This window comes from Spinacia oleracea, chromosome 6 (assembly GCF_020520425.1).
Source record: "Spinacia oleracea cultivar Varoflay chromosome 6, BTI_SOV_V1, whole genome shotgun sequence".
NCBI lineage: Eukaryota > Viridiplantae > Streptophyta > Magnoliopsida > Caryophyllales > Amaranthaceae > Spinacia > Spinacia oleracea.
Window position 1 is genome coordinate 125,446,492 of NC_079492.1, and position 72,089 is coordinate 125,518,580.

Genomic DNA, 72,089 nt, shown 5'->3' on the forward strand with positions numbered 1-72,089 from the left:
CCACTCTTTTATTGACTCATATACAACTGATTAATCAATTACGTACTAAACTAAATTGATCTAATTCAATATGTTATAAGTTTATAACAACCAACGAACTAATCGAAAAACTATGTTGTTTTAAATAAATCGACTTAATTCATTAACAATTGAACTTATTTGTCTCATTTCGTTGTTGAACATGTTAGTCTTGTTGTTGTTTACCAATGTAAATGTACGATAAACTTGTATTTACAAACTTTACAAATTTATTAGGTATTAGTTCATCGTTATTGATTATTAATTACTATATTATGAATTATTAAATCATCAATAAATGTTTCATGAATACGAAGTGTTAAATTCTATTACTCCGTAGTTATTAGTTCACCGTTATCGATGATTAAACTAAGTCATTGTAGACACTAAAATTTTATAGTGTATTACAGTTAAATTAAATTAATTAATTGACCGATATCATAATATTAATCCATTTTAATTATTTTGGCCCACCTAAATTAAATACCCAAGTTAATCAAAAAAAATCGGGTCATAAATATTTGGGTCAGGTCGAATTGTTAGCCCGAAATAAACAAATTAAGTGGACCAAGTTAAAGACTCTGAAATCACAAAATGGGCCCGAGCCCAAACCTATCGAGTCTAGTAAAGTAGTCTTCATCTCCTATAAATACCACTCTTCTACTTCAGTAGGGGGGACCAGAAATTCACTATTCTCGAGAGCATATAAATTATATGGGAATTCTCTCTGAAAGTAGTCAATAAACACATCAAATCTGTGTCGACTGCTTAGCCAAACTCAAATTCAGGTTGACATCATCAAGTTAACGTCACCGTAAACTCAAACTTAGGTTGGCGTCATCAGACGACTGTCACCCTAAACTCAAACTCTAGTTGACGTCATCAAACGACTGTCACCCTAAAACCAAATCCAGATGTCATACACGTGTCACCGTCAGCTGCGGAACATAATCAAAGGACTTAGTTTATTTTCTTGTAAACTGTCAAATACAGAGATTGTACCCAAACATTCAAATATCAATAAAATTACTTTGTTACATTATTTTCTATCTTATTTACCTAGACTAGAAAATTTGTGTATACAGCTCTGTAATACCTCGTATTTTTATAATAATTATAAATATATTTTATTATATTTATAAAGCATTTTATGATTTTTAGAATTTATTTCGCATTTAAATATTATTTAAATGTATTTTAATTAATTAGAATATTTATTATTTTAATTAATTACGAAACGAATTTAACTTTCGAGTCGGGAAATTTAATGGGCCGCAAGTAATTTTAAAGGTTTGGGTTTTAAATGAAAAGTCCAACTCGTTTTATTAATCGAGCCCAATCAAAAGAATTTAATTCTAAGCTTAAGGTTAGCCCAATCATTTAAATGCTAAGTCCAATGTCAAATTTCCAAGCCTAGCCCAATAGGGATATGAGAGCCTATAAATAAGACTCTCCTCATTTAATGAACCCCTTATTTTTCATTAAGCCTTTCCTCTCTTGCTTGCCCCACACTCCTCCTCTCCTCTCTCCTCTCTTGTCCGGCTCGCCGCACGCCCAGCACGAGCACTCGTGCCCTCGTGTGCTGCTTGTCCCTCGTGCTCTCGTTGCTCGCCCTCGTGTGCTGTTGTGCCCAGCGCACACCCCTCGCCCTCACACTCTCTCTCGCGCCCAACGCTGCCCTCGCCCTCACACCCCTCGCGTCTAGCGCGCACTCCCTCACTCTCTCGCTCTCGTCTCTTGCGCGCACAAAGCCCAGCGCCCTCGCGCCCTCGCCCACTCGTCCCGCGCGCCAGCGCGCTGCTGTGCATGCTCCTCGTCCCGCTCGCGCGCGCACACGCACAAGGTGTGTGTGTGTGTGTGTGTGTGTGTTGTTTGTTCCGTTTGTTCAATTCTTTCGCCCAATCACATTAATTCGTGGTTGTTCCGTGCTATAGGCCGGATTGTTATAATTCTCTTCTTCCTTACCTATTCTATTTCAATTCCGTATTTTAAATTATATTATTATTATTATTATTATTGTTTTGAATAATTAAAATGTTGGGAATCGGTTGTGAACACCGTATTTTGAGGATTCATATGTTTTGATTCATGAGGCGTATTTTAATTATTAAAGTATGAATTTTCAGATTTGTTTATTTAATAAAGGATTGATTTTTGTGATGTTAAATTGGTTATATTGGGAAATTCAAGTTAGGGTTTTAACCTAGACCTAATGGGTCAATTGATTAGCATAATTAGGTGATTAATTTAATTATGATAATCAATTATATTTTCATATTTATAAAAAGGTCTAAAGTGTTGATTTTTATTGATTTTAAGGGTGAAAAAAGTATGTTTTCATACTAGGGATTCGTTTTACAAATTGAGACGATTATTTTATTAAAGAACGATTGAATCCTAATTATTTAACAAGGTTTTATATTTTATAAAGTTGCTGGAAATTTAATGAACATGTAAATAATTAAAGTTTCATTATTTTGATGATAAGAGGTGATTTCTAAGTAAGTGATCGTTTTGCAAAGTGGCCCCTAAGCTTAGGTATTCAAGGTACGTACAAGTCTAGGGCGACCACACTTATTTGACAAGGGACATTACATGATTGTTGTTGATGTGAATTATATTATGTGAACTTGGTGGATTCATATTTGTTTTGATGAACGATCATGTGGATTATTATATTGGAAGTATTGATTTATTGGTTGAACAAACATGTTGGGATTATTATGAGTATGGATTTCATCGTCAATCATGTTGTTCAATATTTATGCATGTATGGTTTGTTTCACATGCAATGGATGAATTATTTATTGTTATGCTATTGTACGGGATGTCTAGCATACTTTTGAGCCAATTATTCGTACCACGTTGTACTATTTATTTTACCATAAGTGAAGGGTTAGCTCACGTAAGCCACCGCACATGTAGGGTTCAGTTGGGAATATTTTATATGAAATGAATTAGGATTTGTCGTGCAAGGGCACAACCCTCATGTTAATAGGCATGATGTGGAATCTCACTTTTGTGAGAAGGAACTTGGTAGTAATTTCACTACGTCTTGATTTATTGGTCACAAGTCCTAAAGGAATTAAAATGAATTGTTTTGGTTGTCACTTATTAATTTTATGTATGTATGTATGTGTGTTCGAGTCTCGAGTTCACCATTAATAAAATATTAATAAACGTAAAGTGCAACTAGAACAAGCTTCAAAACTCTTGGAACGTATATACCTTGAGTATGAACAATGGGGGGAGACTTGCCAGAAAGCTCGTTCTCCTACTAATGATACAAGACGTTGTTTCATTCAATTTATGCGCTGGAATTCCGTCGGTATGGCCAGACACTCGGTATGGTCTGTTATTTATTATTTATTATGGTGTTTGGTGGGCTCCCAACACCTTTCCTGTATAGAATATTCTTTTGGCCCGTTCGAAGCTTATTCTAATTAAATTGTGAGTCAAGAGTCGAATCTTGTATTCATGATTTACGTGTTGATTATTAAATGGCTTTTGCATGTTGATTAGTACTTTAGCGAGTGATGCATGTTTATTAGTTTTAATTCACTCTAGCCTTGTAAGTACTCAGCTTTTGCTGACTACGTGCTTTGTGTCTTTTGGTCATGGCCTTTGGCATAATGACCCTATGATGATCCATCATTTGCACTTGGATTGTTGGGGAGTAGAATAATATAGCAGGTTGGTAGATCGAAGTACGATCGAAATCACGTGGCTTGGGATGATTGAGAGAGTTGCATTCTTTCGTACTTTAAAACTATTTTAATACTTTAATCATGTTTTGGGTTTGTTGAATTTTAATACTTTGGTTTTTGGGCCGTTATGGTTCCAACTTGTAGGAGACCTCAATAATTATTATTTATGTTGTTTGAAAGTTAGTTGACATTAAATTCCGCTGCGTAATTCTGGTACTAGCCTTAATCGTTATCACGGTGGCGGTAATACTTTAGTAATTCCTTTATTTTAAGTTGGAAAATGATTTTATAAAAGCAAGGAATTATTAGGGTGTTACACGCTCGGTGGGACAATCTCTGCCTCTCGTCTCTGTTTCCATGAATCCAAAGAAAGTTATCTCTCAACCTGCTGGTCTGACAACTGTCACAGTTCAGGAGCTAGTTGCAGCATTGGCTGCAATGTTCCAAAACACGGGTATCATTACAAGAGGAATGAGGAAGAAGAATATTGCCTCTACTGTAGCAGATCAGCAAAATGCATGCGTTCCTACCAAGGCGCGCAAACGCCATGCTTTTCCCTCAGTTCCTAAGGTGTTTGTCACGCCTTCCTCTCAAAGGTCGCGTGAAACCCATGTGTTCGGTTCAACGTCTCCAGCTGAACCTGAACAACTTTCTTGGGGATTCTGACAAGATGAATATCCACAATAGCCCACTCTTTGACTTTTTTGGTGGAGAGAACAACTCTGAAGCTGGTAATGTTTCCCCAACTGCGACATTCAAAGAGGCACCTGATTTCGAAGACCCCTTTGAATTCTCACATGCAGACACTACGTCTGTAATGGTGATTAATGCGAAAAATGTGGAGGAGCAACTTGCTGAGATGAGGGTTCTTCTCGAACAGCTAAAGGCAGACGAAGAAGAAAAATATGCTAAAATTCATACATACACCACTTCAAATCACAGGAGTTCAGAGAGTGATGGTGATAGCTCTGACTCTAGTAATCACTCAGGTGGATCTGTCAAGGTTAGTGCTTAACAAATACAAGACATGATAGCCAAAGCTATCAAAAGTGAATTGGGAGGAGGATCTCACGGCAATCAGCGTTACGTGAAACCTTATATAAAGAGAATTGACAAGCTGCGGATGCCAATAAGTTACCTTCCACCAAAATTCAACCAATTTGATGGGAAGGGTAATCCCAAGCAGCATGTCGCACACTTCATAGAGACATGCAACAATGGCGGTACGACAAACGGCTTGCTTGTTAAGAAATTTGTCCGTGCTCTCAAAGGGATTGCCTTTGATTGGTACACTGGTCTTCCTGAACAATCCATTGATAGTTGGGATCAAATGGAGACAGAATTTTATACAAGGTTCCTCAACGCATAGTTAGTATGACAGAGCTAACGCAAACTGGAAAATTGAAGGATGAGCCGGTCCTTGAGTACATCAACAGTTGGCGGGCGTTGAGTTTAGAATGCAAAGATCGTCTGACTGAAACTTCTGATGTCGAAATGTGCATCAATGGAATGGATTGGGATCTCCTTTATATCTCACAGGGCATAAAGCCAAGATCATTTCAAGAGCTGGAAATGAGGGCTCATGATATGGAGATTTCACTCAATAACAAGAAAAAGGGGACTTCTTCAGAAGCAAAGAAAGAGAAGAAGGAATACACTAGGTTGAGAAACCTTTCAAAAGTATGACTAAGGAGACTATGTCAGTAACTACTAGTTCAGCGCCTATCAAGATTTCCGGAAAGGCGAAGGAGGAATACAAAGCCTCATCTTCCAGGTTTGCTAAGAGCGACAAGCCTAGCTTGAAAGAGTTGCAGGCTAAGAAGTACCCCTTCACAGACTCGGACTTGTCTGGCATGTTGGATGACTTGCTTAAAAACAAATTCATAGAACTTCCTGAGTCCAAGATACCTGAACAAATGGGAAGAACTTCTGATCCTAAGTATTGCCCATATCATAGGTTGGTGAGTCATCCCATCAAAAAATGCATAACTCTTAAGGAGAAGATTATGCAACTTGTTAAGGCTGGGAAGATTGCTCTTGATATGGATGAGGCGGTTACGACTAATCACGCTTTAGCAGTTTGTGAATCACTTCTACAGGCTCAAACCCTACAATTTGGATGTTTGGAGCCAGTAACTGTCTACGTGATGAGACAAGTAATTCAACATGATGATGTGTGTAACACCCTAATAATTCCTTGCTTTTATAAAATCATTTTCCAACTTAAAATAAAGGAATTACTAAAGCATTACCGCCACCGTGATAACGGTTAAGGCTATTCCCAGAATTACGCAACGGAAATTAATGTCAACTAACTTTTAAAAACATAATTAATGCAATATCGAGGCCTCCTACAATTTTGAACCATAATGGCCCAAAAACCAAAGTATAAATAGTTCAATAATTTCAAACATAACTAAAGTATAATTAAATAGTTCAAAATACGAAAACATGCAACTCTCTCGATCATCCCAAGCCACATGATTCCGATCTACCAACCTGCTATATTATTCTACTCCCCATCAATGCAAGTGCAAATGATAGATCATCATAGGGTCATTAAGGCAAAGGCCATGACCGAAACACACAAAGCACGTAGTCAGCAAAAGCTGAGTACGTACTTACAAGAATAGAGTGAAACAAAACTAATACATGCATCACTCACTAAGTACTAATGAACATGCAAAATCCATATAATAATTAACCACCAATCATGAATACAAGACTCGACTCTTGACTCACAATTTAAATATTGAAACAAACCATCCCTTGCATGTGAAACAAACCATACATGCATAAATATTGAACAACATGATTGACAATGAAATCCATACTCATAATAATCTCAACATGCTTGTTCAATCAACAATTCAATAATTCCCATAATATTAATCCACATGATCGTTCACTAAACATATATGAATCCACATAATATAATTCACATCATCAACAGTCATGTAATGTCCTTGACAAAAGTGTGGCCGCCCTAGACTTGTACGTACCTTGAATACCTAAGCGTAGGGGTCACTTTGCAATAACGAGCACTCACTTAGAAGTCACCTCCTATCATCAAAATAATGAAACTTAAATCATTTCCATGTTCATTAAATTTCCAGCAACTTTATAAAATCTAAAACCTCATTTCCAGCAACTTTAATTAAACTTTAGAATTCAATCGTTTTTCAATAATATAATCGTCTCAATTTGTAAAACCAATCCCTAGTACGAAAACATACTTTTTCCGCCTTTAAAATCAATAAAAATCAACACTTTAAACCTTTATTCAAATATGAAAATATAATTGATTATCATAATTAAAATCATCACCTAATTATGCTAATCAATTGACTCATTAGGTCTAGGTTAAAACCCTAACTTGAAAATCCCAATAAAACCAATTTAACATCATAAAAATCAATTCTTTATTAAATAAACAAATCTGAAAATTCATCCTTTAATAATTAAAACAACCCTAATGAATCACAACACGTAAATCCTCAAAGCATGGTGTTCATAACCGATTCTCAGCATTTTAATCATTCAAAACAATACTAATATTATAATTTAAAATACGGAATTTAAATAGAATAGGTAAGGAAGAAGAGAATTATACCAATCCGGCCTATAGCACGGAACAACCACGAATTAGAGTGATTGGGCGAAAAAGGAATTGAATTACGAACACGAACTACACACACACACACGTCCGTGTGTGCGCGCGCAGGGACGAAGCAGCGCTGGCGCGCGGGACAGGGCAACACGGCACGCTGGGCGCGCGCGAGGAGGGGCGAGAGAGCAGGGGTGTGCGTTGAGCACACGAGCAAGGGGACGAGCAAGGGTGTGCGCGAGCACACGAGCAACAACAAGGCACAGCAGCAGCGCAGGGCACGAGTGCTCGCTGCGGGCTGCGGGCAAGAGAAGAGAGACGAGAGGGAGTGTGGGCGAGAGGCAAGCACGAGGGCACGAGGCCATGTGGTGCAGCACGAGGGCACGAGGCGTGAGGCCGAGTGGGTGTGCGGGTGCCGAGCAAAGAGAGAGAAGAGAGGAGTTGGAGTGAGGGGCAAGCAAAGCAAAAGAGGCTTTATGAAAATTTAGGGGTTCATTTAATGATGGGGAGTCCTATTTATAGGCTCCCTATTTTCAATGGGCTAGGCTTAGGAAAATAGAATTGGGCTTAGGGAATTAAATGATTGGGCTTTCTTAGGATTTGAATTAATTTTTTTGATTGGGCTCGTTTAATAAAACGAATTGGAATTTTCATTTAAAACCCGAAACCTTTAAAATTACTTGCAACCCATTTAATTTCCAAAAAGAAAATAATAAATATTCTAATTAAATAAAATACATTTAAATAATATTTAAATGCTAAATAAATTCCAAAAATCGTAAAATGCTTTATAAATATAATAAAATATACTTATAAATATTACAAAAATACGAGGTATTACAATGTGTTTCCAGTTGAACATCATAGCGTCATTGTCACCCTGCACGAGGAGGATGACGAAGGGTGGACAGTTGTCACAAGGAAGAGGTAGAGAAAACAAGTACACAAGCCACAACCGCAACCCCCTCGTCGCAAGAAGAAACACCAAAAGAAGAAGAGCGTCAAACGCTCAATAATCGCCCCCGCCGTATGAAGGAAGGGTCTACCTAGAATGATGGTAATTTGAGTATCCGCCTGCATATCTAGCACAACAAAGTCCACAAGTATGTAAAATTTACACCACTCTAATGGAAACATCTTCCAAAACTCCCCCTTAATAGAGGGATACTCCAAAAGGAAATTCGAAGGTGCTGATTAAATGTACTAAGATATTGGTGATTTGGTCTTTAATGTTACAATACATTTGTATAGAATGGTTACACATTTAGGTGCTAGGCCCAAAAATATTTAGGAATCTTACCCTGATTAACATTGAAAAATTAAGATGTAATTGTCTCTCAAACTTTAACCTGCTTCTTGAACTTGCACTTTCTTTTCATTCACACATATTTGGATGTCATGGCAAACACTCTGAAAGACAAAGGGAGTGGCTGGCTGGATTCCATGTAATCTCCAAAAAATAGAGGAAAGGGGAGAGACAAAAGAAAATAAAAATAAAAACAAAAGAAGGAAAAAAGATTTAAATACTTCCTCCGTTCCGGAAATATCGCACCATTTGTTTTTTACACTGTTCACACTACGACTTTGGCCATTTTTCGTGATTCGTACGTAAGGAAATTTTAGTTACATGGGGTCATGATAGATTCGTATCGATATATATTTTATAAATATTAATTTTTTTTATAATTTTTACTTGCACACGATTTGAGATATTAAGAGTTAAAATAATGGTTAGAAGAGTAAAAGTCAACCATGGGTGCGATATTTTCGGAACGGATGAAAAAATTAAATATAAAAGCTAACATTTCTAGCCGGTTTTCAGTCATTTGAGTGCACTAAAAGTTAATGGGGTGCAAAGGTTGGGTTATTAGATAATAATTCATACGGAGTAGGTTGGATTATCAACTGAAAATTGTCGAAATGTTGGATTATTTAGGCTCCGTTCTATTGGACTTATTTTGACTGAACTTATATTATTTGAACTTATCTGAACTTATCTGAAATTAGCTGACTTATCTTAACTTATTTTATCTGAAAAAACTTACTTTTTCTGAAATAAAATTATTTGTGTGTGAAAATATCTGAAAAAAAACTTATTTTTACTGAACTTATATTATATAAACTTACCTAAACTTATTTTGTATGAAATAAGTCGAACGGAACATAGCCTTAATACAATTTTTCCTAAATTAATGTGACAATATTTACTGTACGGATTGTGTAATTAAGAATTTGAGACAAACATTACACAAAAGTACACCCTAAAGTAGAAAATTTTCATTATTACAGTATTTTGTGTATACATGTCACCAGTTCCTCAAATTACCCATTTGGCCATTTACATTTCTTCCTCCAGATTGATTCCTTCATTTCGCACACAATTTCCAAGCTTCCACACCACCGACTCTCCCCTTTCTCTTAGAATTGAAAAAAGAGTGTCCTTTTAATTCTACCTTTATCCCCAAACTTTCTCAGATCTTTCATCACAGGTATATATTCTTCTTTATTTTTTCTGGAATTTTAAATTCATACTTTAATGAGCATTTGCAGATTAATGAAGTATTTTAATTTGAATTACAGAAATAACCAAATTCTTCCCAGTATTTTGTTACCCTTTTCTCTAATTTGCATTTGTTCCATCATTAATTTAATTAAGTGGGCATTATCATTTATTGATTGTTGTCTCCAATATTGTTTCTGGGTAGTGATCATTGCTGATATTTATGAAGATGGTAATTTCATTGAGCTAAAAAAGTTTGCATAAATGATAGGTTAGAACTGTGGGTATTTCTTGGTTTTTTATTTTTACCCACACTTGGGTTCATATATGCAGAGATGAGGTGGTTTGTTGTCAAGATGAATGTGCATTGTGAGATTGAATCCTTATAGGGTAAAATGGCAAGTATACACCAAAGAGGAGATGTTATTGTTAGTGTGGGTTCCAAGTCTAATGAAAGAGGTGATGCTGGCCCTATTCGAGTTTCTCGTAGGGCTAGGAGGTTTGGTTCGATTACTCGACAAAGGCTCTCGATTTGGCTGTTGTTAATTGGAGCTGTATTCTTCATGTACATGACATTTTTCAGCGTTAAAGTGCACTTTCATGGTGAGAATTTGCATTTCTGATCCATATCGTCTATGTTATTTTAGAGTGATGTCTTTAAATATACGAATTCATTTGTATGCAGTGATACTTGTTAATGTTTCTTTTGCTAATTAAATAGTTCAAACCCTTTGATTTGGTTGTTTATTGTTTTTTTATGTTGGCTCGGTTTGTATTTAAGAACTGAGCTAGTGTTTTTAAGCTTTATGGAAGAAACGTGAAGGGGAAGGGGGGGGGGGGGGGGGGGGTTGCAAATTCTGGTTTGGGATGAACAATAACTGGTGGATAACAGTCCGTGATCCGTCCTTGTCCTGAAAATAATGGATTTAAGTTTCTTATTCAGTTCAGTACACTGTCGAATAGTAGTTTTTTCCAATTACTTTTGAAGTTTTATTAGAAAAGTCATTGGCTTACCCGCCCACCTGGAACATCCTAAGCTTTAGTTTCTATTAAGTCTGTCCGCTCATCTTCCTTTGGGGTTTACAAGAATATAGAACATATTTGAAAAAGAAAGTAGGTAAACAGCATGAATAATGTGCAATTTGGTTTTAAATGGGGCCGAAACATAATTCTACAGGGGAAAAAAAACAAGTGAAAATAGCGTTAAGGCCAAACTGGAGTAATGTATTTCGGAATGGTCCAGTGCGAATCATATTATTTTTCAGATCTTGTCCTGGTCTGCCATTTTGATCCAATCAAGTTCTGGTTCACGCCTTCCAATTTTGTAATTTATGGATCAAGAATTTCTGGTTGTCAGTTGTCCAGCTGGCGTGTTTTGGGTAAGTCAAAGGACTGTTCTCCCTGGAGTATATGAACAGTCAAACTAATGAATGTCAACGGGAATAAATCAGCTAAGAATATGGTTATTGTCTATCTGTTAATGAGATGCCAGTTTCTAAATTGTTAATTTCCGGGACCCAATATAGCATAATACATAAATGGAGGCATCTATGGTAAAATGTAGATACCTTTAGTTTTATTAAGTCTCCTTTGTATCTCTGTTCCTCTAATTCTCTAAACTAATAATGCTGATGTATTGAATCTTTTAACGCTAACCATTAGTATATTTGTGATAAGGTAATATCCTTTTCACTTGTTTCTCCCTTAATTTCCCTTTGCTCTATATGTATCCTTGTTTTAAGTATTATGTACTTGTATTCTCAGAAGCACGTTGTATGATCTCTTAAAAGTTTTGTAGGTAACGTTGAAACTTAAAAGTTCTTAATGAAGGTATGTAATCTGTAGGTGAGAAGGAAGATGGCATGTCGTCTTTCTTTAGTATACCAAAAGGAGGCCCTCAGAGCTATAATATTACCCAATACAACAGGTCTACCAAAGGTAAGTATTACTTCTTGTATTCTTCGGTTAGTAATCGGAAAAATCGTATAGCAATCATCAAAACATTTACAACCTAAGTATGCTGGGAGGAGGTACCTACTATGTAGGGCTCTCCTGAAATCTCAACAAACTATCATTTCAGAATACTCTTTGAAAGTGACAACATATCAAAACTCTCTCCATCTTTCCTAGAAATTTTCCTGGGAATACTTTGTTTAATTTTATTTTCAACAAAAAACTTTGTATGATGTACAACTTTATGAACATGAGGCACAATAATGTTCCAGAACTTTGTATTGTGTACTTATCAACACGAGGCACATAATGTTCCCAAAACTTTGTTTCTTGCTGTCCATATGTAATATGTTACACACAGTAGCAACTACAAAAATGGCCGAAAAGAGCACCTTCTTTAGAAACCTTGACTGAGGATAGCTTTGATCAGTCCGACGTAAACAGTTTCCTTACGTCATTCCCCTGATAAGAACCTTGCAGCCAACATTTATCGGCTTCCAAACATGTTCAACAAATACGGTAAAGAAAGAGATGGGATATGGTCTTAGGTGAGTTGCCACAAATGAGGCAAATATCATCATCACAGACCTTATAGTGCATCAACACAGTTTTTATTTTCAATTACGTAAGCATAACCAACCAGCAAAGATAATATTTGTTTTCAATTTCTCAGGCATAACCAACCATCAACATACTTTTTGTATTTCTCGTGTAGAGGATGGATACGAAATTCTTATGCATAGAATATGTTTTCATTGTATTCTTGAAAGCACTTTTTATGTCCTAGTGAAGGTTCTGTAGTTAACTTTAAAAAGATCTTAATGAAGGTACGTTATCTGTAGGTAAGGTAGATCATGGCATGTTATCTTTCTTCGGTGTGCCAAAAAGAGGCGTTGATAGCAATGTTAGCCAAAGAAGGAGGTCTCCTAAACGTAAGTACGACTGTACGAGTATTATTTTTGGTGTTTCTTTATTGATTTGCTATATAGATTTGTAAGCCAGAGGTTCATTTATAGTTTGACTAGTTTGGATTATACCATATCCAAAAGTTCTGTTTAGATTGGACAAAAAGTTGTCAAAAGTTCTATTCTAAAAATCCTAGAAGAAACACTTGTTTTAAAAAATAAAGCAATATTTAGACAGTGATGAAGAAAGTATATTTTGTTCAGCAAGTTGATAAGTACATTCTCAATGAATCGCTTAATTGGGTAAGAGGTCATAAAAGAGTTGTACTGTTGTAGTAATCTATTGATTGGGGCTATTGTTGAGCACATCTTGAACAAGCCAGTCGTGTGAATTGTTTACATGTTCAATTGTTGAACTCATCATGTCAGGTCTCTTCGTTATGTCTCATTTTGACACCTATAATGTCGTGGTTTGAAATCTACCCCCCTGCTTTCCATTCAAATGTGATCCCGCACCTTGTCCTTGTTAAAGTTTTTGTTATCATATGTTTTAACTTTTTTGCGGGGTCAGTGTGCTGGATTTGTCTCCAGTTGGCCTCTGAAAGTGATATCCATGCCCTCTTATAATGTTCTTTCTTAAATTCATGTCCATGTGAATATCATCCAGATTATCTGCAATGAATCATTTGTTATATTCGAATTAACTACATCATCAATGACTTCTGAGCAATTAGGAATTCTCATGATGAAGCATATATGATAACCATGATGCATGTTATGTTGTCTTTTGCCAACTATGTAGATGGATATATAGTAGTCATATCCTTTTGAATGAATTGTCTCGTTGTGCTGTAATTTAAGCATTTCTTTTTATGTAAAGCAATCTCTTGTCTCTCGACTCACCAAGTCAGCCACATTCTTCTCGGATTTGGATGGCATCTTGGATGATGTTTTATATCTTAGCTCTTCTTTGGAATTTGTTTCTTGGTCTCATGAAAAAGAAATGGGAACTTTGTTGCCCATCATCTAGCTAGATTAGTGCCGTTCGGAATTGAACAAGTATGGGAGTATTCTTGTCCTACGAATATATCCCCGTATGTACTTATGGACACTTTGGCCATTGATTAATGAAGCACTAATCTTTTCCCTCAAAAAAAAAAAAAAAGCATTTATTTTTATGTAACTCTATTTATCTCTAGTTATCTTGCCATTTCCATGTTTCATTTCCTGACTTAATTTTTTTCTTGTATGGGTAGGAAGGGGGGGTATTCTGTGCGGCGCCTTGTGTTTTTTTAATTTTATTAGGTGCCTAAGGTTTTTGACAAATGTTGGAAGTACAGTGTGATTTTGGTCATTATACAACATGGGCTTGTTGTTTGGAACTTTGGATTGTTAAATGATGTCATGTAATTTATTTATTTTCTGAATCTTTGAGTAAAACATGATATATTGAGATTTTGATTCCCTTCATGCGTAACTCCCTTTGGGTTGAGCGATGAAAATTATAACAATTTGGTGTCTAGGACTTAGGAAGTCACTCTTTCTAAAGGAAATTTGAATAAGAAGGGATTTTACTTTTTTACTCTCCGCTTGTCATGATTTAATTCAAATATTTTAGACATGATTGTCATATCAAAATATATTTATCCGGAATAAACAGTAAGCCTATGTTGTACGATGGACCAAAAAACAGGGGTACCCCATTCATTTGTCAATAACCTTGGGAAAAAATAGAATAAATTAAACATAAGTTCACCGCATTGAAAATCCCTCTTCTGCCTTTTCTCTACACAAAAATTTCCAGATTATCCTTGTGACATTGATTTAGAAAAGTCTATCGAGTATATATTGGAGCCCAAGGATTATTTAAACTTCACGCGTTTTGAACTGGACTATGTTGAAAAAGAGGAGGAATCTTTGACGACAAGCCCGTACGAACTCAAATTTGCTGGTCATCAGACTCTAGAAGCACGAGAGAGGTCTTTTCATGCGATTAATCAATCTCTGCATTGTGGTTTTGTAAAGGGGCCTAATGGGATGGGAAGTACTGGATTTGATTTAGATGAGAAAGACCAGAAGTTTATGAAGTCATGTATTGTTGTTGTGTCATCTTGCATCTTCGGGAGTTCTGATTTTCTAAGGCGACCAACAAGTAAATTGGTGAGTTATTATGCAATGTGATTCTAAGCATTTATTTAGATTATTTTTCTTGTTTTCAATATTTAGAATTTCTTGGCCTATCATATGTTCTCTCCCCCTAATGTGGCTCTAGACATTATTTGTAGTAAGACTGTTTCTTCCGACATCCCCTCCCTCAACTCACCTCTTATTTTGAACGTTTCCCTCCATTAGTCTCATCCGCATCCACCACCTCCACTATGCCTGGTTTGATCATCACCATCTGTCTACCAAAGTCTGAACCAGTCCCTTCAATTATGTTTTGTTCGCATAGGCTTTGAACTTGTGACCCATAGGCACCAAACAATAATCCGGTTACGAAAAGACAAGATCTAAGCTTATATCTGGCAGAAATTCTTCCAGGAGTGTTGAGCAGAAGGAAAAGGAAGTTGGCGAGTTTTTTGTTTGAAGACATGCTGTTTTATGTTTAAGGGAAGGCCAGAAGGGTGGGGTGTGGGGTGGGGGGGGGGGGGGGGCGTTGAGAACTTGGGATGACTCTTTCAAAGGTGAAGGCTGGTGGGGGCAAATGGATCAATGGTTGTGGGTGTGGCTGTTTTTGGGCAGAGGGAATGTTGGTGAAAGCGATTGTCAGTTGTTTGGGGTGCTTGGCAAGGGAAGGGGCATGGTGTTTTTGGGAAACATCAACATAGTACTGTAGTAGTGGTTTTGGTGGTTGATGTGGGTCAGTGGAGTAGCTGGGGTACCTTTGAGGGGGGTGGCGGGGATAGAGTCAGAGCAGCAGTGTGGCTGCAAGTGAGAATGTCGAGCTTGTGTATGAGACAGTAGTGGTACTTGTGGATGAATTAGCGGTTCGGGCCAAAGGTATCAACGTCCAAGGAAGTGGCTGGTAGGGATCTAATTTTGTGGCTGGAGAGTTAAAAACAAGAAAGTTGGTCTTGGGGTGCAGTCATGGTGGTTGTGAGAAGTACAGAGGTGGTGGATTGTTGATGGTGGAGGATGGAGGTGGTAGTGGTAGACATTACTGATAGCATGTCAATATCTCATAACAAGATGCGGGAACGCAAAGCCTTTGGTGGCAGTAGGGGAAGGGATGGAGAGGAATCAGGAAGACCCACTTTGGGGTAAGAGTGTAAGACCATTAAGGGTTAATTAGTTGATTATTAGTTGTAGTCTAAAGTGTTTAGCATGCATTTATCTTGTAAACAGGCTTCATACTAAGCTATAGGCACACTACTATGTACTAGCGTAGTGATGAGCTGAACACCTTAGCAATAGCATGTTAAAATATCCCGTTTAGGAACTCGGTGTTTTGGGGGCAAAAATCTGGTGCATCTGCGATATTATTGATAGACTTGGCATTTGTATCGGAGTAATAAATGATGTCCTCTTCTTCCAGGGTTAACAAAGTACTGCAGCTTTTTTCTCTTTTTTAGTAGACACTCCTAGATGTATGAATTTTTATGTTGATGCTGCTGAGGTAACACGTGGCAATTTGCTTCTTACAGATCAGTGAATATTCAAAGACACATGTCTGTTTTGTGATGTTCTTGGATGAGGAAACATTGCAGAAATTATTTTCAGAAGGAAACGTTCCAGACGACAGAGGATTCATGGGTTTATGGAGAATAGTAGTAGTTAAAAATTTGCCATTTGAAGACATGCGGAGAACTGGTAAGGTGCCGAAGTTACTGGCACATCGCCTATTCCCGTCTTCTAGGTAGGTTTTGTTCATGTCAGTTATTGCGAGAGCTTACGTTGTTTCATCTTTTATGTCTGGTTAAAAATTGTTTGCTGGTTGTGCAGGTATTCTATTTGGCTTGATAGCAAGATGCGACTGAATACCGATCCTTTGTTGATTCTGGAGTACTTCTTATGGCGAACAAAATCAGAATATTCCATCTCAAAACACTATGATCGCCAATGTGTTTGGGATGAGGTGCTCCAAAATAAGCGGCTTAATAAGTATGATCCCACTGCCATCGATGAGCAGTTTAAGTTTTACCAGTCTGACGGGCTAACCAAGTTTAATGCATCAAATCCACATACGCCTCTTCCAAGTTGTGGGTGCTAATATCTTTATTTAGTACATTATAAGATTTACTTCATCTGTCCCTTAATATTTTTGCATATTTCTTTCGGTTGCACCTAAATAAACTTCATACTTCTATTTCAAATAGTCTTTGATTCTTTTCCTATCCATCACATCAACCTCTTTCTTGTCTCCATTGCAACACTTTTAAAATTCTTCTCTCTTTTTATCCAAATTAACATTATCCTTAAAATTTGTGCCAAACCAAGGTGTAAAATACATTAAGGGATGGAGGGAGTTTTTATTCTCAGGTTGAGTGCTTATTTAGTTGAATCCTTTGGTGTGCAGATGTGCCAGAGGGTTCCTTAATAATCAGAGCCCATACACCTATGTCAAATCTCTTCTCGTGCCTGTGGTTTAACGAAGTTGACCGTTTCACATCTCGTGATCAACTGAGTTTTGCCTATACTTATTTAAAGTTGAAGCGAACGAATCCTGATAGACCATTTTTCCTTAATATGTTCAAGGTGAGGACCTTGTTATTGGATCAGAATGCATTCTTTCAGCATGCAAGGAATATTGACATCTCACATCTATATTTCTTGTACTTCTACTGTGATGAAAAACTATACATTGAAATACTTAAACTGCAACTGAATGGCATAAATTATGAAAGTTTAAAATAGACCCACTCTGATGCCAGTTCGTGTATTCCTCTCTGCCCACCCTTCTGTTTGATCAGGTAGGCTCTCATATGTCCCATCTTCAGCTGGTAGTTTGGTAGATTAAAACTGTACCCTGTATCTCATTGCAATTATGTAGTTCATGCCATATTCCCAATTTCACTCTTCTTATTTACAATCAACTATCACTTACTTGATAAGATCCGCATCCCCAAAATATCCTCAATACTGAATTTGTCACAAAAGGGCCCTTCCTTTCGCTTGCCATTGACTGCGTTGTTTCCTGTCTGACTTAATCAGGAAACCTTATTCAATGAGCTTTTCATCCCCTTCAACACAAACACACACACACATAGAAAACTATCTATTTTGATTGTGGTGGCTCCAAGGAGGTTAGCATTTTACCCCAAGTTGACTTAGCTTTTCCAGCTTCAATTGGCTGTTTCTTACAACATCATTGGGGATACATGATAGCTTTTCCGGTAGGAGCGAAGTGCTGTTTAAGTAGTTATTTTTTTTGGGTCTTTTCACTTTACGGTTTACCTCGAAAAGCCTTTTCTTCTGTTGATATGTAGTATCTTTAACCTTGATGGCGATGCGGTTTCATCCTAATGGATATGTAGCAGATAATTTTCAATATTCCTTATGGTTACTTCATTACTTGTTATATGACTAGCTCATTGCGTTGTCTATGTGCATGTAGATGTTTGGTGAATGGTGATATTTAGTTCAAGTGATAATTGATTGTCGTTATCTCAATGAATGTATAAGCTAGATAGATGTCATATTAAGAAAAAAAAGTGAGGAACAAGTTTGTCATGGTAAACTAAAAGAAAATTTTAAGGTATGTGTTTGATTTAGACTTTCAGGAGTAATGATGACATTTGCTGTCGTTTAGTCTTACTGTCTGTCTGATCATGCAATTTTTATCACTTGAAGAGACATTGACTTACCAAGCATTCGTCTTTGGACTTTTTTTTTCTCTCTCTCAAAGGATTGTGAGCGCAGAGCATTGGTAAAATTATTTCGGCATAGAGAAGGTCCATCTCCTCCAACTCCGCCTTGATAAATGAAGGTTCTTTTCATCATTGCCATGGTATGAATCTCTCACTCTCTTTTTCTTCCTTATTTTTGACGTTTCGGGCCTGGGGGTGTCTGTTATGTCTTTCTTTGCATGACAAGATAAACACGTTGTAAATCTAGGAATTTGAATATGAAACTTGCTCGTGTCTTAGGCACTGAGAATCAGAATGTAGTATCCGGTTATCCTGCAAAAACTAGAAATATATCCCTTCTAGAAATGGATTTATTTTTCCTTAATTTTTAGGATGGCCAACAATGGAATGAACCCTTAATGTTTACCAAATTCGGTTGTTATTGATTATGCTCTTGTTCGTTTGATATTGAGAAACTTCTTCCTGCCTTTTCCCCTCTTATTGAACCAATTCCTCGAGAAGTCTAATACTTTGTTACTTCGTATGTCTGGTTTTCTTCATTGTCATGATGCCATCCTGTTATTTTTCATGCAGCAAACCTTAGATGATAGATCTGAACCTCATTTGGAGATTTATGCACACGTTGATCCTCACAGGTTGGTTATGCTTTATACTTTAATTTTTCATAAAATGGGTGAAGTACAAAATATCTGACCCGTAGTACATTTTCTCCAGTATGATCGATCTATATCCCCGGATGAATATTTTATATATTTTGGTTTCAGTAAGCTATAGCACCCCCCAGTTTTGTGGATCTCTAACAAAGATGAAGATGCAGTGGGATTGGAAATGATTATGGGTGAGATTTTTTAACGGAATCAGGAAGAGATTAATACCATTATGTTGGAGTAATTTGTTAATAGGTTGTATTAGTTATCGATTCTGGATAATTTTTTTTAGTCTTGTAAATCTATATATGTTAAGATGATAATACTCGGTGTAGATGAATCCGTAGTTTTAGTTTAGATTTGAAATTCATTATAATGGTGTTTGACATACCAAATCCTTGTTATAGTTGAAAAGAATGAATACAGTTTATAGTAATTGCTCAAGGAAGAAATCTTTAATCTTGATTGAGGTTTTCTGGTATATTCTTCCGATGGTTGGCTAATCTTGCATAATGTCAGGCATTTTATGATCTTGATTTTCTACGACAGAAAAGGGATCAATGTTGATCATTGATGTAACCATATAACAAGGGTTCAAGACTTCAAGGTCGGCCAGTGAGACGATGGAGGATAAGCTTCATCACCGAGACGGAGACAGCCCGGATTGGAGTAAAACGAAGAGAGCCGTAAGAACGGATTTGGAAACTTAATTGAAGACAAATGCGCGTTTGTATTACTAACTAGCGAAACATCAATGCAGCTTCGTTGTATGAACTCTTTCGTACTTGTGTGCAATAAGGAAGCACTAAAAAACAAATATTTAAGTACGGAGTATAACTTACCAAAACAACGAACAATAGCGACGTAAAGATTTTGATAACAAACTTACCAGAATTAATTTTGTCCCTTTCGCATAATGTTTGTTCTAGAAATTTCTAGGAAGCTGTCATTAATAGGTTAAACAAATGGAGCTCAAGAATGAGTCACTCACACAAATGTCAACAACATATTTACTTTAATATTAGAAATAAATCAACATAATTATATTTAGGTAGGCCTTTTGCCAGACGGTAATCTGTATGAACAAATATTTTGATCAAATCAATTAAATTTATACATTTATCGATCACATGTAAATAGGCAATGCTATGTAGTGTAATTTTGTCAAGAGAACATTATGCCAAATTGCCATTGTCCTATACAAAACGCTGATGTGGTGAAGGACTTAAATCCCATGCTAAGAGCCCTAAGCCCATAACTTATCACTACTTATCTGCTAGCGGGTGCGGATTTTCTTAATTCCGTACCATACTCGTCTAAAAGTTGCGGGTTATAGACTAACAAATACGATACCAAATCCACCCTCTACCCACTATCGCGAATATAACTTTTAATAGTCATACGTTCATGCTCATCAAAGTTGTACCCATATTGGCTTCAACTAGGGTGGTGCGTGTTCGGAGTCTACAAAAGTATATGCACATGCTAACCTTTCACAAGTTGGATTGGCATCGAGCACCTCCATCTTGCACTACAATGCACCTAGAGCTAGGTGCATCAAAAAGATTTTTTGGTCATTTAAGATCAACATAAATGATTAAATGAGTAAAAAATACCCTTTAGTGTACCTAACTCTATGTGGATCTTTGACACAATAGAATTTTACATTAGACCCAACACTCTTTTTATCCAACCTCTTTCTGCATGTTCCAAATCATCTAAACACTTTTTTTTTTCTTTGAATAATCATGAGTTATAAGATGAAATTGCTACCCACCTCTGAAAGAAATACTTTATTTTTTTGGGCTACTTTTATTAATTATTTTAAAATCACTTTTTAGTTCTTAGTTCTTACTCCTTTTAATCCAAGATCACCCTCAAAAAAGATATTCATTATCGTTGACAATGGACACCTTGATACTCACCATCTCACCACAAGTCTACAACAGAACAGAACAGAACATATGATTTTCAACAAATCGACAATGGACGCGTACGATGCAAATATAAAATACGAAAACAAACAGAGAATAACGTCACACGTTACAATCAATTCAAGTCGGTCTCTCCAATTTCCTTTAAATACACCCAAAAATCACCCTTTAAATATCACCCAAATCTCCTCTTCCGAATCCTTCCATTCCCCTGGCTTTATCCCTTTCCCTCCACATCTTTCTTACAGTACATCAACAAGAACATATTCTCCAACATTGTTCCCCCTTTCCCTAAAACGTTAACAACATTTTTGTTATCGAGTTTCCAATTGTTCGCCCAGATCAATAACCATCAATTAATGATTCCATCTTTCAACAACTTTGCACTTATTTTATTCTTTTTTACCACTCAATATAAACCCGTCTACACTTTTACTACCATGCCTGAAAAACGCAACTTCTCCGCTTATTCTCTCTCCACAGATCATCAACAACCTCCGATCATGGGAGGTGACACTAGTGAGAATAATAACGTTAACCGCAATCACAAGAAATTGCGAAGACTTCCTCATGTGTTCAGCAAAGTTTTAGAGTTGCCGTTTGATTCCGATACCGATGTGTTTATCGAAGAACGGTGTGATTGTTTTAAGTTTACGGTTGAAGATGACGGCGGAGTTGTTGTTGCTGGTGGTGTTAGGGCTCATGTAGTTGAGGTTCACCCTGGGATTACTAAGGTTGTGATTCGTAAGAAAGGGAATATGTCGCAGCCGATCGTTGATGAGAATGAGCTTGACGTGTGGCGGTATCGGCTTCCGTCGTCTGCGCGGCCGGAGCTTGCCACCGCGGTTTATGCACGTGGGGAGCTTGTTGTGACGGTGCCTAAGAATGGGTGGGGTGAGAATATTAGGAGAGGTGGTGGTGATTGTAAAGGTGGTTTTAAGGGTAATATGGGAACTCTTATTCTTGTTCAATGATTTGTTAATTATAAATTCTGCACTAGCCTTCTTCCGGGTACACGTAGAGCGCGCAGGTGTAGGGCTAATAAGGTTTTGATCAAGATGTTCTATTATCTCACCTCAAGATCCCACATTTTAATTCTTTCATTTTCTTCTTATTACATGTATCATGTGATATGATATGTATGTATCAAATGTACGTGCCTCAAATGAAAGTAAACTTTACATTTTTCAAGCTATTTTTACCTTTTTGAATTATTACTTTATTTCTGTTAAAAAGTATGGCTGAGCGTAAAATTTAAAAAACGTAGGGTTAAAAAACATTTTTTAAAGTGTTGGAATATTAATTACAATTACATATAAACTACAATTTTGATAATTTTAGCTCGCATTATTTACCATCACATACACCAATAACTAGTTTCTTAAGAAAAGATGTTTTTGAAGGTTTTGAATTTTGAACCTTTGTGACAAAGTTGGTTAGTAATTGGTTGTAATATTATAAAAAGGGACCTTTAAATTTTTGTAAAAGAAACATTGATGAATCTTATTAACCTATACATTCCTTAGCTAATGTGTAGACGTGTAGTATACTAGTTCTTACTTCTTAATTGGCTCAAAAAAGTTATTTATTGGCCGACTGCATTTTTCACAAACCTTTATTTCACCACTTCTTATATACGTTACTCCCATTCATATCAAGATAGTTCAGAAGTCTTACACCCTTAATTTAGTTCCTAAACTTCTTCTTCCACGTGTAATGACATACTCTATAGTCTGTACTACTATACTCGTATACACCTGACCTGAACCAACTTATTATCCATTGACAATCTATTAGGGTCCATACTTTGTGTTTTTAATAATATATCAAGAACGAATAAGCACTTTACAAAGTAATCGTTCTACAATCTCTATGCAGACTGACATTTTTTTCAATGTTATTAATACCCCTTATTGTTCAAAATGTTTTCATAATCAATGACATTTTCAGTCCCTAATGTTAATACTCAATCAATTCTAATTTTTTTTTTTCCCGATGAGAGGAGAAACACGCTCCGAACCAATACTAACGTCCCGCCTTGCAACAAGATGATGCTCAAAATTTGACAACCTAAAAGAAGAGGTAGTTTATCAATCTATTTAATTGAAAATGTAGCATTACTTGACTCGAATATAATAGTCGACAAATTTCCTATAATAAAAGAAAAGTTTAAACTGAAAATCTTACAACATCCTAGATTTCTCTCTACTCAAATGCTCAAGATCTTATACTTTGCTAGCAAATACTCCATCCCTCTTAAGAATTGTCCACTGTAAATATGACTCATTCATTAATGTATGTCATTTGACAACAGAAGTGGCTAATCTTTTCCAAAGAGGGAAGGAGTAGTAACGATAAAAAGAAAGAATCAAGAAACAAACACAATAGTACATGTAGTTACACAGATTTGAAACAAGGGTAAAACCGAAGAGGGGTAGATTCCAAGGCCAGATTTGATGTCCGTTTTCAACAGCGATATGAACAAAGTCCTTCGAGTAGGAACTCATTGGTGGAATATATCCTACCTTCTTCCTGGAGATTGAAGAACAGATCGAAAACCAGAGATGCCAAAGAGTTGACGCAAATGTCAGTCTTTGAGATCGAGATCGAAGTGTTCTTTTAGGAGTTTTTTGGGAGTCTTTCCAAATCCGTTGGCCACCTTCTCCATATCTCTGAGTTTACTCAGCTCATGTTTTATATATTCTTCTCTAGCTGCAATGGATCTGAGCAACGCATCCCGATCCTTTGATGGTGAAGGTCGTAACAGTTCTAACTTATCCTTGTACACCTGTTGATAAAGGCTAAATAGATTATCTTTTTGTGCATGAAGCTTATCATGCGCGATACTAAATTCATACTCTTGTGAACTCTTAAGCTCCTGAAGAACTTGATTAATTTCCTCCTCCAATTTCAGATATCCATTTTGATATAAAAGGTCGTCTTCACCCACGTCCGTGCATGCAGAATTAGCATAATCTAGTTGTCCTGCAATGGGAAAAAGAAGAAATATCTCAAAAAATTCAAGGAGATCCTAACGAAAAGATAACTCAGAAATGGTCATGCAACTCAGAGAACAAAAGGTCTTGCACGCACAAGATGTACAATAAATTTATTGTACACAATGATAACTTTTACCCTGTTTTTTTTAACTTTCAATATGTTTTGATAATTATTAAAAAAAAAAGTAAATAGGTAAACATTTTAAATGGTTAAATGATTAATTTTATACATCATTGGTGATTTTGAAAAAATAATATTTATTAAAATGAAAATATTTCTCACTTAAAAATTGATAACTTGGGTAGCTTTTAGAGTTAGTTTTTACTCTGGTGTACAATGTTTATTTATTGGGCCCCACTTGTAAATAAGAATTTGTGCTGAGCTAAAAGCCATCAACTTGAGAGCTGAAACGACTCCCAATTCTCATATTCATAAGAGGCCATATACAAAAATAGAAGTGATACTGCTGCAGAGTTACCTGTGGGTGTGGGTGTAGGAACAGGTAGAATCTCCACTTCCACTTTCCAGACATCTTTCACATCGTTCCCAAATTTAAGCTGCTTTCAGAACAAGATAATAAGCTAAAGAAACACAACTTTCATGTCAAATAGGAAATTGAATCAAACTTGCCTTGTGCAAAATGGACTCAATACGATTCAGCAGTTTTTGTGAATATTTCTTTTGTGACCCTCGCAAAATGCAGGCACCAACACTTAGCATCTTATCTATCTCATCCACAGATTCAATAGATTCACATGTCTTCAAAAGTCTTGTGACATGCTTAGTCAAATCAGTCCGTGTATCACAACGTCGACAATAGTATTCAGTATCTAACCCAACACTTCCTCCGACAGTCCCAGCCATATATGATCTGAGAGCACAATTAATATGAGCCGCATGTCCACAAATTAAATCATCATGAACTGTTGCCTCACATCTGATAAAACTATAGCCACCAAGGCCTAAATCTATGGTTTTACAACATAGTATACAGCAACACTCTCTACAGAAGCTAGGTTCGCTGCAGCAAATATCACAAGATAGGGTAGCTGAAGGAGACATCTGATCTTCCAAGAGACTGGCGCAAAAATGGTTACCGGCCTTACAACCCAAACCACCAGGAAGCATATATGGGGGAGACTGTGCTGCCATCTCTTCAGATGATATGCGGAAAGAACCATGTTCATCTTCGACACCAAAAAAGCAACACGATGTTAAACAATCAACACTTGCATTAACTCCTACAGTGCCAACACCACAAATGTTTCCACATGTAATAGAAATTCAAAATGTGCAAACAACATACCCTTTACAAAACCAAAGCCAAAAATACGAAAACCCTTGAGGCCTTAATAAAGAAAAGTACCATAACAAGTTTATCATTTTGAGCATTAGCTACATCATATGTCAATTGCCAAACATCAAAATCAACTACCAAGAATACCATAAATGAGGTATATGTACCATGAATCAAATCTTGAACTCAAACCAAACAAGTAAATTAATTTTAGATACTCTCCATCTTTTTGAGATGCAAGTAGCTGAAAAAAAATAGCTAAATGCTTGCAAGAGATTGGTTAATTCGTACGTGGAGAAAAAAGAGTGACACGGCAATATTTAAGAGGGCCGGAATTGGTTGAGACCGTTGAGATGAAGGATGGTCTTGTTTCTATGGACTCTATGGAAGACAGTGGAGGGTGAGTGTGTCAGTGTGTGTGTGTCTTCTCTTTTGAAAACCTTGTATGATTAAACTGTGGCAATATGAGTACTTGATATGTTTAAAACTCTAGTTAGCAAGGAGTCATTAAGATATATATCTTTTCCTCTTATCCCCCCCCCCCCCTTCCCTTTATCATTCCCTTTCCAGATTTTAGCAAATTTATGTTTTCCCTATTTCCATTTCCAAGCTATCTAAGTGGCTTGGCATTGTTCGAATGTTCGTAGCAAAATCCTCACTTCTGATTATTTAAGGCCAACTAGGCGATAAAATTGGCATGTTTGACACTAACCTTTCCAATAAATAAATCTAAAACATCGTCCAACCAAAAGCATTTTTTCCTAAAAGAAATGAAACAGAAAAACAATCCAAAATTTTAATCCCATATCACCTTCGAACAATGGGTGATTAGATATTTATGAAAAAAAGTATATGAAATACTGGAAAATTTATGTCAAAGATCATGCATGAGCACGAGGATTTCAAATAAGGTACTTAATTCCAAATTAGGAAAATAATAAAAGGCAGGTTTTGCATAAGATAGGAGTAGAGTAAAACTGAAGTGACATTGTATGGGATACAAGTGACTATAAAGTATAAACTAAAATGGGTCACCTACATAGGGATAGCCGGATAGGTGACTTCTAATGGAGGTGGAGTGACTTATATAGGTATTGAGTGATCTGAGCCATTTTACTGTACATGAAGTATATAAAGGGTGTTTGGAAGTTGGCTGTTGGCGGTTAGCTGTCGGCTGTTTTACTTGGCTGGTTTGATGGTTGTTGGCTGTGGCTTTTCAGTTGGTTGTTTGACTTATAAAGATGTTTGGCAAACTCATTTGTTGGAGGTTGGCTGTGACTATGTAAAATGATACTTATGGACACTATTATGTTTTATTAACCATTTATTACATTATTAGTAATTAATTAACCAAATTAATTAACCAAGTTAATTAGTATTTAAATTAATTATTTAATAAATTATTACATAATCTAATGAATAAATAATAAAATTAATATAGAGTAGTAATTAATCCCACTCTAAAAAATTAGTAGTAATTAAAAATATGAGTTAGTAATTAATAGTTCTAATGCATAATTAATAATTGTTTATCCGTATTAATTTTTTAATTGCTAATTATTTATTAATATCATTATTCATTGTTAATTAGTGAAAAATTAAGGATAGAAAAGTAATTGAAGATTGAAAAGCGAAAAGCCATACAAAAATGCCAAAAGCCATACAAAAAAGACTAGCTTTTCATTTTTGGCGAATAAGCTGGCTTTTCAGCTAACCAAAAAGCCATTTTACCAAACACTTTTTTTGGCTGTTTGACCAACATAAAAAGCCAACAACTAAAAGCTAGTGAAAAAGCCACCAAAAAGCCATTTGCCAAACACCCCCATAGTAGCCTTAATTCCAAATCCATAAGAGAAGTTTCCATTTGGATTTAATATTTTATTCTTCAACTATCAAGATATTTGATATCCTATCCCGATATCCTATCCCGACACAGTTTTTCTCTAATGATCTAATCATTAATGACATAAAACAACTTTTTTGTAACGGTTACTACCTCTAAACAGGAGCCACATAAACTCTCATACAGTTACATGAAATGTGAATGTGTACAATCACTCTGCTTAAGTTTAAGACACTGGCAGAGTTCTCCCTCCACTAAGAAGTTCCAGCTTGAGTGAATGTATTACTGGCCAATGTCCAATTCATAACTGCATGTGCTATTATGTATGATGCACATTCGGTCATTGCTAACAATTTAAACATGCAATAGTGCAATACCCACATTAATAAGCAGTTCAGAAGATCCTAGGTTTCAAAAGGATGAAGTTAAAGAGCTTAACAAAGAATATGGATCTATAAGTATAATTTTGCTAACATGTCATACAGACTACAGAAAATATTTTCCAACCAACAAGCAAGTTGATGACTGAATCAAGCTTCACATGATAAAACTGAAAATACATTGCACAAGACAGAACCCATCTGAAGATATTTTTGAGTAGTATAGGAGGAGGATAAAAGTCCTCTGTGTAACCCATAGTCCAGAGTGTTTGCCATGACATCCAAATATGTGTAAATGAAAAGAAGTGCAAGTTCAAGAAGCAGGCTAAAGTTTGAGAGACAATTACATCTTAATTTTTCAATGTTAATCAGGGTAAGATTCCTAAAGATTTTTGGGCCTAGCACCTAAATGTGTAACCATTCTATACAAATGTATTGTAACATTAAAGACCAAATCACCAATATCTTAGTACATTTAATCAGCACCTTCGAATTTCCTTTTGGGGTATCCCTCTATTAAGGGTGTGTTCTTTACAACTTATTTGGCTTACTTAAAATAAGTTCAAATAAGATAAGTTCAGACAATACAAGTTTATACAAGGTAAGTTCAAACAAAAATACAAAATAAGTTCCAATAAGTTCAGTTAAGTACAGACAAAAAAAATGCTGACATAAGTCCGGACGAAATAAAATTATACAAAACAAGTTCACATAAATTCAAATAATTTAGTAAAATAAAGTTCAGATAAGTCAAAATAATTTGAATAAAACACACTATTTAGTGTTCTATTCAGCCTATTTTGACTTATTCGACCTTATCCAAACTTATTTTGGAACTTATAACTTACACTTCGTAAGACCTTATTACAATTTATATACTCCTATTTGAACTTAATTACATTATTTTAACTCTTCTGAAATAAGTCAGTACTTTAAATTACGTCATGCATCTATTGCTTCTCTCCTTGAATTCATTGCCCTGTTTTTTCTAAAACTATGAGGATGATGATAAATACAAAACCGTTTCCCAAAGTAGGGTTGCAACTAAAATAAATTCAATATCTAGTGTTTGTCTAAAAGTAATTTCCTTTTCTAGTGTCCATGTAGGATCAGAAAACCAAAACCTAATTTTTTACGATATGTGTTAATTTCTCTAACCCCCGTACCTGATATAAAAAAAGTTAAAGAACAAATTAAAAAAAAAAACTTACACTTCCTCTTTCTCCTCTCTCAAGCATGGTGTAAAAACTCGCCCCGAGTTAACTAGGTTTTTGAGGCTGGCGATACGAGATATCCCGAGTTGTAAAGGTGTTTTAAAAAACGGCGATATCTCGGTCGGTTCAACCGATCCGAACGAATTTTGTCCGCATTAAACATAAATAGCCTCACATCTACTCGGTTTTCAGCCGAATTTCCCATGTTTTGGACAAAAAGAAAGGGAAAAGGGAAAGAAATGGAGAAACTCCAATGAGAGATACAGTAGAGAACTCCATTTTCAGATCTAAAACAAGAGAGGAGAGAGAATGTAGACAAAGATAATCATTTAATTATGTCACGTGTACGGTTTAGGGGAGGAGGACTACGGTAGGTAGTGAGTGGGGCTAACATGGGGCTTCTTTTTCAAATTTCAATTCCTACGCGGCAAACGCGACACGGTCCGCGACTAACGCATCATTTCCGTTACCGAGACTCCGCGACCGATCCCGCGACCGTGACCGATACCGCATTTTTTATCTATGCTCTCAAGGCAACAAGCAGAGGAGCGGGTAAGAAGATTAAAAAGTATGCAAACTGGTTATTGGAAAAAAATTGAGACATCACAACTCACTATATCCGAATTGATGCTTGAATTAAGTTTGGGAAATTGCTTTAGTTTTTAATTTTTAACATTTCTTAAAAATGTTGAAAATAAACCATGTGTTTAGTTGGTGTATTTTGAAATAAGTGTTGAAATTTTGGTTTGTTTCATTCATGAATTGTGTTATGATAATTTTATTTTGCAATGGCCTAATGCATTTGCATAAGTGGATGATAGTAAATAAGGTAGTGCTAATTGTAAAACTGTTGTGTGAAGTAAGGACGAAGAATGCATTTTTCTTTAATATGTTTTTGCTTTAATTTATTGTAGGGAGGTTAGGAGTATTGTTAAACTAGAAAATATTAGCTTTGTAATTTTTCGATCCTACGTGGACACTAGAAAAGGGAATTATTTTTAATCACACAGTGGATTTGGAATTTCTTTTATTTCTAACACTACTTTGGGAAATGATTCCTGAATACAGAACTGTATCCCAACTAAACGCTGAGGACCATTACAATTACCGGTTAAACTTTACTAGTGCTTTCAATGAGGTTCCCAACTAGGATGAAGACATGGATTAGAAGGGGTAAGACCGTTTCCACAAGAGCAGGACCTAACCTACTTCAACATAAAAATAAAATAAAATAAAGAGGAAAAATTGTTTTTTACCACCTAAAATAATCGAAAAATTATTTTTTACTCCCTCCGTCCCGGAATACTTGACCTGTTTTTCTTATCGGACCGTCCCTTAATACTTGACATGTTTCTAAAAATGAAAATATTCTAACAATATTATATTATTTCTCACTCCACCCCTATTAACCCACCTACCCCCTACTCCATACAAAAAATAATTAAAAATTCAACCCCTACTCTCCCCCAACCCCACCCCTTTACACATTTCCCACTAACTACATTAAAATAATACCCCACTATCAACTACTATCTATTAAATTAAATAAGTCAATTCAAGTCCCTTAAACTCTGTGCCGGTCAAACCGGGTCGAGTATTCCGGGACAGAGGGAGTACCACCTAAAAAACTAAAACTTGTATTTTACCACCTGAAAAAAATTAAAACTTGTATTTTACCACCTGAAAAAAATTAAAACTTGTTTTTTACCACCTGAAAATGGAAAAAAAATAAAGATGAAATCGTTATGTTGGCTGGGGGCCACAATAACGGTATTTTTTCTGATATTTCTCTTCTTCAACGATTTTTTCATGTATTTAACTCCTTTCTCTTCCCCTGCTTCCTTCTCTTTCTTGAATTCACATAACTGTTTCTCCCATCCATTCACAAAATTGACAAAAATCAATGGCAGTAAAGAGAGGAGGGTGAAAGAAATAAAGAAAATCGCAGAGGGGTGTAAAAATTGGAGGAAAATTGAATTAGTGGCCCGCAAATAACGGTTTCATCTATTTTTTCATTTTCAAGTGGTAAAAAACAAGTTTTAATTTTCTTTTAGGTGGTCAAATACAAGTTTTAGTTTTTAGGTGGTAAAAAAACAATTTTTTGATTTTTGTAGGTGGTATAAAACAACTTATCCTAAAAATGTAGAAAATAGGATAGGGAGACATTTGATCTAGCCTATTACCTTTTCAACTTTTTTGACAATGGACCATAGTTAAAATTCCTTAATATCAACAACAACAACTTAATAGGTGTCTCATATTAACGAGGTATCTGGAAGGTAATTGCTTCTAATTTTAGGCTTAGGAAATTTTCCTAATATTCATCAAAAATAGTAATTTCCCTATTGAAGGTATATGGAGCAACTTCTCATTTAAAAGAAGCTTGTACCTTAAAAAATAAAAAATACCCATATTTTCTTTTTAATAGCTTAATGTAGAGAGCACCCCCACCACGGAGCTCTTTACAGAGGATTCCAATGAAACACCGAACATCCACTTATCATCCCCTAACCTCCATGGTGCCTTGCTAGACAATTCTTTTGATGTATAATACAAGTGAAGAGCCAACTCAAGATCTTACGCCTAACAAGATATAGGAAGCATATAACCTACAGTTGCTCAAAACTTACGAGTGACTCAAACACTCAATATACCCATAACTGCTTAAAAAGCAAGAATTACGAATTTTAACTTATGTATTTTTTATATTATTTTTTAATAACTTAAGAACAAATGCTTTCATCAATCAGCCAAACCAAGCTACATCCAGGAGTATAAATGTATCACCAACAACTAGCATGATGTCCAATGAGGAATATGATGAATCCTAGCATTGAGTAAACAACATCCTTTGTTGATGATTGACTTAACCCCCCAAATTAAAAGGTATCTAGTGCTTGTTCAGTGGTGGAATACCATGAAGTACTTTGGTTGACAAAAAAATAGGAAGTGCACTGGGATGTCCGGGAAGTTAACTTCCCGCAAAATGGAGGAAGTTTTTACCTAATCTAAATAGAAATTTCTACTCACTTCCTATGATCAACCAAACAACTTTTTGGACTTGATAAGAAATGGAACTACTTAGAAAAACAACTTCTTATCCCACCAAACGACCACCTAACATCTGCTACTGAAACCAAGCATGCATCGAAAAGCAGAAAACCTATATGCACACTCATCAAAAAAAAAGGATAAGAATGATGCCCATAGGAACCCAAATAGAAGGCCCTATAACAAACATGTGCATTTTAGGTAAATGAACAAACAAGTTATTCAAGCGGATTTTAGAACCTTAATATCAAACCAAGTGCCCGTTCATACGATAAAAATGCTCACCTTTCAACAGATATGCCTGCTTTGAAGGGATCTTCCAACTAAAAGACGAAAAGAAAGCATAGACATTAGTGCCCGGGAACCTTGCTCGAACATACTGTTCAACCGAAAGCTTGCTTGCAAAACCATCCCTCTTGCGCCTAGATCTCTGGTAACTTAAAGGAAGATACAAGTATCTGTCAAGATAGTATCCGGACGCAGCAACTCTTTTTCCAACCCTCCATCCCCATATATCACCAGGTTTTGGCCAATTTACAGGCGCATATGGTAGGCCTTCTCCACTTTCCTGAGGTAATACCGGCCAAAGAAGCAAACCGTTTTCCCTTATCTCAGTCATACACCCATTGCTAGCATCAGCAATATCAACTTCCATCAACTCCCCTCCACGTCCTGAGGCGTCTTCATTTTCACAAGTCATCAGGACACTGAATGATAGCCTGTACCTAATGCAGCAAGAATGTTTGTTAATTATAACACCAAACATTTAACCACATTCAATACAGAATCAAACTAAGCCAATACTAAATCCATGCTAACTAAATTCAAATTCTTTAGGCCTGTTCGATATCTTTTTTGTTTCTAGTTTTCTGTCTTTCAGAGAACCAAAACCCTAATATGAAAAACACAAAAAGAAGTTTCCAGATTTTTTTTTTGTCAATTTACAAAATCAACTTGATTACTCCAGGTATTATTATTTTTTAATTCACGATTCAATCTAATTCACATGACTCTAAAATAAAAGAACCACAAACTGTGATTACTATAGGCTACAGGTATTATTATTTTTTAATTCACGATTCAATCTAATTCATACGACTCTAAAATAAAAGAACCACAAACTGAAAACTCCGTGATATCGAACGAGCCCTTAGCTTTTCATATTTGTTATATCATCATCTATGATTGCTTTGCTATTACTTTTGATTGGAAAACCTATAACACCACAACATACTCAAATATCAAAATTCCTTGAATAAATATTATTTTGATTTTCCTAAATATATCAATTTCATAATTTTTATTTGAAAAATTGGTGGTTTCAAAATATCTTCAGACACAAAGAGAATGCAATAGTTCCGGGGACCCCATACAAAATTCTAGCTCCGCCGTTGCGAAACTCCTCAACGGCACAGGGATTCAACATTTAATTTAAACATCACATCCATCCCACCCAAAATGCCACCTCCTCTTGATTTCCTAAATCAAATAAAATGCAATTATGCAGACGAAACAAGCCCACATCGCATAACACAATAACAATTTAATCAGTGGCGTATTCAATTGAACCCCAAATCTGAAAATTATTTAAGCATGTTAATGTAAAAAAAGAACCCAAAAAATTGAATTCGAAAAAAGTTAAGAAATGAAAGAAAATTCAGACAAGCATTGATATATACCTAGCAATTGAGTCTGGAATTCGATTTCTGGAAGAAAAAAAATTGAATTTTGTCGAACCCCTTACTTCTTAAGTTTTTTATATGATCCTCCCATCCTCAAATTGGGGAAGACGCCATTTTTCAGATTGAAATTGGAAAACAGTGAAGAACAATTTAGCTTGTTTTTTTTTATTCAAAGAACAATTTACCTTGTGTTCAATGGTAAACACTTGTAATTTGTGAATTACTGCACTGCTAAATTACACTATTTATAATATTTGTTTCACTTTGACGTTTCACGGATATATCGTATCATATTTTGTTTACACAAAATGGTGGTTTATTTTGACTTTTACATTTACCAATGTATAACTTTGACCATCAGTATTTTTATCTATTTATGAGTAAAATTATATAAATTAATACGCGTTTGAAAAGTAAAAGTTGAGATAAATCTAACAACATTTAACATAACATCGAGTAATATTTATTTTTATTTATAAGTAAAAAATTATGGTCAAAGTAATATTTATTTCTATTTTACGGATATATCATATAATATTCGGATTTTTCATGAAATGTCTCTGAGGTTTGACTTAATGTACCAAATACCCTCAAAGTTTCAGAAATGCACCAAATACCCTTGAGGTTTTGTAGAAATACACAAAATGCACTGAATGAGCATTTTCCGTCCATTTCGTTAACTTTTCCGTTAACTCTTTAACTTTAATTTATTAATTTATTTTTTCTTTTTCTTTTATTTATACCCCTGAGGTTTCAGAAGGCCATGAATTTTAACGGTGGCCGGAGGTGTCGCAGACAGCGGAGGGGGAGTGGATATGCCGATGTTAGCATTCGTTTCAGAGCCATTGTTGCTACGAACTCGTGATCAAGTAGTTGTCGCCATTGTTGCTTAGATTTTCGATTATCGGAACAGATTGAATTTCAAAAATCAAACAGAAAACGATTAAAAGAAATCAAATAGCAGAATTGTGAGAAGTGGAGAGAGATTCTGAAACTCTAGCGAATTGGAGGCGTGAATTTGAAAAGATTGAGGGAGATTGATTGTGGGGGAAATTGAATTGCAAGCTAGAAGCTGCTTCTCCCTCCTACCTCCACGACCACCCCAAGCACCCCTTCTCTCGCCGTCGCACCTCTCTCTTGGCCCATTTCCCTCTCTTCCTCACTGCTCCACATGTAGTTCCACCACCATCCAAACCCGTGGCGGTCGCAATCAACCAACACCACGCCCGCAAATCTTAGAATCTTGTATTTTTAGGTCCCGGATTTTTTCTAGAATTGAGTTTATTTAATTGTCAGGAAATTAGGAAATTTAATTGGAGAATTGAGGAATTCAATTGGAGAAAATGGTGTCAGAAGAAACTATTTTTGATTTGAGTCTGCTAGGGTTATATAACATGAGAAAATATTTCAAATAGTAATCAAGTATTTATCCACGTTACGTACTTTAGACAATGATCCATCAATATCACAAAAAGATTCCTGAATTATTGTTAAAAGACCAACTTTGTTCAAATAATGAATTGGCTATGAATATTTTTTTTTGACAATAGATATAAATTTGATGAAGTGTTAAATTATTTTGTCAAAATAAAGGAGACATTTTCTTTTAAGTAACTAGAAAGTTCTCGTACTAATGTAGGGGTACACTCTTTGCGAAAAAAATAAATTTTTAGATAATTATTAGGGTGGATGGTTATAGAGGGTAACCATGTGCATATTGATACACACCTGATGGTATATATAGAGGCATTTTGAAGAAAGCGCATAAAAATGGCATTTAAGAAATTTATCATGGTTACATGAGAAGTTATAGGCTACGATTAATAGTTATTGTTACTCCCTCCATTTCTAGATTGACCGTAAATATATGCAATAATGTACAAGTGTAAGAATATTGTTAATGCAGAAGATATCAATAAGATATGATAATACTTTATCGTATTCATTTATTCCGACGACTCCGATTGTTTCTCACCCTTCTCACCATAAGATCACTTTTCGTATATATATATATATATGTATTTATATATACAACATTTCGACGATTTTTTTATTAATACAATCTTTGGATTATTATTTGATAATCCAACCTTTGCCCCCTCCATTAACTTTTATTGCATCCTACTGGTCACCTACCCAATTCAACATGTAATTTGTACACGTGTCATGCTACCATTCGTTATCAAATGTATTTTTTTCTTTTTTCCCCTTCTTCCTTTTTGGCGGTCTTTTATTTGTTTTTTATCCTTTTTCTCTAAATATTTTTGTATTTTAATCCAAATGTAGATTTGTTGAGGGGGGCAAAGAAAACGACAGGTTGTGTTTGCTTTAGCTGCAATACATTTTCTTTTTGCTTCCCCCCTCCTTACTTCCTTAGTGACTCTGGCACCGTGAATATGTGATCACTCGTCTTCCGACCACTTACTCTGCATTACAACATCTCTCAGCAAGCTAGGCTATATCAAAATACTTTTCTTGTTGTTTATGATATTGTTGGTGGTAAGCTTAGGTTTGGGTCGGAGGAAGATAGGGCGGTGGGAGGAGGGAGATTGAAGGTGATACAGGGGTTAAATTGGTGGAGGAGTGAATTCATGTCGGTTAACCCGAAAAAAATCAATGTCGAAGAAGTAGAGTTTAGGGGATGTGAGGTCCTTGTTGTTGTAGATGAAAGTTTTAGAAACGCTGGCAAATTTGTATTTGAGAATGCGGTTGTGCAGGATTGGAGTTCGATTTTTTCGTGGAGTTGGGAAGCGTCGAAGAAGTTTAGGACAGAGAAAGGTAGGCTGGAGCGGGGGAGGGAGATTTCGTCGTTGGGGGAGGTGATTGAAAGTTTTCTTGCTCGTTTAGGAGATATGCGGTGGTTGTGAAGGTGGGGAGGAGAGAGCGAGGAGGAGGAGGAAGGTGGTGATGAAATGGGGTGGTGGAAGAGGAGCCATTTTTAGGGAATTGAAAATTTGGGGATTAATTGATCTGAGTATAGGGATGGTGGGTAGAGATTTTACAAGTCAAGGAGGTGAACTTACTCATCCATCAGAGAAAGCTATGGAGTACACTGTACAAGTGTACATAGGCAGAAGGAGGGGGAAAGAGGGAGAGAAAAAAATTAATAAAAAAGTTGACTTTTTCGGCCAATTCCCGGTCATTTGGGTTCAATCAAAGTTGATGGGGGTATAAAGGTTGGATTATTAGAACACTAGTCTTATATGCACGCATCGCGTGCGAGATTATATAAAAACTCAAAATTGTATTACAATCACTAAACATAAATTTTAGATAAAAAAAAATGTTCACAAAGTAGTAACATTTCAAAATAAAAATATAATAATATTAAATTACACAATGATGTAGTTGAATAAAAGTAATTATGCAGTGACAGAAACTTAACATAATGATGCTAACGTAAACTCGTTAAAGGCCAACATTGGGATTAAATATTGGGCCCAAACAAAGAAGCTTACAAAAAAGACCAATAGCCTGAATACAAAACTCTACCCAAGTGTTTCGCCTTTTTCTTTCATTACCCTATCTCTTGTTTTTCGTGAAACTTGAAGGATGATTCAGCCGCAAGTCCTGCACCAGAGGAGAGAGAATATAAGAATACAAAAATGGCGAAACTTGAACCAATCTGCACATATCAGAAGTGCAGGTGCTGCTGTTTTCTTCTGTTTTTCCAAGAGTTGCTGGCTAATGATGTAGACATCACCATTGTTGTGAGGAAAACTCTGTCCAGTGCACTGTTTATTTTACTGAAGCCTGTTTATTTGCTTCAATATATGCAGAATTGGTTTTCTTTTTACATTGATTTTCTTCTAAGATCTAAACCAAGGTCAATATACAAAAATGCAAAATCTTAGAAATCTTCAAGGGATATATTGCACCTTTGAGTCTTCCTTATTAAGTGGTGTGGAAAAGGATAACGTATGTGGATCTCCATCAACTGGAAGCTACACTGGTAATGGGAGCACAGTTTCACTGCTCGATAATGAATCACCTTCAAGTGACTTACATGACAGTGATAATCTAATTAAGAGACCAACTCAAAGAACTTGAGACCGTAGGAACCTAATTCATATAACTTTGACTCCAATAATTGGCAGCATTTAGAAGAGATGATATCAAGAGGGGAACTTAAACAGGTGCTAATTGCATAATAACCAAAACAATGAGTCAAACTAAGCAGACTTACATAATAACCAAAACTGCCAAAAAGGTTGAAAGAGGGACTCAAGCGACCAGATCAAGAACTGAAATCCTACGAAGAAGGTGAGAGCTTTATTAGTCTGTCTCGACCCAGAGCCGAAGATGTAACCACAGTCCACAGTCAAAGAATCACATTGAGACCCAACACCATAGAAAGCACAATAATTAAGGCTTAACTAAAATGACAGTGCAAGCACTTGACTACGTATTTCATAATCACTAAAACAATGAGTCCCACCATCGGGTTTACTCTCCTCGCTATGTCTCCTACTATGGTTACTATAGGTTTCAAGGAGTTTGGTAACTTAATTTGGGGTTGGATTTAAGAGACTAATGATAGGAACCATAGTGAAACACTCCTAATTTCAATGCCAAAAGTTTGGATACTGCAAAATCATGTGAGACCTAAAGTAGGATAGGAATTCCCAACCCAAAGTTAAAAAGAGCATCATAGCGCGCATATTGTAGAGTAGGTTATAAATTACATGGACAAAAGTATAATGGCTGAAAGAGAAGAAACTAAAGAAATCTTTGTGAAGGTCTTTCTCCATTATATATGAAAGTTCTCGGTATATGAGCCACACTGCACAATTTTGAATCAACGCAAACTTTTAACAACTACTTTACGCGCGCTTAAGGAACGGGCTAAGCAGCAACATTTCCAACAATACAGAAAGGGTTAAACAATAAAAGGTATGCCAATACAATATCAAGATATAAAATGCAGACTTACTTTCACCAGCAATGGGAGGGAATCTTTACTTGCATTTACTTGAACAAAGCAAAAGAGAGAATTCTACCATTCCAATTCTAAAGGTATGCACGCGAAATATATCATTCAATTCCAATTTTAAGTTTTTTATATAATTCTGAAATCTACCATTCCTTCTAAAGGTAGATATCTTCCTTGAACCTAAGAGGGTACCAAAACTGATACCCATAATATTCAAATTCAAATCCAAACCTCTGGCGTCTCACAAACCCAACAATCATCTATGTAATTCTCACAACCAATTTAAGAAACCTTTAACTCAACAGCATCAAATTTAGATATAATCTCGAACAACCCAAGTATTGTTTAATTATGGCAATCCGAAACAATAATCCGAAATAAAAAATGAAGGAAACTAAAACCAAAATCGGATCAAACAACTAACCTCGGACAGAAGGCGATTCTTAGGAAGAAGTTTAGCAACTTTAATTCAGCTGGAAGAACTACATGCCTGAAATAATCCAAAACGAAAATAAATTATCAACACCTAATTAAAAATCCTAATAATTATCAAAACAGAAAAGAAAAATCCCCAAATATTTTATTTTTCAAATTCAAAATCCATACCCGTATTTGTAAGTATCATCTAAGTACTTTGAGTACTGGATCTGACCCATTTTTGAGCACCAAATCAAACCAAATATCAAAATAAATAATAAATCTGTAAATTATGAAATTCAAGGAAGACTCACAATCAAGTTACACTTTTTCGTCGACTCACTCAATGACGGCGGCGGCGACGAAACATTACGATGCGGTGAAGCATGACGGCGGCGGCAATTTCGAAGAGAGAGCCTAAACATATTGTGGAAATCACCGTGAACACCTCGTATTTCGTTACAAAGAATCAACAATTAGGGTTTTAGAAATAGAAAATAGAGGGAAATGAAGATTAACGACGAAAAAAGAAAAAAAATGCTAGGATTTACCTTCGGGAGTTGATAAAATGATATCGAGCAGAACAATCTCGCGGTCGGCCCTAGCTAGGGATTTGAGATCGAAATCAATATCCCAGATTCAAAGAATTTGAGCGAGATGAAAGAGGAGAGAGAGGGAGAGAAGTACGGAGAGAAAAATGGTTCAAAAAAAATCAGAAGAGAGGATAGAGAAGACGGGAGGAAGGGTTAGGGTAGGTTAGATTAAAGGGTATTTTTGACTTTTAATTGGGGGACACGAAAAGTGACATTACCAAAATGTCCCTCAGCTGTTCCTTTATAGAATAGAGATAATCCAAACATTGGATTATTAACGGAAAATCGTCGAAAGATTGAATTATTTAAATAATTTTTCTTTTTTTTTATATCCCTCGCAAATAGTCTTAATTTCATGGCAAATTTGCAAAAGACAACCTTTTATTACCACTTTTTTGCGCAAGACAACCTTTTTAAAGGTTTCATTGATCTTGTACCAGCATGTCATCGATCCAAGAACCTGTTATAACTACTAACTAATAGGTAAAAAAATTGGGGGAAGGAAGAACACAGAAGAGAAATAAATTTTGGGGATTTTATTTTTTGATTTTTTGGCTCCAAGTTAGTTTTAAATGGGAAAAAGGGAGGGAACGAGGGTGTAAGTAGCAAAACCAGACAAGTCAAGTCGGAAAATGTTGGGTCAATGCCTGAAAATCAATTTAGGTTGTCTTTCGCAAAATTAATTTAGTTTAAGGTTTGTTTTCGCAAATTTTTTTATAAAAGATTGTCTTTCGCAAAAAGTGGTTATAAAAGGTTGTCTTTCGCAAATTGCCTAATTTCATCTATGATTTTTGTATGTGTACTCAAAGGCAGAGCACCAACCCCAAAAAAAATTGAAATTCAACAAATATAGTATGAAATATTTCTTTTGGTTTGTGGCAAACTAAGTAAAAGAAATAACAACCATCTTTAAGGAGGTTGACAGTTTGAAGGTGTTCACAAACAAGATTTTTTTAGTTCATCAATATTCCTTGTGCCGCCTCCACAATTTAGATTATACACACGGGTGTACAATGCTCATTGTGCACCTCGATGAACATTCATTGAGAATATAATGAACATGAAAAATGATTTCATTGTACATGTACAAGTGAAATATTTGATCTATATGTTCTTTGGATTTGTACTATATGTTCATTTGCTATATGTTCTTTGGGAATGAGCAATATGTTTTTTGTATTTGAACTATATGTTCATTTAAAAACAAGGTGCACAATGAGCATTGTGCACCCGGGTATACAAACCAAATTTTGTTCCGCCTCAAAACAATTTGTCATCCAACAATAAAATGTTTCTGGTTCCGTCATTTAATTGATATACTCCTCTTTTCGGTCTTTTCCAAAAAAAATTAAGTTTACCATATACTACGTATTACGTATAACAACTAAGTTAGAATTATCTTTGTAGGAGCTAATTAATAACTAGTTAGCTAGATTTCTGATAAATCATGTTTCTTAAGATGAAATTGCTACTCGTATCTTATATAGAAGGGTGCCTAGTTATTTTTTATGTTAACTTTTAAATTGTGCACAGAAGATAATAAATCAAATATGATAAGTTATACAATATGAAGGTTTTATTGATTTGGATCCAAAAAAAATAATGGTCCTGGACTCTAACCATCTATAATGCATGTGAAAGTTGAAGGATAGAATTTTAAGGCACTCTCATAACTCATACTCCATCTGTCCCAGATTAGTTGTTACACTTTCCTTTTTCGTCCGTCTCAGATTAGTTGTTACAATTCTAATTTAGGAATGACCCAACAATTATTATATTGTCTCTCTCTTCCCACTAAATTATTTTTTGTCCCCACACCCTCTCCCATTCAATTAAAAAAATACTCCACTCACATCTACTTTTTCAATAAAATAATAACTGATAACCAAACAACCACTTATCACCTAAAACTATGTGCAAAGGTAAGTGTAACAACTAATTTGGGACGGAGAGAGTAACTTTTAAAAAAGAGACTGAGTCTTCATGTTTTCAATATGTGCATCGCATGCGTTTAAATATTGATCCATTAGTGAAAACACGTACTAGTAAACTTGAGAAAAGAACTCTCTTCCCTAAAACACAATAATTCTAAATTACTACTCAAAAGTTGTTCTTTAAATAAAATAAAACACTTCTCTCTCCGTAATTAAATAGGAGTCACATATGGCCGGGCACGAATATTAAGAAAAAATAGTTGAATGAAATAAAATAATAAAGCAAGTGGAGTTGTGGTAAATGTAATCCCCCGTAATTTTATTATATTCTATTTATATATTTTAACGTATATTTAATATATTTAAATGTAATTTACGAATTTTAGAAATGAATATGTAATTAAAATATAATTATGTTATTACATTTTGAATATTTTAAATGATTTATGAAATCAAAATTGATTTTTGATTTTTACGTTAAAACGAATTAGGATTTTGGAATCACGTTCTATTGGAATTAGAAAGCAAATCCTAAATTCTAAATTCTACTCCTAGCCCAATTGGGCAAAGCCCAAGCCAATAAACCCAACAAAACACCCCCCTTCTCTTCTCTACTTCCAATTCACGTGAAAAAAAAAAAAAAAAAAAAAAAGAAGAAACCCAAAACCCCTCTTCACGTAACTGTGTTGCTCCTCCCTTGCTTGTTGCTGCCCAGCCGCCGCCACCAACCACCGGCGACCGCCCTCATAAGCAACCATCACAGCGGTAACTCCTTCCCCTTCCCTTTCTCGTTCGTCCTTCTCTTTTGGTTTCGATTTTGGTTCTTCCCCTTAATCATTGTCGTTCGTCCAGCCACTCGCAACCACCGCGAGTTCTTCCTCGCCGACAGCACCACAGCTGCCGCCCAGGACAACAACCAGCCACGACCGCTGCCTCCTCGTGCACCGCCGCCCAGCCTGCTCCTCCCTCCTTCCTCCTCCACGCAAGCACACTCTCCTCGCCACCATCACTGGTGTCAGCCACCAGTCGCGCCGCACCGCTTGTCCGCCGCGACGTAGACCACCCGCCTGCTGCCGCCGCCACTGCCGCCGGCCAGCAACCCTTTTGTCTCTCTTTTTGGTTAATTCTTAAACCCTAAACTAATTAATGAATTGAATTACGTTTTAATGATTTAATTATGTTTCTTGAATTTAAATTATATTTGATTATGAATTTCAAGAATTATATGTTTGCATAATTAAATTATTAATTTCATATTATATAAATGCATTGAAATATTGGTTTTTAATTATTTAAAGTATGAATTTTAAGGTTTTTAATGATTTAAATCATGGTAGGATGTTTAGGAATTATTAAAGTTATTGTTATTATGATTTCAAACATGTTAATTATGTTTTGGAGTAGTTTGAAAGTAGTTATATTGCTGGAAATTCAAAGTATGATGCTTTGAAGAGTTTTCAACGAATTTCAATAATTAACATAATAAATATGATGCTAGGAAATCAAATATTCAAGTTTCGATATTGGGAAATGTTCTAATTATGTTTAGGAAGGGTTTGAAGCTCCCTAATGTTGCTGAAAATTCAATATGAATTGATATGAGTCTATATTGGTTGTTGTTAGGTGGAGAATTCTCCGTAGGCGACTTTTGAATTATTAAAGTGGTCTTGCAGTTTGTTTACACAAGGTACGTACATACCTGTGTGCTTGGAATGTGTGCTAATTGTTGAAACCATGTTGAATCTTGTTGTTGAACTTGGTTATGTTGATATTATTGTTGAACTTGGTGATGTTGATATTATGGACGAACTGGGTTATATTGAATGTGCATGTTTAATACTGTTGGACAAACTTATTGAACTTATTTTGCACTATAAGAACTGTAACATGTTAGTATGGATGTTTGATACAAACATGTTGGTTGGGAACACTAGATTATTCTATATGATTGGGTTGGATCAATTGGTTGTTGTTCCCTTTCTATCTTTTCACTACTTTATAAGGGCGGAGGACCTTGTTTAGTAAGTTGAAACTTTATGCCCATATACAGGGTTGCTCATGGTTAAAGGAAAGGTTGGTTAAGTTGGAATGAGTCTTGATTGATGCTTTTATGATCACTTACTTAATTCCAAGATAAAAACAGTTGTGAACAAATGTGAATTGTCTGTCTTATGTAATGGTTGAGTCATAACGGAATCTCAATTTGTAAATCATGTAAAGTGAAACTGAATAGCAATAGCTTTAGACTGTGCACGTCTGAAGTGACGGACAAACAGGAGTTGGGGTTCATGGTGGTAGCCCATGGCCTTTTCTGGGACCGGATTGATCACCGTGTCCTATTTTTATTTAAACGTTCCTCGATATCGCAGGTCACTGAGGTTACGGAGTCGCGCCCGTACCTCGTCTTCCTTAGTGAAGACTTTTGGATGGTCAACTCGGTCCATTGTCTATTTCAACTAAAATAATATTATGGTTATTAAGCCTAGCTTAGTCTAGTCAAGTATAATCGTCAAATTATTATGTTTTGTCTGTCCTTACTTATATTTATTAGTATCATGTTAGGGTTGTTGGTTTGATAGTATCATGCTAGGATTGTTGTTGTTTTAGTATGTAGTACTCAGCTTTGCTGATTACGTGCTTTGTTTGTGTGTGTTGATCATGGCTATGCCTTATTGATCCTGTGATGACCCATCTTTGGTGAACAGTCTCTAAGGATCAATAAGCGTTGCCCATCTACAGGTTTGAAGATGATGCACCATTGGGATCGGGATTAGAGAGCTTGTTGTTCTATTTGTTTACTTGAGTGATTTAATTTGTTAACTTGGATTTGAAATTTGTCGTACTATTCGTATTTCCTTATTTCAGTTAATTGGTTTGGACCTAATATGTAATAGATTATTTATGAACCTAAAAGTTAGTTTTATGTTTTCCGCTGCAAAATTCTGAATAAGCCGTTACGTTTTTACACGGGCGATAATGCCTTGATAATTCTCTACGTTTTATATTAAAAGATTATTTTAGAAAAGAGAGAATTGTCGGGGTGTTACAGTAAATATTTTAATCAAGTAAAACAGGTGGGGACGGAGGGTTCCTGAAATTAATTGTTTAATGTGGTGGTGGGTTATAGGGTAAATTAGATATATTATTTAATTAGATGGTGGAGTAGAAAAGTTACTGAAAATAGAAGTGTGACTCCTAATAAAATACGGTTGTAAATAGTAAGTGTAACTCCTAATAAAATACGGAGGGAATATGATATAAGCTTTTATGGGGTATAAAGGTTGAAACTTCTTAATTAAAGCTTTCCAATTTGAGTTTTAAAAGTTAATACTTTGAATTAAGTTTAGAAGGTTGGGGAACATTTATATTTTTAATGCTAAACCATAGTATCAAATAATTTCCAAAATCATAATTAACCACTCTCAAAAAAATTAAGGGTGAAAACGAGCTGATTCGAGCAAAGTACTAACACTGGTCATGTTTATTTAATTTAGGCGAGCTCGAGCCGATCCCGAGCCTTTAATCGAGCTAAAATTTTGTTTAAGAGATTTTGTGTTCGTGAACATTTTCTTTATTAATAGAGCTGAGTTTATAGGCGAACTTTTTTCTTAAACGAGCTTTACGCTTTACAATTTAAACATTTGAAAACATAATTGCATGGAATGTGCACTAATTTAGCAATTGAAATTCAATTATTTAAAATATTTTTAATCTATGATATATTATTTTGGATGTTAAAAGTCAAAGTATGATTTTTATCTATAATATATAAAACAATTATGTATAACAAATTTGATTATGAATATAAATAGACGAACTTGTCCATGAACATCAATAAACGAGCATACACATTTTCACGTTTATTCTCATTTATTGATGAGTTTCAAAAGTTATTCAAACCCGACTCATTTATTAAATAAAGGACACATGAACGAGCTTAAGTCGAGCACAATCCGGGGCCCGAGTAGTTTATTGAGAGTCTCGACTTATTTGCGCCCCTTATCAATTAAAGACTATGACTTTCAAAAAAATAAGATTTATCTTCATATTTTCAATGTGTTCTACACACGTTTAATTTTGATCAACTAGTGCAAACACGTACTAGAAACTTGAGCAAAGAACACTCTTTCCTAAACACACAAAATGTTCTAAGTTTCTACTCAAAAGTTATTCTGTAAAATACAACTCAATAACTTATTATGGTGTATAAAGATTCATAATTTTGAATTAAAGATCTCAACTTTGAGTTTAAAAACCTAATATATACTTTGAATTAAGTTTTAGTTACATTGAGAAATATTTATAATTTCATATTAAACTTTTACTAGTATGATATCAAAATAATTTTCAAAATCACAATTAACAATGATTAAAACACATAAAAGTAAAGAACCCTAGCTTGTTTGAAAAGAAAAATTATAACTAACTGCGACAAGGTGGATGAATTTGTGATGCTTGCGCAATGAAACTTCTATGGATGGTGGTCGATGTAAAAGACCAAATGAGGAGAAAGTTAAACTGCTTTGAAAAATCTTAATATACTTGTCAATTGTTTTTTGTGTGGGAAACAGGAAGCTTGGAGAGGTATATATAAATAGTTTTTAGGTAAGTAATTAGGGTTAAGGTTAGTTTAAAGCTTCCATAAAACAACTTGATATGAAGAACAAAAAAGATAATAGCCTCCACCCCCTTCCTTATATTTTTTTTCTTTTCCAGAGTTTACACGTACTAGGAGACTTGAGCAAAGAACACTCTTCTCTAAACAAAAAATTATCCTTAATTCTTACTCAAAAGTCGTACCTTAAAATAAAATAAATTTAATAACTTATTTTGGAGTATAAAGATTGAAACATTTGAATTAAAGGTTTCTTTGAGTTTTAAAAACTAAAACTTTGAATTAAGATGAGAACTTTGAGCAACTTTTATAGTTTTATAATTAACAAAGATTAAAACTTGTAAAAATAACCATTTTTTTATGAAAAAAAATGTAACTAACCTCGATAATTTGTGAGAGGAGAGGTAGGAAATTTACAGTAGCTTTAAGATAAAAGTGAGATGCTTGCACAACGAGTCTTTCGTGGACGGTGGCTGATGTAAAAGACTTAGTGGAGAGAAATCAAATTGCTTTGAAATTCTTAGTAGATCTCCCAATTTTTTTTTATTTTTTTTTTGGGAAACATAAAGGTTGGAGTAGTAGTATATATATATAGATAGTTTTCAGGCAGGAAACTAGGGTTAGGGTTGGATTTAAAATTTCCATAAAATATCTTAATTTGAAGAATAAAAAAATATGTAGCCTCCACCACCCCTTATTTTATTTTCTCTTCTTTAATGTTTAACAATAAAAAAAAATTCTTATTAGTAGCTCGTGCCAAATTCTAAAAAAGTGGTGTTAATACACATCCCTTGTTTCATTAGTGTACCTCTTGTGTCGAACGTGTTGGACCAATTTAGTGTTGGGTGGGCCCGTGGCCATCTCTAACAACACATTAAACTTGGACTATTGTGAAATACATTTTCTTAAATAATTATCATATCAAAACTTCAATTTTTTTAAAAATTCAATCCGGAATTGTCTATTTAAAAATTATTGATAACAAATTGTCTATTGTACACATTCTAATAAAACTTTACGAGGCTTTTCGATCAAAAATATAAATTTTTGTTAAAGGTTTTTCTTCGTTTTGTTGACATAGTAATTACTTCGTTATGATGTGTGTAATTATAATAAGTCTTACTAACATAAACAAGCTTTTCAACTACACTGTACATGAGACTTGAAAATCGGTTACAGGGTAGTTAGGGTTGCCCGTTAAACTGTCCATTCAACATTTATACGTTTCTGATCAAACTACATTTTTACATGCGCGCATTGCAAAATAGCAGATCTTTCAGTCTTCAGACAGTAGTGTATTCAAGTGGTCATCGTTCTGAGATCCTCTTTCCAAAAATGAAGATAACAATTAACACAGCACATTCTTATCTTGTACTACATATGACATATCCAATCTTGAAGCTCCTCACCGGTTATGGTTGAATTTGACTTGAATAACATATCGCATTCTTATCTGATCTACGTTGTAAACTATGTACTCGTTGTACAGTAGACTTCCCTGAAATGAATTATAAACGAGAAAACAGGTGTCAAAACTGTACAAGGTAGTATATGAGAGTATGCGACACTCAACGGTAGAGTTGTTATTCAGCTGAATAAGTATTAGCTGCTCACCTTGGCATCTTTCTTCTGTACTGGCTTTCCAGAGGGGACAACGACACCATCGTCCAGCACCTGGGCCTCAGACATATCTGGTGCAGTTGAACCAACTCCTTTCGTGCTGCCAAACATAATTTACATTTTAAGGATTGTTTAATTAATTAAATTCTCACATCCAAGATAAATGAGTTTCAAGATTTTGATCTTAGATCTCACAGAGAAACACCCTGGACCTTGTACCATTCTAGAGATCAAGACCAATTCAATCACAAGGATACTTAATTTAAACATAGCATTCAAATAATAACAATAATTTTCCAAACATAAGCTTTTGGTCTCTATATGCATTTCCACGAGATAGATTTGTATGAAATGCAAAGCAAAAAGCAAGTGGATAAGAATTTGGGACATTACTTTTACATGGAGCAACTCAACTTTTATTTCCTTCGGTTTTTTGGGCATGGAAAAGGTGGGAAGTGTAGGGAGCGGATTTAAATTTAGGAGTTCCTACAAGCAACATATAGGCCTCACCTTAGCTTCCCTGCTGGTAATTTATCTGCACTGTAGTTTGAGTGAAGTAGTTCCTCCATCTCACCCAGTGCCACCTGAAGGAAAATGGAAGAAACAGTACCATAACCATATAGATGGAAGATAAAGTTAGTTAACCATTAAAGTCCAACAGTAGTAGTTTTAATTAGTTGTTTAAAAGAAACCAGATTATTTAAGGCACTAATCCTTTCTGGGTGTGTTAACCTATCTAAATAACCTTTAACAAATGCAAAAACCAGAATACACTTGTGAAGTCAAAGCTAAGAAAATCAGTAACACATTGATTACAATTCCATCCAAAATGTGACTCAACTAGATCCTTTTACTAAAAGAATTTTCGCAGTTAAAATTCTTTTGAAGTGATAACTGATAAGGTTATAAGTACCTCGCACAGAAGTAGAACGCCAGTAGGAGCACTGGAACTGGAATAGCAGTAATTTGCACTCTTGGAGAACATATCAGCAAAATAGACTCCTTTGCCAAACATATATCCTGTTACAGGTGCTTCAGGTGGAGCAATGCGCAACCCTGTGTATAGTGAAGCATAAGTAGGTACATTATAAAAGAAACATTAATTGTAACTTTTTGAGAAGCAAAAAACAGCAGACTTTAGTGTTACCTTGAGATAAAATTCCCGTCCAGTTAGTTAGCCGAGAACCATGCCACAAAAGCATCCTATTTTTTGTACTTGCAAACTGTCAGAAAAGTAAAGCGAGTATTTAGAGTAGATACAGACATTGAAATTGGTGCCATATTATTATAAACATTCAACAGCCGACATCTGGAGTAAACATAATTCAACATAAATCAGTAGTAGAGGTTTAAGCATTTACCTTTTTGAACTGTTCATTTTCTCCCCCTCTTGACACTCTAAATACTTGATTAATATCTACAGTATAATTTGAATGTGTTTTGGCATGAGTATTCTTTGTATACTTCTGGATCTGAAAAGAGAAATAGTCCATTCATAACCCTGAACTTCTGGAGTAATATTTATCCACGCTATACATAATACCAACAGGATTCACTAGTGTGAAAGTGAACATTCACATCCGACGTTTTACAACCCAAATGCTTGAGAGCTCTTCAAAAGCACCAGTCATGAAGGGAGGAGTATAACTCTGTACTTGACAACATTGTAGGTAATCTCTTTCAGGAGCTTATACATAAAAGCATAGCATACTGTAATATCATAATTTCCCACTGCCCACAGGAAGCATGCCACACAAACCACAATTTTGAACTACTAAAAGTATGGTATAAATGCTGTACCATGGAGAATTCTTCTGAATCAACTTCTACAGGCATCAATTCACAATTAAGTCGTCCATACTGAGCATACAAGAGATCATCCTGCTTACACATTTCAAAGTCCATTATTAGACACATGACAGGACAAAAAAAGATACTTATTAAAAATCAAAATAAGATCAAGAAGCCAAATATGTTGGAATTATCATGACGAGCAGATCACAACTTGCACCAATAAAACTGGACAAGAGCTATCATAAATATACAAATTGAGAATTAAAAAAAAAATCAGGCAAATGCGTACCTGCATTCCCACATCATCACTCAACAATTTTGTCGCGAGCTCAATTTCACTCAATGCCTCGACCTATATTAAAGCAGCAGCAACGCCCTTTAGAAACAGTGAGAAACAGACATATCTCCATCAAATAATAGTTTAACCAAACTCGAAATTTGGAGGATTCGGCCAATGAAAAGCTAGACCATCAAAAATTCATAATAAACAAATTACCAAGGGAACCAGATAAAAACAAAGCAACAAGAAGTTAGTGGTCGCTATTATAAAAGTTTACCATTTCTAGTTTGCTTTTCAATTTTTGAGGCGTGTCAATGACAAACTCACCTGAAATATCAAATTAGAAGAAAGCTTAGCTAAGGCCACACTCCAAAACAGTGCATAAGTTCTAACTGATACACAAGCATGGAACTTCAAAATAAAGAGAGGGCCAAAATATTGACATCAAACTATAGATACTTCCCACCCTGATGAGCAAAATTAACTTACGCATCTTCTTAAAGCCAAAATCATGAGGAATGACTGTATAGAATTCCCTGAAAAAGAAACGATTCATAAGTAAGAGCACCTTGAAATAAAAATTCTTTTCCATACAGCTCAGAATTTCCTCTAGAAAATTATACTACAATAATTGACATAAAATGAAGTTAACAAACAATGAGCATATTCCTATATAGAGGCTGACCAATTCTGTCAAGAAATGATCAAGGATATACCCGTGGCGAGAATAGACTCACCCACTTAATTGCTCAACTAGCTTTCTGTCTGATTGGCCAATGACATCAGAAAGCCTCTTCAAAACATCATAACCCTACATACAGGCAACAGGAACAAGCAACTGGACATCAAGTTGGGTGCATAAGTTATGCAGGAGACTATTTAAACAAAATTTTATCAAACAATTGAAGTGATGCTGAACGTCGTACTTTACCATGGGGGCATTAACTTTTAAGTCAATTGCCAAATCAAAATGAAATCTCTTTGAAACAAACATATGAATAACCAGCATAAAAATAACTGTTATTTGTATGAAATTATGGAACAGAAAGAAGGAACCAAGGGAAGATTGGGTACTTTTAATAGTTGTTTAACTTGTGCTAGGATTGTCAAATAAATACTAGTACAAAATTCCATATTTTTGGGCCTTGATATGCTCATCAATGTGAACATCTTAACCATTAGTATTTACTCCGAACATGAATATTATCACATTTACCATCACATCTAAATTATTCTATAATAATCAACTAGACAAGGGTATCATCATTTCTTTTTGGGGGGAAGAGGAACTCAGGTTCTTTACGGCTAACATAAGTATTATACTGAGTAATATTATTACAACAATCAGCAGTTATCAACTAACAACAAATGCTTCTACATAAACAGGAAAACTTCAAGGTCTACTAAAATGTTACATTGCTACAACAAACCAAGCCTTTGAACAATAAAATTTAAGATATACCTTTAAAATTGTGGACTTGCTTAACTTCCCAAGAGGCAATTTCTCGGCATTGTATCCTGGACAATATACAGGAAAATATATAAGAAAATGTAATTAAAACAGGACAAAATAAAAGGTTGATTAAGAAGAAAACAAGAGTGCTCTGTTCCAATTTTATTTCTGTGAGACCAGCATATCACAACCCCCTCCCCCCACAGGAGAGAAATTGAACATCAGATAACCGAATAAGAAGTTCATTGAAGATTTAGCAATGGAAAACTCCAGGAACAACTTCTTAGCACATACTCCCTCCGTCCCTTAATACTCGCACCGTTTTGACTGGACACGCTTGCCAATGCATAACTTTGACCACCAATATCTTTAACTACATATTATAAAAACTTATAAAAATATTAATAATTGAAAATACATATTAAGATGAAGCTAACAATATATTATATACTAACATTTATTTTCATATACTAGAAATAAAATAGGGTCAAAGTGAATTATGTGAATAGTGCAAAAAGTCAAAACGGTGCAAGTATTAAGGGACAGAGGGAGTATTATAAAACTTTAGTAACAGTACATTCTCAATTTTCTGCTATCCCTAAAGAAAACCAGGATGGGAAATCGTGTAATCAAGATATTGACCTATTTCCATCATCTGCTGCCTCATCATGCTGATATTACATATAAGAGAAATGAACTTCGCAATACGTGGCTCAAGTTTGCTTTCCTGAGGCTGAATGTTTGTACAAGAAGATGAAGGCTTTTCTTGGTCCTGAAAGAGAAAGTGAACATTATTTTTCGAGATCAGGATAAATGAACATCCAGCCAACACAGGTTTATATTATAAAACAGCAACAAAAGCTGCAATGCCATATCCCAAACCTAACTTAATACGGAGTAACTAGTCCACTATATGAGTATATGGTAACTTCTCAAGCATACCACACATATATGCATAAAAGTAGACGCAGTCTCCAATATCCACCACACAGTTTTCAAGACAAAAAATGCATACACATTATTCAGATAGTACAATAGCAGTTTCACTTTTCAACACGATAGAAACTGAATTCAACCCATACCTGATCCTTTTCACTGTAATCCATTTCCAACCAAGTGTAGCACTTTGGGTAAGAAACAAAAACTTTTCTATTGGACCAATAATTTTTCGTCTTGGCCAAGAACTTCTGCTCAAACTCTTGTATAGCAGTTTCCCGACATGAATAGGGACCAAACAGCTTATCTTGACCCTTCACACCAACTCTACCCCATCTATTGTAAACCATGTATGTGCCACCACCATCAACTTCTGCACTTGTACAAGAAGCAGGTAAATGAAATGGTGCTGAGTAGTGAACGTGTGTGAAGCATAGGTTCGCAGATACAAATCAAATAGATCAATAACATTACAAACAGATCAACATTATAGTACTTCAATTAATAATTTGAACTCCCATCCTCTTTTTTAGGACTGCGAACCTTTTCATATTTAAGGTTAAAAGTTAAAACAGTACTCAACAAAAAATTAAACTTCAAAAGCAACTTATTCATCATTATAACTAACTTTAAGAAAAGATTGCTCTCAATAAATCTGATCAGACCATTATTGGATATTGATCACTCAGCAGTCAGCACCAAGCATTTTGATATTCATTCTGAGAATGAGAAGTTGCTTCATTCAAAGGGGCCCAATAATCACACACTATGAGTACTTTGTTTTTTCTTCCTCTTGTGCTCTATTTTCTCTCTGCCCTTTTTGTCCTTACTTAAAGCCTCAAAGGCGACTGGAATGAAGATGAATGATATTAAGTGAAACAACAAGTGTAACAACATGAAGAAATGGCATATGTTGACTCAAACATAATAATCTTCAGCATACCAAATTAGAGAACAAACTCTAAAACTCACCGAGAACTTGAATCATATAAAACTTGTTGTTGTTATCCCCTACATTGGTCTGGTTCAACATGGCATCATAAATCGCGTCACCCTAACATCATAGAAGTCCACAATATGAGCACCTAAAGTGGTTCTTACCAACTATATTTTCCCTCAAATAAACGACTCACTGCTTACATGAACTTAGTATAGAAAATGAAAGTTACCATTTCCAAAACATGATATGAACTTTTTATATGGTCTGGAAGCCATTGATCCAAGACAGCTGAACCTTTCTTTGTTGCTTTCACCAGCTTTTCCTTCTTAACCTCCTCTACCACCTTTTTGTCTTGATTATCTTCTTCTCCTTCTCCTCCTTTAGCTTGACATACAACCACAATATTAAAATAGAAAATCATGACCAAGCAAAAGGAAAAATAAATGTATCGTTGGAAACTGAAATAGTGGAATTCTGGAGATAAAGGTCGTTACACTCAGACACAAGTTCTAACGAACCAATATGATTCAGTGTAAAATATTATTGCAAAAGAAAACATCACCCTTTAACATCAATGTAGGATTGTAGGTAATGGCAATCTTATATAAACCACACAATAGATAGTGTTTTTTAGGTTGACATCAAGACACATGAGAAGTGAAAATTTCCTAAGAATAGGAAGAATGTGAAGCTGTTTTGTCGGGAAAACATGGAAGTGCACTTCCTAGAAAGTTCAACTTCTCATAAGATAGAGGAAGTTGCTTGCCTAGGTCCTTCTGGGTAAGTGGGAATTTTCGTGGGAATTAAAACTTCCCATGATCAACTAAATAAAAAATGCATATACAAGGGATTAACAACTTCCTAGGTAATATGACTTCCTACCTTCAACCAAACGATCACATAGAACCATTTTACGAACCAACGCAATTTCAACTAGCTTAGTCCAATTTTTAATATGTGATTAAAGTGACTTACATTTGGTACAAGGAGTATATTAGCTCCTTTGTACTTTGTAGTAATTAGTAGACATAATTTCATGTAGACATTATTGTATCCAGCAAATTTGGTCTATTAGAAGGCACAAACAGCAATTTTTGCATTTAAACTACAGATTTCCCACCTGTGAAAGTTGATTTTAATATCCGGCCATTAGACATTTTCAAGTTCCAAGTCATAAAACCACCACGTTCTAATATGCAACCTCGATGTCGTTACAAGATTAAGTTGCAGAGAAGCCAAATGACTGAAATGAGTCAACCAACTTTTACAGATAGCCCTTTCGATTCCTGAGAGACAAGAGTTTACTTCCCTTAAAGTCTTGTAATGTCTCATTTAGTATCAATGTGAATTTCAATTTTGGGTTATCTTAAAAACTAAAATCATGCTTTTGAATATCACATCATCTAATTTCCAATCAACTATCTAAAAACTAATAGAAATTTGTCAATTAAGCATTACCAAAAAAAAAAAAGTTACTCTAAATTGAAAATTATTCACGGAAATTGGTAAGAAATGGTGAAATTTATACCATATCCATCAATAGCATCAGAGTCACAAAGCCTTTGAACAAGCTCCTTCTTGGTTCCACTACTGGAAACTCCTCTAATAGAAGCTTCTTTGCGCAATTTCTGAATACTCATCCCTTGTAACTTCTTAAATGCGCTAATTTCATCAGATCCAGTTCCAATTTCCTTTGATTCATCATTGATTTCATCTTCATTCTTAACCTCTTCTACCACTTTTTCGTCTTGTTTTTCTCCTTCTCCTTTACCTTGACATACAACCACAACAATACAACATTAAAATAGCAAATCATGGACAAGAAACAGGACAACAATATCAATCAATGGAACTTGAAGTTAGTGTGCATTCTGTTGTATTACCCCAACTCATCAAGGTTTCACCTTTCAACCTTTATCCTTAATTATGTTCAATTTCCGTAGAGATTCTCACTTTGACCCAAGATAAGAGTCGTTACAACAAAGTTCTAATTGACTTTATAACATCTATGTAGGATTGTAGGTAATCTTCTATGAACAATGCAATATTTTGTAACCATTTATGATTCCCATGCAATTTCAACAAGGTTAACTGGTTCTTAATTCGTACTAGTAGTTACTTGGATTAGTTAAAGTGACCTATATTTGGAACAAGGGTATATTAGCTCCTAAATCTTATGTACTATCACCAAAGTAAAGAGTGGACCTACTTTCAACTATTAAGTAGACATTTTGTATCTAGCAAATTTTGGTTGTGAGAAAGCATAAACATCAATATAATCAAATAAGCCTCATATCGACTACATATCATTGGACATTAGCATTTTCAATTTCCAACTCATAAAACCTCCGTATGCCATCAACATCCAAAAATGAGACATCAGTGTCCTTACAAGTTAGAGTTCCAAAGAATCCAAATGAATCAACCAAATTCCTTCATAAGTCCTAACGAGGGTTTTTAAAATCAAAACATAGTTAAGGTCTTATTCGGTATCAATGTGTAATTCAATTTCAAGTTTCTTAAAAATGCTAAAATCATGCTTTTGCATATCACATGAGATTATAATACAAATTCTGATTAACTATCTAAAAAACAAAAGAAATGATATCAATTGAGCAAAACAAAAACAAAATTACTCGAAATTCATAAACTATAAACTCAAATTGGCAAGGAAATGGTGAGCATTATACCAATTCCATCAACAGCAGAAGAATCACAAAGCCTTTGAACAAGCTCCTTCTTAGTTCCACTAGTAGAAAGTCCTCTAATTGAAGCTTCTTTGCGCAATTTCTGAACAGTCATCCCTTGAAACCTCTCAATTTCACCAATTTCATCAACAACATTTCCAATTTCCTTTGAATCATCATTCTCTCTGTCTCTCTTCTTCGTCGAACCAGACTCATCTTTCGCCGCCAATTGCTTGGTTTCTTTGCGAAGAGCTGATTCCAACCTCTTCACCTAGAATTACAAAAACCTCAATTCGTCAAACGATTATGATATATGAGCTCTACGAGTTAAACATAAACATCAATTAAAATTTCCGAATATGGTACGAGTATTAACTTAGTAATGGAAGGCAAAACACTTGTCGATCAGTGTTGTAGACATTCTAGACAAGGAGGAAATGGAGCTTACCAAAGTGGGTTTAGTACCGGAAGTGTCAAGGTCGCGTTTGGAGAGTTCGGCTCGAAGTTCGTCAACTTTCATGTTGCTCGCCATTTCTTGAGTTGTTGAGTTTAGGGGGAAAAGCCCAAAGGGTATTGATTTTATAGGAAGTTGAAATTTTGAAAAAGAGAATTTAGTGAAGCTTGCGAGAAAAGGGAATGAGGAGCGATAGTGTGCTGCACGATTGTTGTTTTCTATTTTGGCGCCCGCATCGGGTTAGAGGCTTAGGGCATATTGGACTAGTATTCTATGCACGCAATGTGTGCAGATACTTTTAAAATCTGATTTGATATATACGTAATTATGTTCTAACGTTTTATAAATCTTTTAACAATTTTCATACGTTTATTATGGATATCTTATGTGGACACCTAAGTGCTAAGTTATTAAACTAAAGTTTGATCATAATGAACTAAAATCGGAAATTTCATTAAATGCCCCCGAGTTTTGCTGTAATTCATCAAACGCCCATCAAGAGGGGGGGTGAATTGTAATTTGGAACTTGCTTCTAACTTTTTGCGGAATTATAAAAGAAACTTAAAAGCAAGTATAGAAAATAATGCAAGAGAGAATTTAGCGTGGAAATCTTCTTGAAAATTATCAAGAAGACAAAACCACGACCACGGGGGATTTTAACGACGAGCTCTCATTCATCAAGCGAACGACCCTGTTACTAACTTAATTGGAAACTCTATCAACCCAAGTTCCCCGTGAACTTAGGATCCCATACAAAGAGTATAACATTCACGCTTAGTTGTGTTTAATACTCTCTCAAGACTTCACTCAAAGCCTTTCCAAATACAATAGGAACTCACTCAAGTTCCTAACCCAAACCTGTTACAATATATGAGAAGCGTAGAAGAACTGTAAAGGAACAAGAACTTTAGTGTAGGAACTGAAGGAACTTAGAACTGAGGAACTGACTCATAAACGTGGAACAAATATATTTTCTTTAATTACCTTCCACGTAAACCATACTTTGTTGAATGACTGAGAAGTCAGACACCTTGGAATGAATGTTAAGATCCTCTTTTATAGTGTTGGAACTCCTAACTGCTTTCCCCATAATCTCTTCAACTAACAGCCATATTCCCATGTTCCTAGGCATGTACCCATGACCTCTATAGTTGATGAGAACGTGGTATATGAGCGTGGATATAATGTACTTGGGAACAAGCTAATACCAAGTAATGCATCCTAGTTTCTAGACGTGATCCTAACATCAATAATTAATATGTCAGGTATATTAAACGTGATATATTAAACGTGATTTAATAACTGATTTCATAGGATTCCCAAGTTAATAGGAGCCTACCTAATTAATCTACTGATGAACGTAAATTAATATTTGACTAACCTAGGATACCCAAATTAATAGGACTGTAATTAATTAATTAGTTAATTCCAAGATACCCAACTTAATAGGACTCTAATTAATTAACTAATTAATTCCAAAATATAAAACATATTTATCTTATTAAGAATCCTAGACTTAGTCAATTACCTATTTATTTAAGGACTTTTAATCAAATTAAAACTCTTAAATAAACTATCCTAAATCACGTTTATATTCTAAACTTACTGACAATTAGATTAATGCATACTGACATTATATTTAGGATGCAGACCAAGTTCCTAAACACGAGTTCCACGAGTTCCTTTTGATACCTTGTTCCATTACCTTTCACGTTTCCACATACTCACATGAATCCTAGAAAATAAACTCTTGTTTCTTGTCTTCATGTTTCATGCTGCTCCGCATGTTGGTTGTTCCTCAGGAACTAGTGCTCCGCATGTTGGTTGTTCATCGGGAACAAGTGCTCCTCGGGAACAATGGTTGATCCTCAGGAACAAGTGCTCCGCATGTTGGTTGTTCCTCGGGAATAAGTGCTCCTCATATTGGTTGTTCCTCGGGAACAAGTGCTCCTCGGGAACAATGGTTGATCCTCAGGAACAAGCATCTTTAGGAACAACCATCTTTAGGAACAGCCATCTCTAGAAACAACCATCTTTAGGAACAACCGTCTTTGGGAACAGCCGTCTTTGGGAACAGCCGTCTTCGGGAACAGCCGTCTTCGGGAACAGCCTTCTTTGGGAACAACCATCTCTATCGGGATTCCTCTAGCTCATCTGGAGTTCTAGTTCTTCCGCATGAACTTTAAAACTCCCAGCTTCTCTAGAGTTTATCCTTAGGAACTGCTCTGCAATTCCAGCTCTGGATTTTATGCTTCTTTGTTATAAGCATCTCACAATCATCAACTTCCAGTAAGCTTTATTATTGATGACTTGGGCACAACTATTCATTAATGATCCTTGCACACATACAACTTGAAAACCACGTTAGTTGATTACGTTAGTTTGTCATCATCAAAACCATATTGGCTCAACAATTTCCCCCTTTTTGGTGATGACAAACCAAGGCAAAGTAATAATAAAACTAACAGGAACTTAGTAGCAAGATCATTATTTAGTAGATAATAAAACATAAATAACTATTAATCATCGTATAAAAGTAGGAAATAAGTATCTTTGCCTTTTCTCTTCCCCCTTTGACATCATCAAAAAGTGTACTTCGTTTCAAGGATTTATAAACAATCTTCTAGATGTACATTGACACCACACCACCAAGAACATATAGTTAATGGTCAAACATGAGGCAAAAGAAAGTATTAATTTGCTCAAACGTCAATCTAGTAATATTAGCCATCCTCACGCATACATCAATAAATCAGTCAAATAAGCTAAAGTGTAGTTGTCAATAGTATAATCTCATTTTCACCAAAGTGCAACACATTAATAAGAATAAGTCAAATGTCCAATGATTTCCAAAGAAAATAGATAATTGATGGAAAAATTTATGAAGAGATAGGCAGGCTAATGGGATGAATAGATTTATTCCTTTGTCACTTGTTTCTCAAGCATGCCTCCCTTTTTCTCACAATTTCAACTGAAGTTCCTCCTCATAAAATACATTGTTGTTCCTTCTCTTTCTTTTTCTATTTTTCTTTAGCAGTACATAGTGTCCTTTTCTTCTTCATATAGTTTATTTGAAGCTTTTTGATAGTTCCTTCATTCGATAATTTTTGTAGGAACTTACGTTTATGGTGTAAGTTCCCTTGTGAATCATTAAAGAACTTGATATTTTTTAAAGATAATTCTTTGAGATACTGAAACCTTCATTTGTTTTTCAACTTGGAAACTTAACTGCTTGTAGGAACTTCTTATCCCTTCTATTTCTTCCTTCACATAGCTCTCCTTTTGTTCCCCTCTTTTTCTTTTTTTTCTTTTTTTTTTTCATTTTTCTTCTGCCTTCCTTTTTTTATCATCTCCTTTAATTTTACCTTTCAAAATTACATCTCTATTAATCACCTTCCTCATTAGTTCCCCCTCAACAATTGCTACATCATGTAAGTGACAAATGAGGAATATTTAGTATAGAATTTTTATACAGTGATGAATTTTTTAAAATGTTTATGAAAAGAAAAATAAATCAATATCATGGAAGAAAGAAATTATCACACATTATAGGATTTGGACATTCTTAATAGTGCACATGGATCGAATGAAAAAGCCTTATTTTGTTCCATAAGGAAATGGAACTTCACTTTTTGCTTCTTTTTCCTTTTTATTAACGCATAAGCAGTTTGTAAACTAAGGGTAATATTACAAAGACATCAGTGAGTCCTTAATTCAATTCTAGCTCATGACTACGTACAAGACATAGAAAAATTGTAGTGTCAATTTTATAAGGAAGACTATTCACATAAACTCTACACCTATAATACACAATTCAATGATTCTTAAGGGAAATTCAAAGAAAATTCAACGAATTTCAAACTTATATAAGATTTTCCTACATTATTAATAAGCCTTTTAGTGAGAGAATAAAATATATTGCTAATGAATCACTAGGAACAACTAGTGCCATGCGTTGTTCCCCCTCACTTAAGCATTCATATAGTCTAGTTATTAAATCAAGGAACACTACTTTTCTTGGGTTCCGTATTGAAACAAATAACAGACTGTTGAAATAAACATACCTCAGATTCGACTTAAAGTCAAAATTTTCCATTAAACATAGTTGTGAATCTTGAGGTGTTCCTTTGTCCGAAAGTTCCTCTTCGGATTTTGATCTATATTCCCATTTAAGGTGCTGATGTAATATGCCATCTAAAATGCCGCACCATCATGAGTTCCTAAGCATAAGTCACGGGTCATCAATGAACCAGAGAGTTCCTCAATGTTGAACTTGAACTAGCAGGAACAAGGAAGAAACTGGTGCGTCAAGTTTCTGACAGATTAGTGTGCACCTTTGTTTGTTCCTGTACCAATTCCTTAGGCAAGGGAACCCAACGTGATTTGGGTCCCTTCTTGTTAGTAATGACTGTTAAAAATATAATTAAAACAACTACTACTACCAAGATACAATATGCATTCATATAAATGATATTCAATATATTCATGAAGCATATAAAATAATAATTCTTAGGCAAAAAAAAAAAAATTAGCAGTGTATAACGTTGCCGAAAAATTAAAAATTTCAAGTTCCACAGATTCTTGTGTGCATTTTCTCAAAAGTCGTTTCCTTGAACTAATTTAAATATACTGGAGTTTTAAAAATAAATTGAAAAATCGGCTATTAAAAATAGATTTTAGATTTTTCAAATTCGATTTTAAATCAAAATAAAACAGTAGTTCCATTAGAAACAATGCAAGGAACAAGCAATAAATTAATGTATGCACACAAATAAAGTCTAAAGGAAGATATATTTACCTTAGAAGATTGTCTGTTACACCTTGACTGGCCTTTATTTGACAATGAAATTCAGATCTCCCTTGTTCCTTTGAATATGTAGGACCGAGTTCCTTTCGTCAAGTTTCTTGTAATTGTTCCTCCTTCCAGGAACTTAACTCAGCAGGGTTGCCTGCTTATCAGCGAGTTCCGGCTCTAATACTAACTGTTATTCGGATGGAACACGTACAAGAGGGGGGGTGAATTGTAATTTGGAACTTGCTTCTAACTTTTTGCGGAATTATAAAAGAAACTTAAAAGCAAGTATAGAAAATAATGCAAGAGAGAATTTAGCGTGGAAATCTTCTTGAAAATTATCAAGAGGACAAAACCACGACCACAGGGGGATTTTAACGACGAGCTCTCATTCATCAAGCGAACGACCCTGTTACTAACTTAATTGGAAACTCTATCAACCCAAGTTCCCCGTGAACTTAGGATCCCATACAAAGAGTATAACATTCACGCTTAGTTGTGTTTAATACTCTCTCAAGACTTCACTCAAAGCCTTTCCAAATACAATAGGAACTCACTCAAGTTTCTAACCCAAACCTGTTACAATATATGAGAAGCGTAGAAGAACTGTAAAGGAACAAGAACTTTAGTGTAGGAACTGAAGGAACTTAGAACTGAGGAACTGACTCATAAACGTGGAACAAATATATTTTCTTTAATTACCTTCCACGTAAACCATACTTTGTTGAATGACTGAGAAGTCAGACACCTTGGAATGAATGTTAAGATCCTCTTTTATAGTGTTGGAACCCCTAACTGCTTTCCCCATAATCTCTTCAACTAACAGCCATATTCCCATGTTCCTAGGCATGTACCCATGACCTTTATAGTTGATGAGAACGTGGTATATGAGCGTGGATATAATGTACTTGGGAACAAGCTAATACCAAGTAATGCATCCTAGTTTCTAGGCGTGATCCTAACATCAATAATTAATATGTCAGTTATATTAAACGTGATATATTAAACGTGATTTAATAACTGATTTCATAGGATTCCCAAGTTAATAGGAGCCTACCTAATTAATCTACTGATGAACGTAAATTAATATTTGACTAACCTAGCATACCCAAATTAATAGGACTGTAATTAATTAATTAGTTAATTCCAAGATACCCAACTTAATAGGACTCTAATTAATTAACTAATTAATTCCAAAATATAAAAAATATTTATCTTATTAAGAATCCTAGACTTAGTCAATTACCTATTTATTTAAGGACTTTTAATCAAATTAAAACTCTTAAATAAACTATCCTAAATCACGTTTATATTCTAAACTTACTGACAATTAGATTAATGTATACTGACATTATATTTAGGATGCAGACCAAGTTCCTAAACACGAGTTCCACGAGTTCCTTTTGATACCTTGTTCCATTACCTTTCACGTTTCCACATACTCACATGAATCCTAGAAAATAAACTCTTGTTTCTTGTCTTCATGTTTCATGCTGCTCCGCATGTTGGTTGTTCCTCAGGAACTAGTGCTCCGCATGTTGGTTGTTCCTCGGGAACAAGTGCTCCTCGAGAACAATGGTTGATCCTCAGGAACAAGTGCTCCGCATGTTGGTTGTTCCTCGGGAACAAGTGCTCCTCATATTGGTTGTTCCTCGGGAACAAGTGCTCCTCGGGAACAATGGTTGATCCTCAGGAACAAGCATCTTTAGGAACAGCCATCTTTAGGAACAGCCATCTTTAGGAACAACCATCTTTAGGAACAACCGTCTTTGGGAACAGCCGTCTTTGGGAACAGCCGTCTTCGGGAACAGCCTTCTTTGGGAACAACCATCTCTATCGGGATTCCTCTAGCTCATCTGGAGTTCTAGTTCTTCCGCATGAACTTTAAAACTCCCAGCTTCTCTAGAGTTTATCCTTAGGAACTGCTCTGCAATTCCAGCTCTGGATTTTATGCTTCTTTGTTATAAGCATCTCACAATCATCAACTTCCAGTAAGCTTTATTATTGATGACTTGGGCACAACTATTCATTAATGATCTTTGCACACATACAACTTGAAAACCACGTTAGTTGATTACGTTAGTTTGTCATCATCAAAACCATATTGGCTCAACAATTTCCCCCTTTTTGGTGATGACAAACCAAGGCAAAGTAATAATAAAACTAACAGGAACTTAGTAGCAAGATCATTATTTAGTAGATAATAAAACATAAATAACTATTAATCATCGTATAAAAGTAGGAAATAAGTATCTTTGCCTTTTCTCTTCCCCCTTTGACATCATCAAAAAGTGTACTTCGTTTCAAGGATTTATAAACAATCTTCTAGATGTACATTGACACCACACCACCAAGAACATATAGTTAATGGTCAAACATGAGGCAAAAGAAAGTATTAATTTGCTCAAACGTCAATCTAGTAATATTAGCCATCCTCACGCATACATCAATAAATCAGTCAAATAAGCTAAAGTGTAGTTGTCAACAGTATAATCTCATTTTCACCAAAGTGCAACACATTAATAAGAATAAGTCAAATGTCCAATGATTTCCAAAGAAAATAGATAATTGATGGAAAAATTTATGAAGAGATAGGCAGGCTAATGGGATGAATAGATTTATTCCTTTGTCACTTGTTTCTCAAGCATGCCTCCCTTTTTCTCACAATTTCAACTGAAGTTCCTCCTCATAAAATACATTGTTGTTCCTTCTCTTTCTTTTTCTATTTTTCTTTAGCAGTACATAGTGTCCTTTTCTTCTTCATATAGTTTATTTGAAGCTTTTTGATAGTTCCTTCATTCGATAATTTTTGTAGGAACTTACGTTTATGGTGTAAGTTCCCTTGTGAATCATTAAAGAACTTGATATTTTTTAAAGATAATTCTTTGAGATACTGAAACCTTCATTTGTTTTTCAACTTGGAAACTTAACTGCTTGTAGGAACTTCTTATCCCTTCTATTTCTTCCTTCACATAGCTCTCCTTTTGTTCCCCTCTTTTTCTTTTTTTTCTTTTTTTTTTCATTTTTCTTCTGCCTTCCTTTTTTTATCATCTCCTTTAATTTTACCTTTCAAAATTACATCTCTATTAATCACCTTCCTCATTAGTTCCCCCTCAACAATTGCTACATCATGTAAGTGACAAATGAGGAATATTTAGTATAGAATTTTTATACAGTGATGAATTTTTTAAAATGTTTATGAAAAGAAAAATAAATTAATATCATGGAAGAAAGAAATTATCACACATTATAGGATTTGGACATTCTTAATAGTGCACATGGATCGAATGAAAAAGCCTTATTTTGTTCCATAAGGAAATGGAACTTCACTTTTTGCTTCTTTTTCCTTTTTATTAACGCATAAGCAGTTTGTAAACTAAGGGTAATATTACAAAGACATCAGTGAGTCCTTAATTCAATTCTAGCTCATGACTACGTACAAGACATAGAAAAATTGTAGTGTCAATTTTATAAGGAAGACTATTCACATAAACTCTACACCTATAATACACAATTCAATGATTCTTAAGGGAAATTCAAAGAAAATTCAACGAATTTCAAACTTATATAAGATTTTCCTACATTATTAATAAGCCTTTTAGTGAGAGAATAAAATATATTGCTAATGAATCACTAGGAACAACTAGTGCCATGCGTTGTTCCCCCTCACTTAAGCATTCATATAGTCTAGTTATTAAATCAAGGAACACTACTTTTCTTGGGTTCCGTATTGAAACAAATAACAGACTGTTGAAATAAACATACCTCAGATTCGACTTAAAGTCAAAATTTTCCATTAAACATAGTTGTGAATCTTGAGGTGTTCCTTTGTCCGAAAGTTCCTCTTCGGATTTTGATCTATATTCCCATTTAAGGTGCTGATGTAATATGTCATCTAAAATGCCGCACCATCATGAGTTCCTAAGAATAAGTCACGGGTCATCAATGAACCAGAGAGTTCCTCAATGTTGAACTTGAACTCGCAGGAACAAGGAAGAAACTGGTGCGTCAAGTTTCTGACAGATTAGTGTGCACCTTTGTTTGTTCCTGTACCAATTCCTTAGGCAAGGGAACCCAACATGATTTGGGTCCCTTCTTGTTAGTAATGACTGTTAAAAATATAATTAAAACAACTACTACTACCAAGATACAATATGCATTCATATAAATGATATTCAATATATTCATGAAGCATATAAAATAATAATTCTTAGGCAAAAAAAAAAAATTAGCAGTGTATAACGTTGCCGAAAAATTAAAAATTTCAAGTTCCACAGATTCTTGTGTGCATTTTCTCAAAAGTCGTTTCCTTGAACTAATTTAAATATACTGGAGTTTTAAAAATAAATTGAAAAATCGGCTATTAAAAATAGATTTTAGATTTTTCAAATTCGATTTTAAATCAAAATAAAACAGTAGTTCCATTAGAAACAATGCAAGGAACAAGCAATAAATTAATGTATGCACACAAATAAAGTCTAAAGGAAGATATATTTACCTTAGAAGATTGTCTGTTACACCTTGACTGGCCTTTATTTGACAATGAAATTCAGATCTCCCTTGTTCCTTTGAATATGTAGGACCGAGTTCCTTTCGTCAAGTTTCTTGTAATTGTTCCTCCTTCCAGGAACTTAACTCAGCAGGGTTGCCTGCTTATCAGCGAGTTCCGGCTCTAATACTAACTGTTATTCGGATGGAACACGTACAAGAGGGGGGGTGAATTGTAATTTGGAACTTGCTTCTAACTTTTTGCGGAATTATAAAAGAAACTTAAAAGCAAGTATAGAAAATAATGCAAGAGAGAATTTAGCGTGGAAATCTTCTTGAAAATTATCAAGAGGACAAAACCACGACCACAGGGGGATTTTAACGACGAGCTCTCATTCATCAAGCGAACGACCCTGTTACTAACTTAATTGGAAACTCTATCAACCCAAGTTCCCCGTGAACTTAGGATCCCATACAAAGAGTATAACATTCACGCTTAGTTGTGTTTAATACTCTCTCAAGACTTCACTCAAAGCCTTTCAAAATACAATAGGAACTCACTCAAGTTCCTAACCCAAACCTGTTACAATATATGAGAAGCGTAGAAGAACTGTAAAGGAACAAGAACTTTAGTGTAGGAACTGAAGGAACTTAGAACTGAGGAACTGACTCATAAACGTGGAACAAATATATTTTCTTTAATTACCTTCCACGTAAACCATACTTTGTTGAATGACTGAGAAGTCAGACACCTTGGAATGAATGTTAAGATCCTCTTTTATAGTGTTGGAACCCCTAACTGCTTTCCTCATAATCTCTTCAACTAACAGCCATATTCCCATGTTCCTAGGCATGTACCCATGACCTCTATAGTTGATGAGAACGTGGTATATGAGCGTGGATATAATGTACTTGGGAACAAGCTAATACCAAGTAATGCATCCTAGTTTCTAGGCGTGATCCTAACATCAATAATTAATATGTCAGTTATATTAAACGTGATATACTAAACGTGATTTAATAACTGATTTCATAGGATTCCCAAGTTAATAGGAGCCTACCTAATTAATCTACTGATGAACGTAAATTAATATTTGACTAACCTAGGATACCCAAATTAATAGGACTGTAATTAATTAATTAGTTAATTCCAAGATACCCAACTTAATAGGACTCTAATTAATTAACTAATTAATTCCAAAATATAAAAAATATTTATCTTATTAAGAATTCTAGACTTAGTCAATTACCTATTTATTTAAGGACTTTTAATCAAATTAAAACTCTTAAATAAACTATCCTAAATCACGTTTATATTCTAAACTTACTGACAATTAGATTAATGTATACTGACATTATATTTAGGATGCAGACCAAGTTCCTAAACACGAGTTCCACGAGTTCCTTTTGATACCTTGTTCCATTACCTTTCACGTTTCCACATACTCACATGAATCCTAGAAAATAAACTCTTGTTTCTTGTCTTCATGTTTCATGTTGCTCCGCATGTTGGTTGTTCCTCATGAACTAGTGCTCCGCATGTTGGTTGTTCCTCGGGAACAAGTGCTCCTCGGGAACAATGGTTGATCCTCGGGAACAAGTGCTCCTCATATTGGTTGTTCCTCGGGAACAAGTGCTCCTCGGGAACAATGGTTGATCCTCAGGAACAAGCATCTTTAGGAACAGCCATCTTTAGGAACAACCATCTCTAGGAACAACCATCTTTAGGAACAACCGTCTTTGGGAACAGCCGTCTTTGGGAACAGCCGTCTTCGGGAACAACCTTCTTTGGGAACAACCATCTCTATCGGGATTCCTCTAGCTCATCTGGAGTTCTAGTTCTTCCGCATGAACTTTAAAACTCCCAGCTTCTCTAGAGTTTATCCTTAGGAACTGCTCTGCAATTCCAGCTCTGGATTTTATGCTTCTTTGTTATAAGCATCTCACAATCATCAACTTCCAGTAAGCTTTATTATTGATGACTTGGGCACAACTATTCATTAATGATCCTTGCACACATACAACTTGAAAACCACGTTAGTTGATTACGTTAGTTTGTCATCATCAAAACCATATTGGCTCAACACTTATTAGGGGAAATTCTCCTAGATCATTAAGTTAAAAGTGATCAGTATTCAACATGAAGTTGTTTCATATTTAGAAGAAAGGTTTATTCCATGTACCATATATAGCAAGTGGTCCCATCTATGTTTTGTTTTGCTTCAACTTCATCGTGTATATGTTGATGTCTGTTTAAATGTTCTAATCGCCACATTTTTAATGTCAATTCTCGTGGTTCTTTCTCCAGTAAGAGAAGATGACATGTGAAGGTTATGTTATTGTTATGATTTAAGTCATTTTAAAAGTAATCTCTGTTTAATCACTAATCTTAAAACCTTGTATATATTGAAACCAAGTTTTGTATCGATTTTGATTTGTTTTTGTATCCCTACCAAGCAACAAAAAAAGAAAGAAATTATGTATCGATTATTAAATTTTCTAATACTCAGTACGTATATGAAAAATGATGTTATGGTCACATACTAATCGTTTGTCCCTGTCTCCTTGTTGCTTTCTAGTCTTATTTTAAGCTTGAAGTATAGTACTAATTAGTTAGTTATTTTTTATTTATTTTTTAATATTACTGGATTTATTTCATCGTATATATAGTAATAGAAGTGGTGAATATTATGAATTTATAATTAGCCTTCTCATTCCTTTAATGATTAAGCAAAAAAAACAAAGAATTTTAAGTACATCAAGTAAAAATAAGTAAAAGGGAAAAACTTATATACTCTACTTTTTGTCGATCAATTAGAAGAAAAGAAAAACATTTCTAAAGTGCATGGCCTCCACGTGATGTAATGTTTGAAGATTTTTATTGAATGAAATTGTGTTCCTGACACACATGACACACCATTAACCCTTCTCTCTAATTTGGTTTGAAATTTATAATATTTTTTTTTATTTCAATTTGTCATAATAATTTGTAGAATATTTGCAGTAAATTTCGGTTGTTCCCATTGGGTTTTTTTTTGAGGACACATTGGGTTCTTTATTGTGTTTATTATTTAATTTGTAATGTTTAATTTCCTTTTCTATTTTCATTATATTTTGTCATAATAGTTTATACAATATTTACAGTAAAATGATTGTCTCCTTGTAGGTTATTCATTGTGTTGTTTGATTTGACTTTCCATTAGTTGTAATTGGTTTATTGTGTTTTTTAAATAATATAAACAAAACAAAATTTATGACATTTTATAATATATAAGGTTAATGAGAGGAGAATGATTGAGGTTTGTAGGCCTCTCATTCTCCACCACTTTGCTTTAATAATATAGATGAATCAATCTACCAAGGAAAATGATATTATGGAATCCTAAAGGCTACATAGAAGAGACTAAAAATGAACACATTTACTTATGCTAAACATTCATTACATTGTTGGACGCGTAATTTTGTCATGCATTCATGTCTTCGTTGACATGAAGCAATGCATGACAGTTTGAGTCATTTACTTGTAGAATTTCATTCATAACTGTTGGTACGACCACCAAACGTTGTCAAGATTATGTGGGCTAACTTTTTAAATGCATCATCAACTACTTCTAATAACATGTCAACATCCTTTTGACATCTTTTGGTGCATTAATGATTGGATACTCATAAAAAAATTCAATTCAAGGTCCAAAATGTTAAAATACGCATTGTTTGTTGGTTGTCGGTATAGAATATATGTGAACCTCTCTTGATGTTTATGCTTCTGCCATTCAGGATCATAAACTGTTATTTGAGCCCTTGCATTATCTTGTTGTATGTATTGGTTTTTGGCCCATCAGCTGGGCACTTTTCTTTTATTGGTGGAATTATTTGATGAATCAACACATCACGTGTTACATTTTGGTTGGTTGATTAATTCAACCACTTTTGTTAGAATTTTCCCCTTTGGTATATACTTACTCCGTATATGATATCTTTGCAGTGTCTTTATATGTAAATGGAAATGTACCTATTTTTCGTCGAATGCAGTCCTCTTCATTGTTGCTACAATTGTTGTGAATAACACTTTTGACACACTTTGCTTGTTGGTGCAGCTCTAGCTATATTGAGGCTTCTCTCCCTTATCTAAGTAATACCTTTATGATTTTTAAGTCAAATACAACCATTTCTCATCCAAATGCACAAAATCAAACATCGTATAACAATGTGTTTTTGTTAAGGGTTTGTCACCTGCAAGAAAATGAAGCAACCTTCAAGCCTCTTAATTTTATGTGGATCACTAATAATGGTGGGTAACGAATTTATGTGTGGGTTTATGTCCCCTCACTTTACCATCCTCCAAACTGTTGTATTACTTAAATCAAGCATATTTGCTAGCTAGATCTCTCATGCATGTTTAGTTACCCATTTCCGTGGATGAAATTGTTTATTAGGTTGCTTGAATTCTTTTCCCACCAGTACACATATGTGCTTAAAGTTATGAACCGCAATCTTGCCATAATTGTTTCTGTCTTAGTGCCATATTCTACCGTTCTCTAATTTTTTGTTTTTTTTATATTCATTAACAACAAGCTAAGATTAATAAACCCTAATTTGAGAGAACATGCAACTCGTCTATCCAAGAGCCAAATGAGTATCTTAAATTGTTTCAAATTATTGAGTTTGCGTTGCTTCTGGTGACTGCACTGTTGGTCTGACGCTTTTGCTGGTGCATTTGCTTGAGCTTGTCCTTCTTCATCATGCAACTAAGGTCAAGCCTCTTGAGCCAATATGAATTGTTGTTCTTCTTTTGGTTGTCATAAACACCAAAAATCTTATTATATGATTAATATGCTTAGTTTAAGTTTCTAAGACTTATTCTAATCTATTTATGCACATTTAATGCTTGTTTGATCGTTATAGGTCATATTTAGGCTAAAATGACATTTTCGCTCCCAACTTTGAACTTAAGAACCTAAGGACTCATTTTAAACTTATTCTATGATTGATATGCTTAGTTTTAAGTTTCTAAGACTTATTCTAATCTATTTATGCACATTTAATGTTTGTTTGATCGTTATAGGTCATATTTAGGCTAAAATGAGACATTTTCGCTCCCAACTTTAAAATAAAGAACCTAAGGACTCATTTTAAACTTATTACATGTTTAATATGCATAATTTTAACTTTATAAGACTCGTTCCAATCTATTTATGCACCTTTAAGGCTCATTGGGTCTCTATAGGTCATATTTATGCTAAAATGACATTTTCGCTCCCAACTTTGAACTAAAAAACCTAAGGACTCATTTTAGACTATTAGGACATTGTCATTAGTTGCTTGAATGTTAAAATGTGATATTTAATTTGTATTTAAACTAATGTTTAATTGAAATTTCTGTTTTTGTAAAGGTCTACACTCCGAGGAATGCGCCTTATGCTAGTGAGGAAATTGATGTGGTTCGTGAGCAATGGACGAAGTTTTTTACCACCAAGTATTTATTATTGACCTGAGGGCGCTTGATCGAGTTGGTTTAGATGTTATAGAACAATCTTTTATGTTAAAATGTATGCGTACGTTGAAATTGGAACGTAAATATATTTAAATGTATCGGTATGTGCGCTTTTGGTTTTGGGAAATATACAAAACTCCAGTTGTTGTTTTTATATTTGTTATACAGGTTGCGTTATTCTATTATTGTTTTGACAGGTTTCTATATTTGGTGCAAGGCACTCTAGGTATCCCTAAACAAGATTAGAATTTTCCCGCTAAAATTGCTTTGTTGCAGCGTACATATATATTGTACGCTGCAACAAGGGAAAAAAATTTCGCAAAATTCCAGACTTGTTCAACTTTTTGCAGCGTACATATATATGTACGCTGCTACAAGTCCAAATTTTTGCCAATTTTTTGGCACTTGTTACAGCGTTCATACATATGTACGCTGCAAAAAACCACTTTTTGCAGCGAACATTGTACGCTGCAACAAGTTCAGACTTGTTGCAGGCCCCCCAGTTGCAGCATACAATGTACGCTGCAACAGGGGTCTAAAAGCCCGCTGCAATAAGGGTTTTTTCTACTAGTGTCAGTTGGTTCTACGTTTAGATCGATTTGTGCTTCAGCTAGTTATATGTAGAATCGTAAATCGAATCGTACGACCATAATTGAATCGGAGAATCTTATAATTCTATGATTTAAATCGCGATTTTAACAACCATATTGTACAACATAACCACTACATAAAACTTTAATTGCTCTTACACAAAAATTAAAGGTGTATTTTTTTCACATAGTTTTCACTTATACATACCAATAAATAAGGGAAAAAAAAACAAAATAAAAACAGGTTTTTTATCGTTTTAAAGGAAATTTGAATAACATAAACATAAAGACTTACTATTCGGCACAAATTATTAAATATTATGAAACAATTAAAAATAATTCCAATCAATCCAACACATAGAATGTAATTTTTATTAATTATTCATTTAATGTATATTTAATCAATTTAATAAAAAAGTAGGTACTTTAGTTAAATGATTAAACGGATTTTTCGTGAAATGCCCAGAGGTTTGTCTTAATGCACCAAATACCCCTAAACTTTCCAGAATGCACCAAATACTCCT

At 34.9% G+C, this 72,089-nt stretch overlaps 4 protein-coding genes and 2 long non-coding RNA genes across 12 annotated transcripts; 3 read left to right on the forward strand and 3 right to left on the reverse strand.

Annotated features, from left to right (window-relative positions):
- Nucleotides 1-9,650: 9,650 nt before the first annotated feature.
- On the forward strand, nt 9,651-19,609 carry LOC110774710 (probable hexosyltransferase MUCI70). 5 transcript variants are annotated; one of them, XM_021979276.2, is made up of 11 exons: nt 9,655-9,821; nt 10,166-10,435; nt 11,678-11,770; nt 12,628-12,717; nt 14,495-14,850; nt 16,335-16,546; nt 16,633-16,889; nt 17,207-17,385; nt 18,536-18,637; nt 19,071-19,132; nt 19,212-19,609. In XM_021979276.2, exons 2-9 carry the CDS (start codon nt 10,228-10,230, stop codon nt 18,605-18,607), a joined length of 1,467 nt encoding a protein of 488 aa, XP_021834968.1. In that variant the 5' UTR covers nt 9,655-9,821; nt 10,166-10,227; the 3' UTR covers nt 18,608-18,637; nt 19,071-19,132; nt 19,212-19,609. The 5 variants fall into 5 exon arrangements, with proteins under 5 accessions (XP_056686997.1, XP_056686996.1, XP_056686995.1 ...); XM_021979277.2 differs by having other exon boundaries at nt 19,262-19,609; XM_056831019.1 differs by lacking the exon at nt 17,207-17,385 and having other exon boundaries at nt 9,651-9,821; nt 16,633-16,791.
- Nucleotides 19,610-21,244: 1,635 nt separating this feature from the next.
- LOC110774708 (uncharacterized) lies at nt 21,245-22,279 on the forward strand. Its single transcript, XM_021979272.2, has one exon. It carries the CDS (start codon nt 21,438-21,440, stop codon nt 22,050-22,052), a length of 615 nt encoding a protein of 204 aa, XP_021834964.1. The 5' UTR covers nt 21,245-21,437; the 3' UTR covers nt 22,053-22,279.
- Nucleotides 22,280-23,211: 932 nt separating this feature from the next.
- On the reverse strand, nt 23,212-33,762 carry LOC110774707 (protein OBERON 1). Of its 2 annotated transcripts, XM_056830621.1 has the most exons (6): nt 33,543-33,762; nt 32,149-32,588; nt 24,709-25,265; nt 24,557-24,635; nt 23,937-24,063; nt 23,703-23,866 (listed from the first exon to the last, which is right to left on the reverse strand). In XM_056830621.1, exons 2-6 carry the CDS (start codon nt 32,561-32,563, stop codon nt 23,848-23,850), a joined length of 1,197 nt encoding a protein of 398 aa, XP_056686599.1. In that variant the 5' UTR covers nt 32,564-32,588; nt 33,543-33,762; the 3' UTR covers nt 23,703-23,847. The 2 variants fall into 2 exon arrangements, with proteins under 2 accessions (XP_021834962.2, XP_056686599.1); XM_021979270.2 differs by having other exon boundaries at nt 23,212-24,063; nt 33,543-33,761.
- A 3,155-nt stretch (nt 33,763-36,917) lies between these two features.
- LOC130464403 (uncharacterized) lies at nt 36,918-39,752 on the reverse strand. The gene is made up of 3 exons (XR_008924803.1): nt 39,210-39,752; nt 38,903-38,968; nt 36,918-37,115 (listed from the first exon to the last, which is right to left on the reverse strand). It is a non-coding gene; the product is annotated as an uncharacterized lncRNA (long non-coding RNA).
- Nucleotides 39,753-42,753: 3,001 nt separating this feature from the next.
- Nucleotides 42,754-44,389, forward strand: LOC130464030 (uncharacterized). Its single transcript, XR_008924326.1, has 2 exons — nt 42,754-43,109; nt 44,128-44,389. It is a non-coding gene; the product is annotated as an uncharacterized lncRNA (long non-coding RNA).
- A 2,752-nt stretch (nt 44,390-47,141) lies between these two features.
- On the reverse strand, nt 47,142-56,382 carry LOC110779033 (poly [ADP-ribose] polymerase 2). 2 transcript variants are annotated; one of them, XM_021983566.2, is made up of 19 exons: nt 56,196-56,382; nt 55,751-56,018; nt 54,589-54,831; nt 53,290-53,438; nt 53,093-53,174; nt 52,267-52,493; nt 51,827-51,956; nt 51,194-51,249; nt 50,469-50,542; nt 50,221-50,267; nt 50,009-50,058; nt 49,741-49,803; nt 49,458-49,538; nt 49,019-49,129; nt 48,805-48,880; nt 48,571-48,713; nt 48,168-48,241; nt 47,652-47,757; nt 47,142-47,535 (listed from the first exon to the last, which is right to left on the reverse strand). In XM_021983566.2, exons 1-19 carry the CDS (start codon nt 56,277-56,279, stop codon nt 47,443-47,445), a joined length of 2,157 nt encoding a protein of 718 aa, XP_021839258.2. In that variant the 5' UTR covers nt 56,280-56,382; the 3' UTR covers nt 47,142-47,442. The 2 variants fall into 2 exon arrangements, with proteins under 2 accessions (XP_021839258.2, XP_021839257.2); XM_021983565.2 differs by having other exon boundaries at nt 53,290-53,444; nt 56,196-56,380.
- Nucleotides 56,383-72,089: the final 15,707 nt, after the last annotated feature.

Excerpts from the sequence above, each read along its gene's own strand:
- LOC110779033 (XM_021983565.2), bottom strand. The coding sequence starts at position 56,279 with ATGGCGAGCAACATGAAAGTTGACGAACTTCGAGCCGAACTCTCCAAA. Across the intron at positions 49,130-49,457 it reads ATTCAGAAGAATTCTCCATG|ATCCAGAAGTATACAAAGAA; the intron begins GTACAGCATTTA and ends TTCTCTTTTCAG. Across the intron at positions 48,242-48,570 it reads GCGTTCTACTTCTGTGCGAG|GTGGCACTGGGTGAGATGGA; the intron begins GTACTTATAACC and ends ATTTTCCTTCAG.
- LOC110774708 (XM_021979272.2), top strand. The coding sequence starts at position 21,438 with ATGATTCCATCTTTCAACAACTTTGCACTTATTTTATTCTTTTTTACC.
- LOC110774710 (XM_021979276.2), top strand. The coding sequence starts at position 10,228 with ATGGCAAGTATACACCAAAGAGGAGATGTTATTGTTAGTGTGGGTTCC. Across the intron at positions 16,547-16,632 it reads CGCCTATTCCCGTCTTCTAG|GTATTCTATTTGGCTTGATA; the intron begins GTAGGTTTTGTT and ends CTGGTTGTGCAG. Across the intron at positions 17,386-18,535 it reads TTTTCCTTAATATGTTCAAG|GATTGTGAGCGCAGAGCATT; the intron begins GTGAGGACCTTG and ends TCTCTCTCAAAG.
- LOC110774707 (XM_021979270.2), bottom strand. The coding sequence starts at position 32,563 with ATGACTTGTGAAAATGAAGACGCCTCAGGACGTGGAGGGGAGTTGATG. Across the intron at positions 24,636-24,708 it reads TTGAGTCCATTTTGCACAAG|CTTAAATTTGGGAACGATGT; the intron begins GCAAGTTTGATT and ends TTCTGAAAGCAG. Across the intron at positions 24,064-24,556 it reads TCCTACACCCACACCCACAG|GACAACTAGATTATGCTAAT; the intron begins GTAACTCTGCAG and ends TTCCCATTGCAG.